This window comes from Adiantum capillus-veneris, chromosome 6, assembly GCF_014529385.1.
Source record: "Adiantum capillus-veneris isolate H3 chromosome 6, ASM1452938v2, whole genome shotgun sequence".
Lineage (NCBI taxonomy): Eukaryota > Viridiplantae > Streptophyta > Polypodiopsida > Polypodiales > Pteridaceae > Adiantum > Adiantum capillus-veneris.
Window position 1 is genome coordinate 10,248,459 of NC_140936.1, and position 72,089 is coordinate 10,320,547.

General features: G+C 42.6%; 3 protein-coding genes across 3 annotated transcripts; 2 read left to right on the forward strand and 1 right to left on the reverse strand.

The window, feature by feature from the left end:
• Positions 1-3,484: 3,484 nt before the first annotated feature.
• LOC147455135 (phosphatidylinositol 4-kinase gamma 4-like) lies at positions 3,485-6,503 on the forward strand. Its single transcript, XM_086513964.1, has 2 exons — positions 3,485-5,624; positions 5,710-6,503. The coding sequence occupies exons 1-2, from the start codon at positions 4,173-4,175 to the stop codon at positions 6,079-6,081; spliced, it is 1,824 nt and encodes a 607-aa protein (XP_086370090.1). The 5' UTR covers positions 3,485-4,172; the 3' UTR covers positions 6,082-6,503.
• A 4,475-nt stretch (positions 6,504-10,978) lies between these two features.
• Positions 10,979-30,557, reverse strand: LOC147455136 (Peptide chain release factor 2). Its single transcript, XM_086513965.1, has 7 exons — positions 30,159-30,557; positions 29,634-29,846; positions 29,423-29,524; positions 29,011-29,148; positions 28,603-28,904; positions 11,426-11,579; positions 10,979-11,351 (listed from the first exon to the last, which is right to left on the reverse strand). The coding sequence occupies exons 1-7, from the start codon at positions 30,498-30,500 to the stop codon at positions 11,229-11,231; spliced, it is 1,374 nt and encodes a 457-aa protein (XP_086370091.1). The 5' UTR covers positions 30,501-30,557; the 3' UTR covers positions 10,979-11,228.
• LOC147455137 (uncharacterized) lies at positions 13,326-17,669 on the forward strand. The gene is made up of 3 exons (XM_086513966.1): positions 13,326-14,517; positions 14,625-14,786; positions 14,881-17,669. Exons 2-3 carry the CDS (start codon positions 14,706-14,708, stop codon positions 15,247-15,249), a joined length of 450 nt encoding a protein of 149 aa, XP_086370092.1. The 5' UTR covers positions 13,326-14,517; positions 14,625-14,705; the 3' UTR covers positions 15,250-17,669.
• Positions 30,558-72,089: the final 41,532 nt, after the last annotated feature.

The following is a 72,089-nucleotide window of genomic DNA, read 5'->3' on the forward strand; positions in this document are numbered from 1 at the left end:
AGATGCAGAGCGCTAGAGGAGTCTTGGACCAGCGAGGCACTGCTGGAAAGTAATGCTACCGGTAGCGGAGGAGCAAAGACTCCGATGACATTGAGAGAACAGGAACAAAATTTGAAGAGTCTATCAGGATCACTCAAAAAAATGATGCAACAAGAAAATCAAATGGTCCTAAATTTGTTAGAGTTTATTCTCGACTCGCCAATATTGCTCTATGTCATTCCTGCAAAAGAAGAAGAACTGCCTCAGTTCTTTCTTGCATTGTACCCAGGGTACACTGAACCTGCTGACAACCATAGATACATTTACATTGTCAATCAGCTTAGAGAATGGTATGAAGTAAGCAAAGCTGAATCGGTTGCATGGCAAGAGGCTCTGAACAAAGCTGAAGACAAGGTGGTCATAGATGAGGTGAAGACAGACCTCCGGAACTTTCGAATCAAGATGGATCAATGCAGGAGCCAAATCAGTGCTTTATTTAGAATCACCAATGAATTGATTCAATTAAATGTCGAAGCTTCCAAAATCCCTAAAAAGGCACTGGCAAACAAAGCAACCTCTAAGCCACATTTTTGAGAGATGGTTGAGGTACTCTTTGAAGCAAGGCTTGTACTAGAAGTAAAGCAAGGCTATGGAGGATGCCAACGGGTGGGAGCTAAGGCTGCTTGAGAGCGTGCAGAGGAGGAAGAAGAACGAGCGGCGAGGAAAATCTTCGACACAATAGGAAATAATGCTTGTATTGCTGTTTGATTTTAAAGCCTTTACATATATTAATAGCTTTTAGCCATACAAACTTCTAAAAGAAGTGGAGTGCATCTACATGCTCCAAGAGAGTGTTCCTAACAGCATTTCAAAACACTATGCACCAATGCCTAGAAAAGGCTTGGTGGCGTTGTGGCTATCTGCCCACAACTGTTTGAGATGCACCACCTAAGTCTTGCCTTCTCTTTTGCACTCGCCTATACGGCGCTTTGAAATGCCATCCTAGCACTGCTTGGGAGTTTTTTCGTAGCTCTTTGAGGTAGCATTTTGGAACGCATGCAGCGATAACGACCACACCTGGCTCTTCACCTGCACCTAGAACCACCTCAAAGTCCACGACGTTTTGAGATGCATGCCTGGGGATGCCTACCTTCTCGACCTGCATTGGCCAACCTGGGCTCTGATACCACTTGAGATGCATGCCTAGGGATGCCGCTCTTCACTGCACCTAGAACCACCTCAAAGTCCACGATGTTTTGAGATGCGTGCCTGGGGATTCCGAACTTCTCGACCTCCTTGCTTGGCCCACTTGGGCTTTGATACCACTTGAAAGGAAAGCAAGGCTATGGAAGATGCCAACGGGTGGGAGCCATGGCTGCTTGAGAGCATGCAGAGGAGGAAGAAGAACGAGAGAGAGAGAGAGAGAGAGAGAGAGAGAGAGAGATGAGCTTCAACACAATAGAAGATAACGCTTGTATTGCTATTTGATTTTAAAGCTTTTACATATATAAATATCTTTTTAGCCATGCAAACTACTAAAAGAAGTGGAGTGCATCTGCATGCTCCAAGAGAGTGTTTCCACAGGTAGAGGGCTTGAAACCCAACATATACTGGCAGGATGGCTACATACAACATCATTTTGCCATAAATTGGCTAGGGCTCGGCTCACCAAAGGAAAAAAACACTTTGTATGATGCTGAGACAAAGACATGGGAGCCCGTGACACCATATGAGCTGGAAATGACAAATGCGCGCAGAGAGAAACTGGAACAAGAGGCAATCTACAAGCTCATTTAGAAAGAAAGAGGTTCCAGTGCCACCGATGAATCCACTGCACCATCAAGAGTTTTGTCCCGACCACCAAAGAAGACGGCTCTGGATAAACGAAAGAGGGTTCTCTGGACTGACACTACCTAATTTGTCATCATCCTCTGAAAATTTTGGTTTATACCCAAAATTGTAAAGAAAAGGGGGAAGGAATGTAGACGATGGGAACGGTTGTTAATCAGAGGCACCTAGTCTAGTAATTCCTAAATGTAGTAACTACAATAACTGGAACAACCAGTTAGAGGTCCAATCGAAAGGCTATAAATAGAGCCCATTACTTAGTATTACGGGCTATTGATGGCAATTGATTCCTTGTATCTCTTTTGGGAACTACTGTGTGTATCTTAGAGCTCTATACGCTCTTCTCTTGTAATCCTAATTTAGCTCTGAGAAGACTTAACTCACTTGTTGTACTGATTTACTCTGATTACATTCCAGTTCCAGTCTCCAATTCTAGTGTTCAATCTTATTCCCATTTCAATCTGTATTTCAGTTCTAGTCTTACTTTTCATTCCAATCTTATCTTAAGTCTTGACTAAGTCTGAACTAACCAACCAACCTAGAATAGCTGTCATAAGTGTTCAACTTATTCCAAGAAGAAATTTATCGCTTTTGTTTTAGAGAGCAAAAACGTTTCTCCAAGGAGGGAGTAATATCAAGCTAAGGGTTAGAGGCAGGGGCAGACTAAACCAAGCTTGGGGGTTGCCTATAGAAGGGGCAAAGCTTGGGTGAAGAAAGAGGTTCTAAACTCCCTTTGGTCTCACAATGATGTGAGGATGGATACCTATTATGTTGCCACAGACCAAACTTTTTCCATTCACACATGGAGTCTTCTTAAAAAATTTTACAATCGGTTGGCAACAAGTTGCCATTCTGCTGTAGGGTGAGGGGGTCGAGCACAAAGGAAACAACACAAGCTACCACAAAAAAGCGCATTAAATTATGGGATGTGGGCTACTTTTTGGTAGTTTCAAAAGGTCAAACCTATTTTGTTTTCACCTTTTCAAAATATTTCAAGGTTTTTTAGCCAAGGCCACTGGTTCTCACTTCTCTCATGTGAACATGGAACCCTCTATTACCATTTGCAAAACTCCATAGCAACATGAATTGGCTGTAGGTTGTAGTGTAGTGCATGGATGTAAATTTCGATTGGGTCCTCACATGTGAGCACCCCATGAGTGCCCGAAAAAACCTAGGTTTAGTGAAATCCCATCTATAAATTTTGGGATTAACCTCTAGATTTAAAATTTTAAGTTGAAAAGACCTACAAAATGTAGAGAAGTTTAGTCAGTTTACCTTTACAAGTTCTAACATGTAGGTTTGCCAAGTCTTTGGAATTCTAGCTCCATCCATGTGTGCAAGCCCCTCAGCATGCACGCACACACACAAACATAATAATTTAAATCGTGTCAAAAGATTGTATTTTGCAAAGGCAACTGCCTACGCCTTTGGCAATGGAATTACCCTGAAAGGCGACATAGGAAAGTGATGTCGCAAAGAATAGGGGCCAAAAGTACCCAAAATCCTCTTTTTTTACCATAGTCTAGAAGCAAAGAGTCTAGAAGCGGGGCCAAAAGGAGGGCCAGGAGAGACGTGGGCTGCACGCGGGCGCCCTTTGAAGAGGGAAACGGTCCAAGAGCCTTTCGAAAATTGGAAAGGAAGTTTATGCACCCCGTTTCGCCCCTGCTGCTTGTTTTGACCGCACGGCAAGAAAAGCCCACACCCCAAGCCCCTCGCAATGCTGCGGAACCTTCCTCCCTTCTCACTCACACGTGACACACAGTCACACACACACACCCTTGGTGAAAAGATCTTTACCATACTGTTGACCCCGTTTATCAAGCCCTGCGCTTCCGTCTGCTTCTCCGCGCTGCAACCCACTTGTCATCATCCCCTACGCTGCATACTGCTCCCCTCTTCTCGTACCGTCTCCCCCAGCCCCCTGAGTACTCCTACCAAGCTCCCTTCATCTCTGTTTATCCCAGCGCCAATTGCTGACAAGCTTGCGGTTTTCAACCCCTTTCTTTGAAACCACCGTCGTAGGCCCTTGGATCGTCCCTGTTCTGGCCGGTTCTGCTTGTGTTGTGGGCCGCGACCCTTGTGCTTTCAGCATGCTACTTCTGTAAGATGCGCTGGAGCTATTTGCTCCCAACTTTGAACTGAACATCCCTTGCAAAGGTGGGCTTTTGGTGCGCCGTCTTAAGATCTGCACCTGCGTCTTCACAAGCGCAGCCACCATGGATGTACTTTGGATGACATTGTAATGGAGACCTCGGATCTTTCTCTGTAACATTCCTTCCTAGCAACATCTTGGGGCCAGAGGCTCTTCTTAAAGAGATTTGCAGGAAGGCTCTACACCTGTCGCAATGGCAGCCTCTATGCTCATCGTGAATCCTCTTCCGGTGCAGGATTTTGTTTCGTCTGGTATGTGCCGCCGCACACTGGAGCATTTTAGCCTGGAAGAGAAGCCTATTCAAGTGTTTGTTGCTACCATGGGTAAGGATTCATCCTTGGTACCCCTGGAGGTGTCCAAATCGGATACAATCGCTTGTATAAAACTCAGAATACAGGCAGACAAGGGGTTTGTTGCAGACCAGCAGAGGTTGGTATATGCAGGCAAAGAGCTCACGCGAGATGAATGTCTATTGCAGGATTATGGTGTACAAAATGGCGATGTGTTACACCTTGTGCTGCTAATACCTAAGCTCATATCACTAACCTTAAGGACTGTTGATGGGAATTCCTTTGTATATAAGGTTTGGCAAGCTGAGGACTCCAAAGATTTGCACAAATTCATCTCCAATGTAGATGGTCCCTTACCACTGGGCCTTTCAGTTGTGACTTTGAAAGGTGAGCAGATAGAAGACTCAAACATTGTAGAGGAGTTGTCATTGAGAGGAGAATCTGTGTTGTTTCTCCGTGTTCATAGGCCGAATGTGCGTTCCAGATTTGTGAGTGCAAAGGAAGTGGAGCTTGTAGTGACATCAATAGACGAGGTGCCACTTACAGGTTCCGAAGGGACGGTTGCAGCAACCAATTTTCCAGAGAGTAAAGCATCTCAGAAAGAAGGTTCTCGCGTTGGATTTAAAGTAGGTAGAGAAGAGAAACACTTAAAACAGGGTTTGCAACATCAAGCCAGATTGTTGCTTCCATCTAGATATCCTATTAGTTTTGATCTGCCTAACTCTTTAAAGGAACTTGTAGATCATGTTAAATTGGGCTTGCATGCTGGTCAGGCTCCTGGTCTGACGACAGAAGGCTCTGGGGGGGTGTATCTACTGAAGGATGAATATGGCATGCACAATGTAGCAGTGTTTAAGCCTATGGATGAAGAGCCCATGTCAGTTAACAATCCTAGAGGGTTCTCTAGAACTAATCATGGTGAGGGCTTGAGAAAGGGGACAAGAAGCGGTGAAGGAGCTCTCAGAGAGGTGGTTGCCTTTGTCCTCGACCATCCAGCTGGGAGTGTGAAGAGCAGGACAAAAGAGGAGCTTGCGAAGAGGGGAGCAGGTGGGTTTGCAGGGGTTCCACCCACTACATTAGTGCGATGCTATCATGAGGCATTTCATTATGGGTCTGATGAGCACAAGCTGCGCAAAGCAAAGATGGGATCATTACAGCAGTTTGTGCATGCCATCAGCAGTTGTGAGGACATGGGATCTTCGATGTTTCCAGTAGATGAGGTTCATAAAATCAGTGTTCTCGATTTGCGGCTAGCAAATACAGATAGGAATGGAGGCAATATCTTAGTGTGCGAAGGGAGAGAAAAGGCGTTAAAGTTGGTTCCAATTGATCATGGTTACTGCCTACCTGAAAAAGTAAGATACCTTGTTTGATGGTTAACTAAATGTGAGGCATGCTTTAAGAAGTAGGGCTTATTGTGTCATTGCTTTGAATATGTAGTTTGAAGATTGCAGCTTTGAGTGGCTGTATTGGCCTCAAGCCGAGAAACCATATTCACCTTCTACTCTAGAGTACATCAAGTCTCTTGATGCAGAGGAGGATATCGCATTGTTGCGGCAATGTGGTTGGAGCATGCGACCACGAGTAGCCCGCAATTTCCGCATCTCAACAATGCTGCTTAAGAAAGGTGCGGCAGCTGGATTGACACCATTTGACATAGGCTCAATGATGTCGCGCAGTGAATCGCTTGATACAAAGTCGATGATTGAGCTGATTGTTGAGAAAGTGGAAGCGATGAATCTCAAAGGGCATGCCTTTTTAAGAGCAGTTGGAAAGCTCTTGGATGAGCATATTGCCTCTTTGAAACGGTGATGGGAAAAGCTTTACCAGTGCTCCTTTCTTAAGTGTACAGAAAGAAGTAGAGGAGCAAGGTTTTGTCCATACAATACAATAAGGGTTTCGTCTCCAATGTCCGTCTCACCGCTATGAGATTGTGACACTCTCTTACAAGGCTTTTATTTTGTTTTCACACACGAGGAGCTTTTGAAAGGCATCCTTAAATAGGCCATCTATTTTCAAGAAAACCTCTCAGAAATATTGGGGCGATTGGAAAGACTGTTTTCCTGAATCCATGCAAGAGTTTTGTCATTTAGGAAGATGAGCTCTTCTGATTTGTTTCCAAAGTTATCATGGAGTTGCTCATGTATTTACTCAGACAAGTTGGATTGACATGAAATATATATGACTTGTAATTTTTTTAATCAATACCTTGAAATGGGTTCAATGCTATGAAAGTGTCAGGCATCAAGTCACCCAGTCTGTACTGGTTCTTTTTGGGGCAGGCCTTTTACTTTCACTGTTTGTTTAATTTTCTTGTGTAAGTGGTTTCATGAGCTTTTCAGTACCTTCAGCTTCGATCAGCATGCAGAGCATCTGCACAATGGTCGTAAAGGTTAATTCATAGAAGGTTAAAAGGCTGAATGGACTTCAGAGTCCTAAAGCCAGGATTGTTTAATTTTGTGGTTTTCCTGTCTGGACATTCATGTAAGTATGAATGCTCCTAGGTTCCATCGAGGTGTGGCATACAGATAATTTTTTTAATATGGGTAAAAATGCTATGGAACTGATGTAAAGATACAGAGACGATCTAACTTTTAAACGTTATTTTACAGGGCTCCAAATATAGTGCAGTCTTCTGCATAATTGTGCATCTAGTAGCATTGTAGTTTGTACTCCTCATTGGCAACCTTCATGTTAGCCTGTCTCCTTCAGGCCAATGATGTACTTTCTAATGATGCTACTGTTCAGCTGTCTGCTCAGTTTTGTGGGTTATACCTACAGGGCTATGGTGTGGGCGATTCACCAGTAGATGGTCCTCCACCTGGCAAAGGTTCCTTCATTGTGGGGGAGTTGAAACACTAATATTGGCTGCCCTTAAAGCCCACAACTAAAATGTGCATCTTTGGGTTACTTGTATGTCGTAGCTTACCATACAAACAAGCAAACACCTTTTTGAATGTAAAAGTTTTCTCATGGAGCCCCTTGGAAAGATCCAACTCCATTCAACTAGTGGATGCCAACTTGGGTTGTTGAACCTTACGTTAAGACCTCACCTTTTAAGGTGCAATATTGAACAGGGAGCTCCACCCAAAGCTTCATTCCCTTGAAACAATTATGAATCAACCTAGAAACCTGTATCGAAGGGTTTAACCCATGTTCTTATATGTCTGCACCCCAATGTAAACTCGGAACATACGGATGAACATACTTACAATGCCTTCTTGGAATGGAAGAATCTTGTATATTATGACAGCTGACATGGGTTTAGAATGTTTATCTTAGAAGTGCCTATTGAGAAGACAAGGACTAACAAAGATTGGGGGTCATACCTTGCATGCTGGAAGTTAGTACAAATCAATGATTGGGAGGAGCTTCTTTTCTTGTGCATCATGAGGAGAGTGGAAATCTAAGGAAAGGGAGTGCCCAAGCGCACAAAACATCTACTTTAAGGCTGATACAAACCCTAAAGCTCTAGCTTTTATGTATGGTTTGAGCAGGCATGCGTTTGCAATAGTGCTTTAAGGCAATTATACAATCTTGCGAAGAATCAAACAATTTTTGGAGGGTACAAGATTATGTTTTGTTTAACCAGGTCCGGATGGCATGTTCATTTTGTATCTTTCTACGGGGGTATTCTTTTGGAGCGGCTTGATCATGGGATGGAGAAGGATCTTACAGAGAGCTGGACATGGTTGTTGACCCATTGGATTATTCTTTAGAGCATCTGAGGACGTCTACTCATGACACTAAGTTGCATTAGTTACTTGGCAAGAAGACTATGGTGTTTCCAATGTTTTCCAAGGATTAGAAGCTTAATGCCAACTACCTGGATTGGACAGTGCTTATTGAGGCAAGGTTGGAGATCTACGCCCATGAATGATGAGATTGATTGCTCCTAAGGACCGTAAGCCCTCTTCTAAGGAGTTGGAGAAGCTTGAGCATTGTCAAAACTCATGGAATCAGCTTTATGCAAGGATCTGCTCGTTTTTCTTCTTCAATTGTACTTGGCAAGCATTGGACATATTCGGAGTATGACTGAGGAGATCTCGTTCACGTACAATTGGACGACGCCTATGAAGAAAGCTCACCTGGAGGTTCATATGCAAACTTTGCACTCTCCAAAGTTCAAAACTAGAAGGATCACATACACAAAATGCAGGAGATGCAGTAAGTGATTCTTTAAGAAGGGAAGTCGATCTCTTGGGAAGATATGGCTATCATCTTCATGAATCATCTTACACCAGAGTACAATGCTTTCTACTTGGTTTGATTACTTTGGGGAGAGCCACTGATTTATTCTGGGAGGAACTTGTTCGAACCCATGGTATTGAATCGCAAAGAAGTATGTGGGAAAGTTCTGCATCAAATTCAGGTTTCGATGAGGTAGTTAATGTCACCCATACTACAACTTTCACACATTTGGTTCATCTGCCTACATCTTCACCATGTACACTCAAAGATGTGCAGAAGAATAGCATTATTGGCCCAATTTCATTCCCAACACCACACTAAGGTAGTCGTTCTACTATCTTAGAGAACCTATCGATGAGTCTTTGGAGGATGATGTGGCAGAGGAGACAAAGGTTGTTCACCTTTGTGTTCCTCAATTACGGACACTTGTACATGGCTTATGGCATTCATAGCTGGTTGGCTCGACTCATTCCCGAAGGAGGTGCGGCGATCTCTTACTTATGGTTAACCATAGCTGTTGACCACATGCTCTCTGGGCATGGTGTACAATTTGTGGAGCTCTAGCATGTACATCAAACACATGGTTCTGAAGCCTGGTGGCCACTAATAGTAGTGTTTGGATTCCATTACACATTTTCAATTGGTGGACATTTGTCCACTCTCGCATTCTTTATTTCCTCTCTCTCTCTCTCTCTCTCTCTCTCTCTCTCTCTCTCTCTCTCGTGCTCCTATGTCACCACCCCTTCTACTGCACTTTTGAAATTATCACACGGTTGCATGGCATATGGCAGGACTAGAGATGTACACTAGAAGAATGAGACAAAGTCCATCCCAACAACCCTCCCCTTGGATTTTGGATCATTACAAGGCTTTTGAAAAAGGTTTTACAACTCGCCATATGATATGATGAAAAACTTCGACAATCCCTATAAGATACATCCTACACAAGGTATAAACTGTTCAAGTACAAGATCCGCTCCTCAAACGAGGCAATGAAGGTAAGGACCAAACACACACAAGGTCATTCTAAAATGATTTGTAAAAAGAGGTGGAGAGGTGGAGGGATAATGATTAATCACATACATGGTCTTTTATTGCCTTGATCTGCAACTTTGATGACGATGTTAGTCTTCTCTGGCTGTTGATCTCTTGATGATGATGCCCTTGGAGTTTGATCTTCTTGTTCATTTGGGTCCTCTTGGTTTTTAATGAGATGACTCGGTATGGTATACAATTTGTGGAGCTGTAGCATGTATGGCTAACACCTGGTTTCAAATCAAAGCGTACTTTAATAGTGGTTTGGGGATCCCATGACCACATTTTCAATTGGTGGACATCTCTTTCTCTCTGCTCTCGCGCTCTTTTTTATCTCCTCTCCTCTTCTCTCTCTCGTGCCTTTGTACTTCCACCCCTTATATTGCACTTTGACAATTATCTGCCACTTAGGCATCTTGCATGGCATTATGCTTGACTAGAGATGGTGCACATTAGAAGAATGGGACGAAGTCCATCCCCAAAAACCCTTTTCTTGGGTTTTGGATTATTGCAAGGCTTTTGGCAAAGGTTTTTACGACTCACCATATAACATGCTGAAACACTTTTACACATAGGATACATCCTAAACAAGGTATAAGCTGCATAAGCAGAAAATCCACTAGGACCACACACACAGTTTTTCTAGAATGATTTGTAAAAAAAAGTGGAGGGATACTGATTACTCATGACATGACTCCTCTCCCTTCTTCTAAATTGGAGAAGATGAAGAAGCTCAACGCACACAACAAAGGGTGCATTTCTTAGTGCACAAATGAAAGATAAGTTAGCTCTTTCCTAGGATATTTATGTGATCCAGTGGTCTACATACACTATCTGGATTTTGCTAAGATTTTGAGACCTCGCGTGCGACTTTCATTCGACTCTTAAGAGCTATGACATGACTTAAGGCACGACCAACCAACATGTCCGCTCGATGTAAATATCATACCTATGAGAAGATGGCTTACAGCAATAATGGTCATCGGTGGACAAATTTGGTCCCAAATCAGTACAACTCCTTACATTAATTTCCACAAGCAGGTAGTGCCACCAGCAAAATTTGAGACCGGATGCCTAAACTTCCATACATCACCTTGAACTCCACATGCAAATTCTACAAGGTAAACTATGAAGTTGCTCTACCAGAAAATTGAACAGTTCTCATCACAAAGCCTATCTTAGCCTGCGACTTTCATACACAGGCTGTGATTACACTGATGCAAAAAGACTCTGATTTTCCTACGACAAACAGGATGTTTCAATTGGAACTCATGTACCCTTTGGAAAAAAACATCAATGCCCTGAAGAGGGCTTCAGAAGAAACCTATTTGTATATTTAGTTTGTCCAGTCATTATATGCCGTTTCTCATTTGCTAAAAAGGTTGCACGTCTCCTCACCCATCCTCTCAAAGATCTTTCAAGTATGGGCTACAGCACTATAGCCCATACTCTGTAAAACCTTAGCAACTCCTTAGCTCACGGATAGAAAAGCATGCCCATTTTACACGGGTTCAAAAAACCTCTACATCAACACTCCCTTCTTCCAAAAGGCAGTGCCAACAATGATCTTTTGTCTCAGCTTGTAATACTTACAGACCATGTATACCTTTCTTTAGGTTTGTAATCCACAAACAACTTTTCTGTGCTACTCAACTTTATATTCCCCAAATGTCAATTCAATAAATTGGGGTTTTACAAGATAATAGGATCCACATGGAAAAACAAATAAGGCTCTAACTTTCCGAAGTTGATTTTGCAAGAAGGCTAAAAATGAATCCATCCAAATCACCGTCCAGTACGGCATCAGGATCCGAAACTTCATAATGAGTACGCAGATCCTTGACCATTCTGTAAGGCTGCAAGAACAAGAATGTACTGTGAGAAAATCGACAGATACTCTCTGAAAATGCGAAGCATGTAAAGTATATACCTGAAGAACGTAGGACCGAATCTGGTTTCCCCATGATATTTCCCCAAGGGATGCTGTATGGTGAGCATTAGCTTTCGCTTGTAGAGCCATCTCTCGCTGCTGAAGCCGAGCTTGAAGAACAGCCATAGCAGTCTGTTTATTTCTGTGCTGAGATCTGCATTTGAACTAATCTTAGAGAGAGAGAGAGAGAGAGAGAGAGATGAAATGAACTGAAATGTTATATTAACGTCTTCAAAAAGGCCAAAATGACCTATGAGACCAAAAAGTTACAATTGGTGAATCTGATACCATGTCTGAGTACGAAAATTACAAAGTTACACTAAAACACTAAGGAGAAAGGAAATGGCCCGGGGGGGGGGGGTTTGTGGGTTCGGATGAAATCTCTCATCGGTCGTTGTCGGATCTCATCGACCTCCTCCATGGTCACAACTTTGGTTGGGTGTCTTGCATGTCGAGCTAGAGTGATCTGTATCTTCTTTTGCAGCCTTCATCGGTAGTAGGAGACCCCCCAAGGTCGTGGACGTCTAGATCTGCCAAGTTCAGTGGCTCGGTCAAGCAGTGTACCTCTAGTATGAGTAGGCTCTGAGATTTGGTGTAATGACTGCTCCGTTAGCTCTCCTCTATCTGGTGTAAAGAAATCTGTGATTTGTCTCTGAGACTGTCTTTCCCCTGATGTTCTCAGCAAGCTCTCCCTAAGTCTGTGCAGCTCTAGCAGGAACAATCCAAGACACCTCTGATCCTTGTATCTTATGACCCTAGAAAAAGGTCCGAACCCTTCTCTAAATAGACAGTGGAAGTAGCCGCGTATCTCATAGTATGCCGGGCAGTGACATGTGTAGTGCAGCTCTGTCTCTGTCTCTATCTCTAAGTTACATAGAGAGGAAGAACCGATCTTGGCTCTTGAGCCTAGGTCCAAGGAACCTTTCCGAAACGAGCACATGATTGTATGAGCACCAAGCATAGGCATTTCCATTGTGATTTGCCACAGTTGATTGATTTTGATCAAACAAAAAAGCTTCGAGCGCATTGTTTGCGTGTGTTTGATGAACAGGTTGTCACTCCGTCTCTATGTTCATCTACATTGCATACACAGTCTTTAGAGAAGACAAGATTTTTTTCCTTCACTTTACATGGAAATGGTTTTGTGTTGGAGATGGTTTCAGGAATTTTCAGCCATGGAGATTCTTGAAGACAAAGGAAGCATACTCTCGACAAAGTTGAAGCATCAAAGGAGCCACAAAAGACTTTGTGTCGCTTTCGGCGCGGCCCAAAGAAGCAAGTGTTGCAGACCTTTATGAAGTTCAAGTATCGCACGACCCACACATCAGAGTGGGCCGGCGAAGAGTCCCTTCCAGAATTCCGGATGTTGTTGGCGATCTCCCTCGACGCCATACAGTTCGGTACCACTACCTCACTTTGAAAAGGAGGGGATGTCATGTGACACATCCCAACCCTATGTGTCCGTGGACAAGCTACACCACAGCAGAGTTCAGTCAAGTCAAGTCAAGTTTAGATTAGTAGTGATCTGGCACTTTTGTGAGTCTATTCGTAGACCGTGCATGCCCAGTCACTTAGCATAGATGCATATACTCCGGTTGCGCACAGCATGATCATCGGAATTCCCATCAGAATCCATTAGCATCAGTTAGGGAAATTTTCCAGTGCATTTAGCCTATTTTCCTATTTATTGGTATTTTCACTTATTATTTTTAAGTGACTTTCCAACAAAAGTAGGTAGGGCAATTTTGCTAAGTTAATATATAAGCAAACCCAAGTTAGCACTTTCTGGCAAAAGAGGCAGCAGGAGCTTCCCGCTCAACACAGGCAACTTCTCAACAGTACCCACCACCCCCCCCCCCCCCCCCCCACCCCCCAGCATCATACCATCGCCATCCTCCCACTTCCCTTGGCGTTTTCCATAGCAAGCCATCGCCATACAACCTCTTGCTTGGCGTTTTTCCCCCCACAGAATCAGCCCAGCCATAGCATTTTTACTAAGGCTAGGGAACTGCAGCAGATCCAACATCGCCAGCATCACTTGCAGATTCAGCGTTTTTTCAGCCTTGTCAAAAACGCCAGCTCAGCAGTAGCAAAAACACTGAATTCAGCATTTGGATTCTTGCACTTTTCAGCTTATGACACAGTAGCAGAACCACCCCTAGACGGTTGCAGATGTTCCCCCCATTTTCAGCCATAAAAACGCAGCCAAAATAGTCATTTTCAGCCACCGAACAGTCCCAAAATTCAGCAGTTAGAAGATCTCAGATTTCAGCCATCAAGTTGTCGTCGTCTTCACCGTCGTCGTCATCGGCATAGTCCAACTTGCATCAGTCCATTGCATACGCATTGTACACCTTTGTGCAATCAAAGTAGACCACTCTCGCCGACGAGAGTGGGGCCTTCGGAGGAGGGTTTTACAACCTCTCGGTGTCGTATCTCTTCTCTCTCCTTCTCTCAGTCTCATTCACTTGCACGCACAATATCCACTCACTTTGTTCGTGACCACAGCATTCTACAAGACGGAAAGCTCTCTCTTTCCCTAAGAACTAAAAGGAACATTGAGCAATAAAGATCACTAATCTTGAGAAAATACAACATTCATTCCGCTGCACCTTACATGAGGCAGCACATAGCTACATGTACCTTCGTGACATCAAAGCGGTAAGTCCTTAGTCAATTCTTGATCCTTGGAAAGTTGGATGTTGTATTTGTTTTAAGTGTTGACTGTGAAGTCTTGTGAATTGCAGGCGGGATGACATCCTCGCTATTGTGGAGAGTAGATAGACGTATATGAGTCGTCCTATTCATGGGATGGCTGCTATACTCCATCCTCTCTACAAGACTCCAAAGCTTTTTGCAGAGAGCGGTTTGCTCAACTTGCAATCGGAGTATCTAGACAGGATGTTCACTGAGGATGAGCAACTCGACCTTGACAACGAGATGAGCAGCTACATGAACAATCTGAGACCGTCTTTCTTGAGGAGTGTGTCTTTGAGGCAGGAAGCTACCAAGCTTCCCATCACTTGGTGGCAAAACTATGGCAGAGCCGGGCTTCCAAATTTGTGCAACTTGCACTACGTATTCTCTCACAGGTATTCTAATTTCTCGCATAAACCAAGCAGTGTTTACTACGCTGGTGTTTCGTGGTTCTCATTTATTCCTTTATTTTGTGTATATGTCATATGACATATGTCTATAGGATTGCTCAGTTGGTGCTTGTGAGCGCAATTCGAGCACCTCCTCTTTGATACACACAAAGATTCGAAACCGCTTTAGCACTATGCATTTGGAGAAGTTGGTCTATTGTCGAGCGAACATGAAGCTCGTGCGTAGCTTTCATGCTTTGGGGTCACCCAAGCAGGTAAGTCTTAATAATAGATCATTGCTACATGAGTCTTGGATATGAGAGTCTCGATGTTAAAAATTAATACTTGGCTACTTAAACTTTTGAGCAGGTAGATCTGACTCAAGTGAAGATGGTTCCAGATCCTATTGCACAGGAGATAGATTGTCGGATTAGAGATGAGCAGGACGAGATTCTTCAAGAGCTTCATAGAGAGCTTGAGAGCGTGGATCGGCGGGTCACTAGATCACGAGCACGAGCCCTCGCCATCCCTCTTCGCCAGGTGGTTGCAGATCCAGAGAGAGCACAATGGGAGAGCATTCGCAGAGGCAAGCTGCCTGTGCGCAGTAGTCGTGGTCGAGCGAATGAGACAGTGCGTCTCATTCTGATTGAGGAGGCGGATGACCCATTTGAGTTGCTGGTGCTTCAGGAGATCCCACCATTGTTGAGCCAGAGTTTGATGAGGAGGGCAATGTCTTGACAGAAGGAGACATGGCCTCCTCATCTTCAGAGTCCGATAGGGATGTTTGAGTATCTTGATTTCCATGTAGTATGTAGTATGTACTTTGCGGCTGCTAGCATCTTAGCATGCTTCCTAGTTTCCTTTTTTATTGAGTCAGGCATCGTGCTTTGTTCCACCTTTGTTTATTGTGGACGAATTATCATTGGATGTACCTTTTGTTTGATGAGATTATGGTTTACCATTTATGAAGTATGTCATGCCAATACTTTAAACTTTTCGGGTCTCGTCTGTTGTGTAGTGTGTAATCATGCAGTGTGTAAATACTAAATCAAGATCACTATGAAGCTCTTTGTAGTTTGTTATGCTTATGAATGTACTATCAAGTACAGACTATATTGTAGGTTTTTGGCTTTCAAAAAAAAAACCATACGCATTTTACGTACCTAACAAGTCAATCCATTCAATACTACGTACACGACGTACCGAATACGTACCGTACCTTACGTACCTTTCCACCTTGAGATGATGTGATTTCTCACGAGCATGATGATTTGTATGATCACAATGTGATTGTTCACAAGGATGATGGATTAGTTGATGCTTTTTCTAGTGAAGCTAACCTCATTGCAGATTCGATCAATCACGAAGCACCGATCTTGGCTCTCGAGGCGAGGTCCAAAGAACCCCCTCAGGAAGAACCGATCTTGGCTCTCGAGCCTAGGTCCAAGGAACCCCCACAGGAAGTACTATGGGTTCGCATGATTAGTCAGCACGCATTGTAAAAGTGTTTCATTCGTGATCGTTTCCTGTATTTTAGTCAACGTCTTTATGTGATCCGTTTTCATAGGCATGACATATTGTACGTTGAGCACGTTTCACTCATGAATGAGCACGGGTGTATACGGATTGTTCATGAAAAGCTGAAAAGTATGCATTCAGGGAAGTCACATTCCATGTCTCTTCCTTGGCAAGACACAGTTGTAGAAAGAGCACATGAAAGTATGAGCACAAGCATGGGGATTTCTTTTGTGAATTGCCACAGTTGATTGATTTAGATCAGCAAGAAAAGATTCGATCTCATTGTTTGCATGTCTTGGATGGATGGGTTGTCAATCCTTGTATTTGTTCATCTACATTGCATGCACAGTCTTTTGAGAAAACAAGATTTTTTCAGTCACTTTACATGGAATAGGTATGTTCATGTTTTTGTGTTGGAAGTGGTCTCAGGAATTTTCAGCCTCGGAGATTCTTGAAGAAGGTAGACGCATGACTCTAGACAAAGTTGAAGCATTGAAGGAGCTACAGAAGACTTTGTGTCGCTTTCGGCGCGGCGCAAAGAAGCAAGCGTTGCAGACCTTTATGAAGTTCAAGTATCGCACGACCCACACCTCAGGGTGGGCCGGCGAAGAGTCCTTTCGAGGATTCCGGATGTCGTTGGCGATCTCCCTCGACGCCATACAGTTCGGTACCAGTACCTCACTTTAAAAAGGAGGGGATGTCACGTGACACATCCAACCCCTATGTGTCCAAGGACAAGCTACAGCACGACAAGGGTTCAGTCAGTCCCGTCAGTCTAGATTTAGGAGTGAGTCTGTTCGCAGACCGTGCATGTCCAGACACTTAGTGTAGATGCATATCCTCTGGTTGCACACAGCATGATCATAAGCATTCCCATCAGAATCCTTCAGGGGAATTTTCCAGTGCATTTTACCTATTTTTGACATTTTTCACTTATTATTTTTAAGTGACTTTTGTTGGAAAGTAGGTAGGGCAAATTGAGTAAGTTTGTATATAAGCAAACCTAGACTAGCACTAATTGGCAGAAGAGGAAGCAAGAGCACCTTGCTCAACAGGCAACTTCTCAGCAAGACCAACCCCCGCGACTACTCTGGCGTTTTCTCCACAGAAGACCTAGCGTTTTTGCATCACATTAGCCTTGGCGATTTGTGCACAGCAGATCAGCCCCGGCGCCGTCAAGACACAGCAGATCAGCCTAGCGTTTTGCATTTGCAGAACAACCGGCGACAGCAACAGATTTTCAGCCCTAACGTTTTTTATTTGCAGATCAGCCCCAGCGTTTTGCAGATTCACCGCGACGGAACACCAAGAAGCATCAGCGTTTTCAGCCCTAACGTTTTTTATTTGCAGATCAGCCCCAGCGTTTTGCAGATTCACCGCGACGGAACACCAAGAAGCATCAGCGTTTTCAGTTTTCAGCCCTAAGACACCGCAGATCAAATCCAGAACCTCGCAGATCTCACCTTCCCGCAGCAATTCCTCGCCGCACGGTCAGTTTCCGCAAGCATGACAGTTTCAGCCCGGAAAACGCAGATTTCAGCATCTGCGTTTTCAGCGCGTCGTCGTCGACATCATCACCGACATAGAGTCAGAATTCAGCAGATAAAGATTTGCAGATTTCAGCCCTTAGCATTCTCAGATTTCAGCCCGTCTCGTCGTCGTCCTCATCGTCGTCGATATCGTCAGCAAGTCCAAGCATTGTAGAGATTTGTGCAATCAATAGTAGACCACTCTCGCCAACGAGAGTGGGGCCTTCGGAGGAGGGTTTTACAACGTCTCTTGTGTCGTATCTCTCTTCTCTCTCTATCTCTCAGTCTCATACACTTGCACGCACAGTGTCCATTCACTTGCTTGTGATCATTGCACTCTCTCATTAAGAACGGAAGGCTCTCCCTTCCATAAGAACAAAAAGGAACCCTTGAGCACAGTTCGGAGCACTCATCTTGAGCAAAGTTCAAACATTCATTCTCCTGCACCTAACACTAAGTGTCTGGACATGCACGGTCTGCGACTCACAAAAGTGCCAAATCACTTCCTATTCTAGACTTGACTGGCTGAACTGAACCCTGGTCATGCTGTAGCTTGTCCACGGACACATAGGGTTTGATGTGTCACGTGACACGGACACATAGGGTTGGATGTGTCACGTGACAAGACAAGTTTGAAACAGATACCATCCATTTCAAACAAATTCCAAACAAGTTCTCAATTAAAGTTCAAACTTGAAAAGCCATCTCGACATCAGTCGAGCTCGAAAAGACAACTAGCTTTCCATCCTAAAACCTGCACCAAAAATTAAGGTTAGGTTTGTTACAAAAATTTATAGCCGAATGCATCATGCTGCATATACTCTTGAATAGTTGAAACAGGCCTCGACAAACAGTGTCCCTCTAGCGGTGATGATAGTCCAATGGTATAGCAATCACACTGAGCCTCCAAGGTAATCAGCTCGTGAAGAGACACCTATTGCAAGATGTCCAAAAATTTCAAGTCGCAATCTGCTAGGGTTTCCATGGCAAGCATTTTAGGACACCCCACTCTGCCAGAAGTTGCACTCCAAAGGAAGATGTTAGAAAACATGTAATTTTGGCCAAAAATTTTCTTAAAAGCTTGCCAAGTCCTTGAAGTGTGCGGCTTTGATAGCTATAGACATCCAACACTTCATGGCACTGCCTCTGAGAAAAATAGTGGCTTGAAAAATTTTGATCCTTCTCGTGCAAGTGATCTTGAATTCCTTATGGCTTATGCCCTATAAGCAAAGCGATGAAGATGGGAGCGCGCTCAATGCGCGATGAAGTAAGGGTGGGAGTGACTAGGGCCAAGGCATGCAGTTTATTTGATAAATTTCCCTGTGAAACTTAGAAGCACCATCTTCTCTGTCCGCTCTTTGGTAGGACCAGTATGCTTTCAGAAAAGCACAAGCCTGGAATTCTGATACCACTGTCAAGGGGACGAGCACCACGTGCCAACGGAAAAGAACAGACTGGACAACTTTAAGCACTTCAAATAACAACTCAACTGAAGAGTGCACGACACACGAGACGGGGAGTGGCGGAATTCCACCCCAAAGGAGCATTGGCCCCAAACGTTGGCACCTTTTCGGTATTTCTTTATATTGCTTGAACTCAGTACAATGCCGGTACTCCATCCATGTACCTTTACCCAGAAGCGTGTTAGAGAGTGAGCCCATAGCACGTATTTAAAGACCCTTGGCCTATCAAAAGCAACTAGTTACATGAAAAGCTTCAAATTCTAAAAGCATCAGGCTTCCCAAAAGCAACCTAGCACTAATCATGGAAATTCGTACAATTGCCACGTCATCAACGTAAAACGCAGAAATCCGTATTGTCTGTCACGTGGCACTGCCAACGCAAAATGCAGATGTCCGTACAACTGCCACGTCATCTTCTTCTTACACGTGTGTGTGTGTGTGTGTGTGTGTGAGCTTTACTTCTAGTGACTTGGCCCACCATCGAGCGGGGTCCTGCAAGTTGGTGGGAACTCGTCTTTAAAAATAGGCCACTCAGCAAGACTTTGCAAGTTGGTAAAACTTCTTCTGCTACTTCTGTTTCTTCTAGGGTTTAAGCCACTTGGCCGAGATCTGCACGATGGCTCCGTCCTTTAGTGGCTTGACACGTCAGCAATTTGAGAGAGAGAGATAGATAGATTGAATTATCGTCCGCGGAGGTCAGTTATGACCCATGGGACCGAGATCAAAACATTACAAAGGAGTTCTTCTAAACAGGAGGATCGTGAGATACATCTCAGTTAAGGACTGAGGGTCCAAAGGGGTGTCAAAAGGAAAGTTAAAATAAACAAAGCTAAGAAGGGGAAGGTGAGGAGGGAGCCTGCTTGGGAGTTCGAAACTCCTGGATGATGGGTTTACCTCCTCGATAGACTGCCCATTTTACTGTTGTGCGTGCTTCTCGCATCTTTTGGAGTTCTGCCTTTTTTTGTTTGAGTTGGGCGGATGTGAGATCTTCTGCAAACCAAATTTTAGTATCCCTGAGAAGCCTTGATTGCTCAAGGAGTTCCATTCGATCCGCCTTGGTCTTGAAGGTGAGGATTGCGTGATTGGTGCGATGCTCATGTGTAAGAAAGGTGATTGTTGCTGGATCCCATTGTACGAAGGGGGTTACTGCTTGGACACGGGCAAAGCACTCGTGAAACTTGTGATCTCCCTCCCCTTTCCAGTCACTTGGGAGCCCGTCGATACGAACATTGAGGGAGAGAGAGAGAGAGAGAGAGAGAGAGAAAACAAACTTTGCAACTCAAAACCATGATCAATGACTATCCACCCCATGCACGTATATAGTCAAGTAGGCAAAGGTAAAAGAATCACAGAAGTTGGGAAAAACCTTAAAAACTACATGAAAATAGGTAGCAATGGGAGGCCACAAATCTTGACCCAAAATGACTGGCTAGACCAAACTAAAAGTGTCCAGCCATGCATTCTACATGCAATGGGTGGCTAGCTTGGAAAACCACTAGCCATACAAAAATGCCACAAGCAACCAAGGACGACACTCTTAACACCCCCTCTCAACACCTGATGCTAAAACATGTAATGTGCAACGGAAGTGATTGATGGTGAATGCTCAGGATGAGTGCTAAGGACGTGCTCAAGGTTCCTTTCACTGAATGAGAGAGTTCCTTTTACTTCATGAGAGATGTGCAAAGACTAGAGAGAGAAGAGAGAATGGTACTGTGAGTGAAGGTTATGTGAGTGAAGGTTATGTGAGTGATAGAGAGAGAGAAAGGAGACTTACACCAGATGGGGATCTCAAATCCCCCTCCAAGGGGTCCCCCTCTCTATTGCTAGAGAGGCATTTGCTTTAGATTGCACAAATGTTGATACAATGGTCTTAGATGCTAGGTGTTGATGGCTCTTGCTATAGGTGTTGGATTCTGAGAGGTTGAGGGCTGAAATGCAAAAACACTAGCGAAGCTTGTGGGATCTGCAACCTGCAATGAGGCTATGGCTGATGCCGATGTGCTGATAAAGGGAATGGAAATGGGCTGAAAACTGAAAACGCTGGTATATCTGAGGGATAAGGCTGAAAACTGTTGGCACTATGCTAATCTGGTACTTGGTGTAAGGAGGGCTGAAAACTCCAGATCTTTTATCTGCTGAATTCTGACTCTATGTTGGTGACAACGGCGATGACGATGCAACGACGACGCGCTGAAAACGCAGATGCTGAAATCTACATTTTCCGGGCTGAATCTGCAAACTTCGGCAGATCTAACCTTGCGGCAAGGATCTGCTACGAGAAGGTGAGATCTACGAGGTTTGAGACTTGTTTTGCAATGTCTATACGCTAAAAACTGAAAACGCTGGTTCAACTGAAGGTTCTGTCACCGGGAATCTGCAAACGCTGGGGTTAGTTAGCAAATGCAAAAACGCTAGGCTGTGCTGAGGTTCTGCTGGAAAAACGCTAGTGGATATAATGTGCCCTGCTGTAGCCAGGTGAATCTGCAAATGCAAAACGCTGACTGATCTGCAATGCTGAAAACGTTGGACTTGTTCTTGGCTGAAAACGCTAGGTCTGCTGCCGGGGGTCTTGCTAAGAAGGTGATGTGTCGGACGTCTGGTCCCTGCTGCCTCTTTTGCCAGAAAGTGCTAGCGCTGGGTTTTCTTATATACTTGCTTGTCAAATTGCCCTACCCAGTTTTCCAGCAAAAGTCACTTAATAATAATAAGTGAAAAATGGCTAAAATAGAAAAAATAGATATGTGCATTGTAAAAATGCTCCTGATGAATTCTGATGGTAATCTGATGATCATGTTGTGTGCAACTAGAGGATATGCATCTACTCTAAGTGCCTAGACATGCACGGTCTGCGAACAAACTCACAAAAGTGCCAGAACACTTCCTAAGCTAGGCTAACTGAACTGAAATGAACCCATGTCATGAAGTAGCTTGCCACGTACACATAGGGTTAAATGTGCACATGACCCCTCCTTTTCAAAGTGAGGTACTGGTACTGAACTATATGGCGTCGAGGGAGATCGCCAACAACGTCTGGAATCCCGGAAAGGACTCTTCACGGGCCCACTCTGATGCGTGGGTCATGCGATACTTGAACTTCATAAAGGTCTGCAACGCTTGCTTCTTAGGGCCGCGCCGAAAGCAACACAAAGTCATCTGTGGCTCCTTCAATGTCACGTGACACATCCAACCCTATGTGTCCGTGGACAAGCTACAGTACGACAAAGGGTTCAGTCAGTCCAGTCAGTCTAGATTTAGAAGTGATCTGGCAATTTTGTGAGTCTATTCGTAGACCGTGCATGCCCAATCACTTAGTGTAGATGCATATCCTCTGGTTGCACACAGCATGATCATAAGCATTTCCATCAGAATCAATTAGGGGTTTTTTCCAATGATTTTAGCCTATTTTCCCTATTTTTGACATTTTTCACTTATTAATTTAAGTGACTTCCCAACAAAAGTAGGTAGGGCAATTTTGCTAAGAAAATATATAAGCAACCAAAGCTAGCATTCTTTGGCAGATGAGCAAGGAGCACAACAGGCCCTCAGGCAACAGGTACTCCCTCTCTCAACAAGAACCCCTCAGCACCCCCAAGAACTTGGCATTTTCAGCTTTGCCGTCCTCGCCAATATCAAGCCTAGCGTTTTGGTATCGCCACAGTCCCCCTAGCCTGGAGTTTCAGCTTTGCTTCCTCGCCATCATTCCCCACAGGTCAAGCATTTTCACTAACGCTATAGTAGCTGCCAGCGTTTTTCATTTTCAGCCTTTAGCGGAGAAATTGCAGCAGCGTTTTCAGCATTCAAGTCAGCAACAGATTCAGCCCTAGAGATTTGCAGAGTATCATCATTTTCAGCCCTCAAAAACGCAGCCAAACCTGCATTTTCCAGCCGCCCAAAACAGACCCAAGTTCAACAGATTTCAGCAGATAGAAGACCGCAGATTTCAGCCCTTAAGTCATCGTCACCATTCACGTCGTCTTCACCGGCATAGTCCCAAGTTTCATCAGTTCCCATGCATCGTCATTGTACCACTTTGTGCAATCATAAGTAGACCACTCTCGCCGACAAGAGTGGGGCCTTCGGAGGAGGGTTTTACAACGTCTTTGGTGTCGTATCTCTCTTCTCTCTATCTCTCAGTCTCATACACTTGCACGCACAGTGTCCATTCACTTTGTTTGTGATCATAGCATCTCTCATTAAGAACGGAAGGCTCTACCTTCCATAAGAACAAAAGGAACCTTGAGCACAGTTCGGAGCACTCATCTTGAGCAAAGCGCAAACATTCATTCCGTTACACCTAACATTCAATGCTTCAACTTCGTCTATAGTCATGCCTCTACCGTCTTCAAGAATCTCCGAGGATGAAAATTCCTGAAACCACTTCCAACACAAAAATGAACATACACATTCCATGTAAAGTGTTTGGAAAAATTCTAGTCTTCTTTAAAGAGTGTGCATGCAATGTAGATGAACATATAGACGGAATGTCAAACCGTTCATCAAACACATGCAAACAATGGACTCGAAACTTGTCTTTCTGATCTATATCTATCAACTATGGCAAATCACAATGGAAATGCCGATGCTCTTGTGCTCTTTCGAATACTATGTCATGCCAAGAAAGAGACATGGAATGTGAATTCCTTGGGTGCACACATTTCATCTTTCCATGAGTAATCTGCATATATCCGTGCTCATTCATGAGTGAATCGTGTTCATCATGCAATATGGTATGCCTGTGAAAAGGGATCACATAATGATGGTGACTAAAAATACAGGAAAGCACCACGAATGAAACACCCCAACAATGCGTGCTGACTAATCATTCGAACACAGAATACTTCCTGTGGGGGTTCTTGGAACCTCGACTCGAGAGCCAAGATCGGTTCTTCGTGATTGATTGAATTTGCAATGAGGTTAGCTTCACTAGACAAAGTATCAACTAAACCATCATCCTTGTGAACAATCACATCTTTATCCTGCAAATCATCATGCTCGTGAATAATCACATCTTGATCATGCAAATCATCATGCTTATCATTATCATGCAAATCATGTGTGTCCTGCTTTGAAGAAGAAAAGACTGAGAGAATCTCCTTCTCCTAATTCTTTTCAATCTTCGCCTACATATTAGAAACGAGAGATGAAGAACGAACAACCTGCTCCCCACGAATGACAATGGGAGAGTCACTCTTGGCATTGAAAGTGAAAGTATTAGCTGCCCAATCAATGAGAGGGTTATGCTGACGAAACCATTGAATGCCTAAAAGCATATCACATCATGAAAGAGGAGAGACTACAAATTTTCTGCGGAAGGACGCTTGTTGAACAGTGAACAAAACATCAAGGCACTCTTGCGTGATGAGAGAGTCCATACCAAGAAGCCCGACACCTCTAAAGGAGATGTCCTGCTAACCTCCAAGCGGACTCTTTAGACAAGAGAGTCACTAATCACATCATGAATACTGCCTGGATCAAACAATATGACAAAACGCTGACCCTTCACATGACCGTGACACTTAATGAGAGACTCATCAATGGGAGGATCATGAGAAACTTAGGTCACACTCGTGTTCTCATTTATTGCATTGACAAAGGACGTGGATTCTCTGGGGTCTTTAGATTCATTAGAGTCAAGCTTAGGACATGTTCTTTTTATGTGACCCTTGACGTGACAATAATAACATTGACCCTCCTTAGAATAAATGCTTTGTTCTTCCAACGTGATGTTACATGTATCCTCCTAAAATTCCTTGTTCTACCTTTTCATCTGGAGTGAGCTTAGGTTTAGCAATTGTGTTAGCTTTACCCTTAGATTCATTTTGAGTGTTCTTTTTTGAGAGACTAGAGGAAGATTGGTTAGAAGAGTTACCATTCTTACTGTTCTTACCATTTTGAGGGCTTTGAGAAGTCTGAGAGGTACTTTGCGAAGTCTTGTTCTCCTTAGGCTTTACCTTGTTGTGCTTCATCTCCTGTGCGAGAGCAATTGCTACCGCCTTGTTGAGATCTACGAGGTCGAGGACTTCAACATGAAACCTAATATAGTCATCCAACCTGAAAATGAAAGCCTCCTTGCGCTCATCATCCGATTTGCGTAATTGGGTGCCGAGCTACAAAACACGGTTAGAAAAAGACATAACTGGCAAACCATTTTGCTTGAGATTGCACCAATCCTCTTTCAACCGCGTTAGGTATTGTGGTGGCATAAACCGCGCCTTTAGCTTGTCTTGGAATCCGGCCCAATTGAAGGAAAGGGACGTGTCTTCGTCGGTTGCCTCTAGGTGTGCGGCCAATTATGCCTCTTGCCATGCGTGGTACCAATTAATGGCATCACCGGCAAGGTAGATGGCTGCCGTAAGAACCTTCCTATTCCCTGTCTTCTTAGTTGTCGCAAAATAAGCATTAAATTGATGCAACCAAGAATGAATAACAATAGCATCCATCTTACCATCATACTTACTGAACGTGATCTTCTTGGTTACGGGGTTGTGGAGTCTGAATCTCAGCTTGCGCCGCTAGATGAACCACCAACCTCTTTGGCCAGCTCGGGTTTCGAGGTGAGAACCTGTCTGACCAACTCTTGCATGCATTGGTCTCTCTGCGCCTCACGCTCGGACTCCAAGGCCACTCGTCTCTCTTCAGCTGTCTCCTTTCTTTCTTTGGCCACCAAGCGCGCTTACTCACGCTCACGCTCGATAGCTGCCTTTCTTTCTACTTTTCTTTCTTTTCGTTCCTTGGCCGCCAAGCGCGCTTGTTCACGCTCGCGATCCAAGGATGTCGGTCTTTCTTGGCGCGCCCAATCCATGGATTCATGTCTTTCATGGCGCTCACGCTCCAAGGTAACGCGTTGCGCTTCTTGGTGTAACATCATGCCCATCAATGTCTTGAGCAAAGCCTCCATAGGATTTGGATCAATCCTTGGCGTAGATGGGAAAGGGGGAGGGTCAGAAAAACCTCCTAGTTGAGAAAATTCTTCTTCGCCACTGCCATGCTCATCACCTCCATGCAAAGTATCCATTCCGCTTTGGGTGTCTATGGCGAGAGCGGTCTACTATTGATTGCACAAATCTCTACAATGCAATGGACTTGCCGACGATGTCGACAACGATGAGGACAACAACGAGACGGGCTGAAATCTGAAAACGCTAAGGGCTGAAATCTGCAAATCTTAATCTGCTGAATTCTAACTCTATGTTGGCGACGACGACGCGCTGAAAACGCAGATGCTGAAATCTGCATTTTCCGGGCTGAATCTGCAAACTTCGGCTGATCTAACCGTGCGGCGAGGATCTGTTGCGGGAAGGTGAGATCTGCGAGGTTTGGGAGTCGTTCTGCGATGTCTATACACTAAAAACTGAAAATGCGGGTTCAACTGAAGGTTCTATCGCCAGGAATCTGCAAACGCTGGGGTTAGTCAGCAAATGCAAAAATGCTAGGATGTGTTGAGGTTCTGCTGGAAAAACGCTAGTGGATCTGTTGTGTCTTGCTGTAGCCAGGTGGATCCGCAAATGCAAAACGCTGGCTGATCTGCAATGCTGAAAACGTTGGGCTTGTTCTTGGCTAAAAACGCTAGGTATACTGCCAGGGGTCTTGCTGAGAAGGTGCTATGTCGGACGTCTAGTCCCTACTGCCCCTTCGGCCAGAAAGTGCTCGCGCTGGGTTTTCTTATATACTTGCTTGTCAAATTGCCCTACCAAGTTTCCCAACAAAAGTCACTTAATAATAATAAGTGAAAAATGGCTAAAATAGGGAAAATAGGTTTGTGCACTGTAAAAATGCTCTTGATGGGTTCTGATGGTAACCAGATGATCATGCTGTGTGCAACCAGAGGATATGCATCTACTCTAAGCCGACAGACTCACGAAAGTGCCAGAACACTTCCCAAGCTAGGCTAACTGAACTGAACTGAACCCATGTCATGAAGTAGCTTGTTCATGTACACATAGGGTTGGATGTGCACGTGACACTTGGGCTGAAAAACACTAGGGCTGATTGCTGATGCAAAAATGCTAATGCTGAAAACGGTGGTGTTGATGGGGTGTGGTAGGTTGATCCCATGATGCATGCTGATCTGATGCAAAAACGCTAGAGATGCTAATGGTACTGTTGGAGAAAACGCCCGGAGGTACGATGACAAGATCCACTGAGGGACAAGATCCACCGAGGGACAACCTTTGTGAAGATGTTTGTTGTAGGACACAAACCCGCTCACGAACATTGTGGTAGTGGACCTCTATATGATTTTACCAAGCATGAAACACTGGGTTCTTGATGGTCGAATACAACTCTGGCTGACGCACAAAAGAACTGTGGCAACACAACTCCCCAGTTAATCTTCAAACCCACATCCCTTCACAAGCATCAGAAACAAGCTGCTCTATAAGCAATTTCTATGGATGAAAGCGCCATCGTCGGTTGTCAGGCCCTGTAGTAGAGCTGAGTGTGAAAACTACCCCTGTAGTAGAGCGCCGAGAATCTGGGTTATCAGGCCAATCTAAGTCACACTAACCTCGCAATGTGCAACCTCCGTCGCAACCGAAAAATATGCCATACTCCAATGTACTAGAGGACGTACACGCAAATCACATTGCCGATGCACTGTCGAGGCTTGGTCAAAAAAGAACTCAGCATTGAAACTGAAAAGGCAATGTCTAGGAGAAAGTACATCAACTATTCAAGGCAGACACTCATCAAAACCGAAGGAGAGTTTCTCTTTGAGATGCATTGGCCCCTAGCATAGGCGCCTTGGTGGTATTTTTGTCTTTAGTGATGCTTCGATCAAGTTACAATGGCTCTCTGCACTCACCAACTCTGCACAATTGTGCTTGTGTTTTAAAACTTAAACTCTATGTTCACTTCTAATGTTGATAAAAGCAACTTGTCTAAAGCAAACCAATTACAATAATGGTGTACTACAAAAGGCATCTACCCTAGGTAGGGTGCTAAAAGCAGCTACAATAGACTTTACTAGAGAGAGCATTTGTGTGGGTGAAGCTGCCCCAAATCAGCTGCTATCCTTTGTCCACGACCCGTCAACGTCAACCCCAGGTCATTTGGTGATCACACTAGAAATTCTCCAACCAAAGCAGACTGTTTACCATCCGCATTAGCAACTTACGTCTAGTAAGATTACATGCAAGTTACTAAATTATTCCCTAGATGCTCCCCAGATGACTAAGCAAGACTTAGAGCCTTACCCAGACCTCTTGGCCAGCTATTTCAACATGCTACAGTTGACAACTGTTTATACCGGCTAGAAGATTCAAGATCACAAGTGCTCTCATAGAGATCAGATATGATCCATGTATACGATTAAACGTGCCCTTTTACAAACATTTTGGAGCCATTTCTGCTCTTGTGCATGCGCTAAGACTTACATTTTCTCCATGTAGGTAATTCAAAATGGCATTATACAAACATTTGCTAGTTCAAAGTGGCATTATACAAACTGTACCTTTTTTTACTTGTGCATATGATAAGACTTTCGATCAATCATTTTTGGAATAAGAGAAAGTCGTCGAACTTCATAAAACTTGTACAAAGCAAGCTTGTAGGGTAGCTAGTAAATTAGGTAATCTCACCTTTCAGATTGACACTGAGCAGTAATTCCAGTTGGAAGGTGGACAATACGTACAGCACTTTCTGTCTTGTTCGCATGCTGACCTCCCGGACCACCCGAGCAAAATGTGTCAATTCTTAGATCTGATTCATTTATATTAAATTGTGAGCCTGTATCAAGGATTGGAATGACAGCAACCGCAGCAAATGAGGTATGACGGCGTTTATTGCTGTCGAAGGGAGAAATGCGCACAAGTCGGTGAACCCCCGCTTCACATTTCGCATACCCATAAGCATAGTCACCGTCTAACCGCAATGTTGCCCTCTATTATAATTTCCAACATGGAGAAAAGCTCAAGATGGGGTTAAATGATCAACTACAGAAACCAAGTCAGATGCTTTAAAGACTTCTTACAGGAAAATTTTAACACCTTGATGCCTGCATCCTCTCCTTGCACCTCATCGACTGTGGTGGTTTCAAAACCTCTATTTGAAGCCCAAAGCCTGTACATGCGGAGAACCATTGCTGCCCAATCCATACTCTCAGTTCCACCTGCACCGGCTTGAACCTGAAACCCTCACTAACATTAATATAAGGGTGAGCAACAATGGAAAACCTTAGCCCTTGGTAAGAAAACTTTGCAAATATTCCAGAGCCAATGAAAAGAGCAGTAGGGTCATGTGGCATAATGGTCAAATCTTGTAAGGATGCTGACAAAAAGCCTCAAAACTAAATAGAAACAGCTTCATGAAATTTTCCTGGTGGCAATGAGATACACTTTAAAAATAGCAATATAATGCACACCAAAATGACGTATAATCATCTAGACTTTTTCAGATTACCTCCAGAAAGCATGAGCACGCATCTTGATCCCCATTTAGAAGTGCAGCTGTTTCTCTCTCCTTTGCAATTTGCCTCAATTTTGCGAGCGCTTTTGTGGCCTCCTGCAAAAAACAAAACTGCTTTTACATGCAGTGCTAAAAGAGCCATGTGTGGAATGCCAAGATCTCAAAAGCACAGCAAAAAGGCAAACCCAACATTATGCGACCTTACAGCTTCAACTTGGTGATCATTTTCTTCATGGGCTAGCTCAGCAAGACCAACATGCTCAGCAAGATCAACTTCTAACTGCCTGAAAGATTTGAGCCTTGATGCTACAGCTCCTCGCTCGCGGCTGTGCTTTGCTGCAGAATTTGGATCTTGCCACAAATCTGGATTCTCCAGTATTTTATCAAGCTGCTTCACTCTTACAAGCATCTCCTTCCACTGAAATCACATATAAAGAATTGGAACATGCAAATGTCAATGAACTCTGTTGAAGTTGATGAAGGCCTCTAGCAAACATGTGCAAATAGTTCGTTCAAATAATTTCGAGGAGCACATTTTTCCAGCAGATTCCCAAAAATGTTAAAGTACTTGGACGTGTGGACATCAAAATGCAGACATTACATTTGACTGAAGAATATGGTAATTTAAACTACAGCTTATAGGTTTGTACCCCCTGCAAATTCCATGTGCATGCATGCACTCGCATGCTTGCACGCCTGTAAACACAGCTTCCCCCTACAAGAGACTTACCCGCATTCTGCATTTTATTAGCTGCAGGGATCTGGCAGCTGAAGCGGCATGACTACGCCAATCACTCTCACTGTCTTCATTGATTTGCCAACCACGGGCTGCAATGTTGTCTGTTTCATTGGCTCCTTCCCATGTGGACGGATCCTCCGACAAGCAAGAGGTGCAGTAAAGGAGCCTGTGCGTCCAGGGTGTCTGAGGCGCCCACGGTTCCAAGCGGGACTTGGCTGAGCTGACGTTTCCGAAGGGAGCAGCAAGCCAGGAAGGAACGCTGGTTGTAGGCGCTTGTGCCAATCGCCACAGGCTCCGTCGCAGTACCCTCGTACGCATCCAAAAGAGAGTCATTTTGCTACTCCATGAGCATCTTTCAAATTTTCCATTTGGTCATTAGTGAGCAGGCAATCCCGGGGGTGAAACTTGGTATTTGAATATGCACCAGAGACCAAGGTCGGGGGTGAAACTTGGTAAACCCACAAGGTTGCCCACCGGTCACAAGAAGTTTTGGTCCCACATTGTGACTTACCTCAACATCATGAGCTTCTGTGAGGGAGGCACCGCTTACCTAGCTAGGTACAATTGGGGGCACGGGACCGCCGGCCCGGTGGGGGGGCCGGCGGTCCCCTGCCCCCAATCGTAACTAGCTAGGTATGTGGTGCCTCTCGAGCAAAAGCTCATGATGTTATGCTGAAAAACATTTAAAAAGACTCCATTTTCCTACATGAGAATGTTTCTAAATCTTCTTGTGGGTAGGTTGGTCATGCTGCGATTTCAAACATAATGTATTCCAGGATGTGGGTTTGCATGAATTGCAAATTGTGCAAGTGTAGCACAATGTCATGTGTTGCAAGTTACAAGACAGTAATTGCATTATTTGTATAGAAAAATTCAAGATTTTGTTTCCATATAGACTAGGATTTTAAGGCTAGTTGCAACTTGGCTGCTACACGAACGAAAGCTGGAACAATGTTCGCTTTAGATGTGAGTATGCCTTCAGGAAGTACTATCATCCTTACACAAGGAAATGTTGTATTTGGAGTTATAACTATTTGCCATAAATATCCATGAAACAAAGGGTAATGCCTCAAGTTGTCCAATTTTGGGGTTATAATAATCCATTTTTGAGGAAGTGACATTAAAAGAAAAACACGAGTTACTTTTTGAGAAACGACGATTATAATCCATTTTTGAGGAACTATAATTCAAAGAAAAACATGAGTTAATTCTTCACACAATTATTGCAACCCCAATTTTGGGATTGTAATAATCCATTTTTGAGGAGGTACAATTAAAAGAAAAAAATGAGTTACTTTTTTAGAAACTACAGTTATAATCCATTTGTAATGAGCTATAATTAAAAGAAAAACATGAGTTACTTTTTCACATTATCAATTTTTTGTAAAATTGTCAAAAAAAATAGATAGTGTACAGGTGAGTGCCATGTAGAAGTACGGTGGAGAGTTGGCATAGTGTCTCTCCAATATTTATAAAAAATAGAAGTTGTGCCCTACCTTGTAGTCCAGTTCTTACTACATAGGCATGCAAATAAGGATTGAAATAACAAACCTGAATTTTAGTCGGTTCACTGTTGCACACTTTGTTTGGTTCACACACTTTGCTTGGTTCACTTTACCGTCACTCTTCATATCTTTGCAATTGAATCTTAGAAAGGAATTGGACATGAGTTAGGCTATAAATTGAAGATCTTCCTCTCTCTTTTCTATTCCCTTTCGTTGCCAAGCTTAACTTATTTTTGAAAGAGTATGCTTTGCATCTCCTAAAACCCCATAGCTTTTTGGCCATGCAACAATTGGCATCTCTTGCAATAAGTGTGCTCCACAAGAAAATATCCTACACATGAAGCTCATCAATCACATGTTGTGCCTTTGAGAATGGACCATATTTACCATACATGCCAACCTACACAGGTCAAGTCTTTTGAGTCGCAAATTTATTTGTCCATGTTAAATTCTTGCATAAGACCATACCGCACATGCCAACAAATATGTGCTTTTATAATATACCAAATGTCCAATAAAGCATTTTTAAGCACAACGTGCTTTTTCAACAATCCATCATTAGTATTCTCATCATGGGTTTGTTTGTGCATGTGAACTTCTTGCATAATGTCGATTACCATCCAAATGCACAATCGATGATTCCATCTAGAAAGACGCCTTGATTTGTAACCAATGAAAATAACTCGAAGTTGTTGGAATGTACCATGTTGAGTGTAGAATACAATCTAGATTTCTCCATTTAAGGAAACGTGGCAAGAGAAGAGTCCTTAACTTCATTGGCCTTCAAGGAGTCATCTACCAAGTTGGTGTTGATGAGAAAATTTGGCAATGAGAACATCACTCGGTTTAGATTTCTACATTCGAAGAGAATTTGTTGTGCATACACTACATGTCAATCATAGTATCGTCAAGCACAATGTTTTTGAAGTTGCTCAAAATAGCCCAATACCAATTAAAGTACATAGCAAAGAGTGAAAGTTCCAAATAGGATTTGTAGCATCTCTAAATCTTGAGCATCACTTTGTGTCTTGTAAAACTACTTGGCTTAAATCTACAAGCTTCTGTATCATTTACAAGTTGGCAGGAGCTGAAGGCTATGTTGAAATTGCGTGATCCACATGATAACAAATTGATATCATGTGAGAAGGAAGGGACTTGAGCAACATGGAATAGATGGAAGATAAAGCGTGGGATGTCCTCTTCAGAGTTGTCATCCCGTGAGTCAACGATATCAATCATTGTGTTGGTCCAACTGTTGATCATGGGTGATTCTATGATTGTCTTCACAAGGCAACAATAGCAATGTGTGCAAACACGAGTTGTTGGTGCTAAAAGAAGGTTTTGTGTTGGGATGATGGGTTGGCCTTGATTTGTGATTGTCCTTTGAATCTTCATAAGGCAATAACGACATTGAGTGCAAGCATGGATTCTTGGTGCCTAAAGAAGTTTTTGTGTTGGGATGTTGGGTTAGCCTTGACTATGAAGAGGGCTCCCCCATAGGCCCTCTAAAAGTGAATTCCAAGGGCACTCTAAAATTTAGGTCCATACACTAATAAAGGGTGCCATTGATTTAGCTTTTGCAACCGCCACAAGCAACTCCCACATTATTGAATTTCCATTTATTGTGGGATCCCTCACATTATGAACCTCCATTTGCAACTCGGAGCAAGCAGTGCTTGGTGACTAGTGTGTGATGGGCAGGATCTCCCCTATCAAAGATAGTATCCATTGCATGGTTTACCACCCACCACCAAACATGCAACTTCCTTTAGTTGTGCACTACTTGATATCTTGCTTTTGCAATGTTGATTGTCAACAAGTAGTTGCCTCTTGTCCTCACTCTCTGTAGCCATCATCAACAAAGGTGAGATTTTCTTGCGCTTTTAGTATGGTGGGGGCTTCCTATCTGTCCCTATATCTCTAATAAGCTTCAAATGTGTCCGATCAAACTATTGTCTTTATCAACGTTCAAGTTAATCTAAACCACGATTGCATGCTCCTACTCGATTCAAATTCAAATGCGGCACATGGAGTATTGCAAGTGCTAGCGAAGCAGAACATCACTTCTTTGCATTCCTCAATTTTGCATGTGCTATCTAAGAAATTTTTGAAGTTCAATTGTCCTTCCATTTTGATTTTGTCTTGAAAGCATACAAATCTCTACTCATTCCTTGATTAATCAATTATTTAAAATTCAATTGTATATTTTTTTTCCAAGTTTGCTGCCTTGTTGATTCCAAATTTATTTGATACACTTATCATTTAATTTAATTTAATTTCCAAGCCTGCTACCTTGCAACTTTCAATTTTTTTAAATTGAATTGTCGTATAGTTTGACTTCGTTTGCAAGGTTGTGTCTCCGGCTTGGTGATACAGTATCATACTTGAGGCAAAATACACCTCTGTACTATGGATTTTTCTACTCTCTACTATTTCTTGGAGCCAATGTTGTTCTCTGCATTCACATACAAACACAAAACCATAAGACTTCGTGGGTTTTCTTATGTTGTTGTAGGGACCATTGCAAGCGACTCCATTATATGTGGCATCTCAAATGTACCAATGGACTTGAACAATGTGTGGATGGAGGATGTTGAGACAATACCTTTCTCCTTGCTAGTTATAGAGTGCCAAATCAACGACATCAAGGACATTGACGACGTAGCTGCATTTCCTAGAGCAGCATCGAATGCACTGCTCTCCTCATTATTTATTGAAGGTATCACAGATTTCCACCAATCTCAACCATCTTGATAGCCTGGAGCCAACCAACATGTGCGATCTCCATCCATTACAGTTATGGAGTCTCCTATATCCAATCCAATGCTATGCTATGTGGCGGATCCTTGAGCAGCGACGTGGGCCATTCACCCTATAATACTAACCCACAGTGCCCCTCCCATAATGTTGCCAATAGCCACAATCATTCCCTACATCTGGGGCCATTCTCTTGTCAACACCTCCTTTGTGGAGCATACAACACCCCTCGTTATCAATGGACCTCGGACAATACATCCCCCTCCCCCCCTCTAATAATGACAACCAAGCAACAAATGGTGTCAGCATTGTAACCCCATCACAACCCACTGTACATGGCAATTGGGATCTACAAGAGTTCATTGCCTTGCTTGAAGTCAAGCAGGAATTGGATGTGTACTAGGAAGAGGGAGGCCCATATACATTAGCTCCCAAGACCATTGGCAACCAAGTGCGATGAGTGAAAGATATTGTCTAGATATTGGCAGGTGGATACTAGTGAGAGATGTGCAAAGGGCCTCCCTACGGAAGAGTTTCCCTTTGAGATCTATGACAAGAACAAGGATTTGTTTCTAGATAGTGTTGTGTATGAGCCCAAACTTGTGACTTATGTGTGAACTCTCTTTTAAGTATGGGATCCTTCGTGTAATCTCAAAGGATAATATCCTCCATGTGGCTACCCTAGTGTAGATCTCCCCTTGTAAAAGACTTGTTTATAAGGTCATCAAATATATAAATAGACTCCTCTTTTTCATGAATTGCACGTTCTCTTCTTCCTCAGCTCATCTCTTTCTAACCATGTCCGTCAAAGAGGCCATAGCTTTTTGATAATTCAGCAACTGGGATCAAAGCTGTCTTAGCTCTTAGGGTGTTAGATTACCTTGCTTGTGTCTTAGTATTTCCATTTTTAGCTCACTGGTTAGTTCTAGAGGCGTTGCAAGCACACCACTACTATTTGGGACTACCCTCAATAATAAATGTCTACACTATATTTTGTTTTGATAGAGGCCCCTTGACACAATTGGGAAGAGGAAAGCAGCCACAAAACATTTTGATTGGTTGTGGGCTTGTTCGCTTGAATGGTAGTTGCACATCAGTAAGTTCAGCTTGCTACTCCTTATCCCTTATTCAAAAACACATGATTGCATACCCTAAAGCCTCTTTGAAGTCATTGATTGAAGAGATGAATACCGAGGCAGGTGCATTAAAGCTCCAAGACAATTTTGGAGTGGAAAGAAGAAATCTCGAACATTTACAATCTTGACTCTACATGGCCAAGGTAATTACATCAACAGCACCAAGTGTAAAGCAAGTATCAATAAAGCTTGTATATAGCTCTCACATGTACGCGTGCATACACACACATTTTGTTACTCTATTACAACAAACAACTACTCACACATACATACACACACACATGCTTCCAGAGACATTTGAAGAATTTTTGCAATGGATTTGAAAGGCTTAGGCTATGGAGATTGATAAAAGGGTACCTAAAAAACTATCACTCGGAATTAAGTGATGCTCCATGTGTATTAACTTTGCTCAATGGTGGGCACTAGGTCCTGAGGGGCCTAGCGTCCCCTGAAAACCCTCCTATCTTACACCTAGTGTGGGAAGCAATATTGCACACATAAGTACTAGATGAGAGATGCATAGCTAGTAAAATGGATCAACCCTCTCACTAGCCTTAGGATTTAGCATTTAGGGATACAACTTAGGTCAATATCTTGTAAGTATGGATTAATTTAAATAGCTCATCATGGATAAAGATGGGTTTTTAAAGGGAACTATGCATATGTAAGGGACTAAGCTAAACTTTTGTCCAAATCTCACATTGACATGGCATGTCACATGGACGAATATGTCCCACCACTTGCATGGAAATATGGTGGGTTTTTTTTATATATCACTACCAGTGGGTCACCCCCACTTCTCAAACAGAAAAATGTTGCCTACCTCCCCATGCCCAAGCTTGCAAGACATGGATCGGCCCATAATATACTACTTAAAGGTATGTGTGTGTGTGGATACATAGAGCCTACAATTGGAAGATTTTCTACTTGGCCCTTACTTCTCCAACATGAGCAATCCAAATATGGCTAACAATGTTCTCCTTAAGCTTATAATCTAAGATATGTTTACATTGATGAGAACTGCTTTACTTCTACAGTGCTTGCATAGAATAGTATCATGGGTAGGAAGGAGCTTAGCTCGATGTACACAGCCATGGAGTTACAAAATTATTGTATCAAAGCATCATAATCAATGGATTCGACAGTTTTTTAATGCATAACAATCTTGTCTTATTAATGTTGTTAAGCTCTATATGTTGCTTACACACACACACACACACACACACACACACACACACACACACACACACACACACATTATGTTGTAGCAACAACGATCAAGAAAAATTGAGCCCTCTAGTGATTTAAAGCTTGATTTAAGCCAATGGACTCCACACATGCTAGCAATCACGATTGCAGCTTCACCGGGGCAAAAATAGCTCAGTCACATATTAACTCGAAATGAGTGGCAACTACTTCTTTTTTGTTTCAAGTTCAAAGCTATACGAATTCAAGAGCTTGTTTATGTGAGCCTTTATGCAAGTCTTTAGGTCCTCCCTTCACACTTTAAGAAAAATGTTCATAGAGTCAACATCATTATGGGCTTTGTTCATGCATAGTATCATGCTTGTGTGTACTATAGATCTATTGTGAGCTCGATGATTTTTCAAGGCCCTCATTAAGAGCTCTCAAAATGTATGTAATATATGTCATCTACTCAAAGTCATATACGATATCATGTTTGTCACAAAAACCTATGGACACTCCTTTTTTTGAGGCTATAGACATTACCATAGCATGAAAGATGACAACAAGGTTGGCCTAAAATCTCTCTATATCAAGTTATTGGGTAAACCTAAACCCAAGTTGTCATAAAATCTAATATCTAACCAACCCAAATGATTTTCTCATATTAAACTGATCATTTAATGTGGGAGAATGAACGGGAACAAGGGTTAGAATATAGAAATGTGCTTACAGATCTATGTCACCACAGGGCCAATGGTAAAGGGGTCCAAATGAGAGATGGTATGTCAAAGATCAAGGCTAACCAATGGAGCTTAAAAGACCTTAGGGTTAGCTTCATTGAAGACCTCCAAAGGTTAGTGTTAAAAGTCCTTTGACCTTAGGTAAGATAGGGATGTGCTTGAGGTGGGAACTAGCCCAAGCGTGAGGTGTTGTCGTCCTTGTTGACTAAGGTGCTTGAGGTGCTTGTCATGCTTGCTGACTAGGATGCTTGTCGTGTTTGTTGGCTAAGGTGCTAAGGTGCTTGAGGGTAAGGTGTTCAAAAAGTCAATGCATGTCCCTACCCAAGGGGGGGCAAGCCCTCATTCTAGGGACTAGAGAGAAAACACACACCCTCACACAAGGCAAGCTTGGTACCAAGAAGGCAAATAGGACACTTGTCAAGCTCCTCCTCATGCTACCCTCATGGTGTGCCTAAATCCTATTGGTTGGCCTGCCAAGGGGTCCAATGATTAGTAGATTTAATTAATTGTTTTTGCATTTATCAAGTCCACTCTCTCAAAGGGGAAAGGGGGGACACTTGTCCCAAGACTACCCTTGTTGCTTGTAATGCATCCTACATGTGATTGGCCAGGCTTGCAGGGGTCCAATGAGCTTCAAGCATGAGCTACAAGGGGGGGGGGGGGGGGGGGGGGGGGGTCAACCAAAGCAAGAAGGGGGGTTGCTTGGGGGGTATACTCTCCCACACACACTCACACACACTCTCATTGTGTGAAGTGCAAAGTGAAAGAGCTCCATCTCCTTCTCCAAGCTAGTAGAGAAGTTGAGAGCCTACACCAACGCTCTTGGCTATGGAATGCAAATCCAACCAAGAGCCATGCTTCAATGCTTAAAGTGATAAAGTGAGGAACTACTTCTTTCTCCTATGGAATGTTTCTTCTTCTCTTCGTTACCCTCATTCCCTGCTAGCTCTCTCCACCTTCGAAGGTGTTTGAGGCCTTAGGACTGAGGCTTGGGATACTTAATGCTTTTTACAAAGTTTATGTTATGCTCGTGATGCATGAAGCTTTACATCTTCATTGCATCACTTAGGTCACAACAAGGAACACAAAGATTATATTACCAAGTCTCTCTTAATGGAAAAATCTATAACAAAAATGCCTATTGGGGGGGGGGGGGACAGGCTCCACATAAATCGGGTCCTCAATTGTTGTCATGTTCTCTAAACTCTGTCTCTTGCAAAAGTATTGTTCATGTCAAGTTAATTAAGAACTATGCTTATGTTGCTGCCATCAATTAAGTTCACCCTCTATGCTCACAAAGTATTCTCACAAAAGTGCTTTCTTTAATTTCCTAATTCCGCTACTCTCAAAGTTCATAGGCCATTCCATTACATTGGTATCAGAGCATTTGGTTTCTCTTTTCTTGCTTAAGAAGAGAGGTCATTAAGTAGCCTATTAATGATTGATTTTGTTAATTATATTAGGGTAAGTGGGAATGGGATCTATTATCGGTTTTGTTGAGCCCAATATGTGGGATATGGTGCACACCTCAGGAGATTCAGTCTTAATAATGGAGTCTTTTTAGACTTGCCTATGGATTTACCATTATTGAGCCGTAAGAAGTTTGAAAGGAGCTATCCCTCAACAATTCTGCAATATTAGACCCACTCTACTACTCTCTACAATTAACGAATTCGAGCCGTGGGTGTAGATACTTAAGTGCTAATTTTCAAAGGCAAGAGGAGTAGCAACTAAGGTTTTGCATTGCCAAAGAATACACTAAGCAATCACACAAAATTCTGTTAACATGGTTGACAATAGTCAAGAGAATAGAATGAACATTGATAACTTTGATTTTGCACATGAAGGTGCTAATGATGATGCCCCCATGTTTGTCAATTATCTGTTACTAGGTTGCAGCAAGCTATGGGCAACCTTTGCAAGCCAAAGTTACCAACTTCGTGCTTATGGGATTTCCCTTCCTCTCTCCAAGAGGAGAGAGAGCTCAGGAGGCCTCTTGAAGAGACCCACAAAAGAAGACTCTCTCCCATATGAGGAGGAATCCAAAGAGCAAGAAAGTAATGAATCTTTAAGTTCCTCTCAAGATGTGCCTCCACGAAGATGGTCGTCAGACGATTGCCAACTCCTCCCAAGAGGAAACGATCAACCCACAGTCCTTCTCCTCGTCACTCCAAAAGGGAAGAGAGGAAACAAAAGAAGAAAAGGGCAAGAAAGAGGTCACCGTTTTCTCCTTCTTCTTCACCTTCCTCCTCTTCCAACAAAAGCTATGGCTATTCTCCTTGAGAATACAAGAGGGGAGGACATCGCAAATCATATCGTGCATGGCGAAGGTCACAAAAGCTCAAGAATTTCGAAGAGGGAGGAAAGGGTATCTCTTTTCTCACCTATGATGACACCTTTGGTGCCACCGACAAAGTATTGGCCTTCACCCGGCAATTTGATGCGGCCTTTGGAGACGAGGGCTTCACGGAGTCCTCCAAGCTACACCATGTAGTTATGCACTTCCAGGAATCGGCTCGTCAATGGTGGGCTAGTCTTCGTGGCAACGGCCCCAAAGACATGGAAAACTCCATGAGTTTCCATCATGAAGCAATTCCTTGCAAGTGATGCAAAGGATGAAGTGCTTACCGAATGGTGAAGTTTGAAGCTTCTCTCTCATGAGTTTATCCACAAATATGTAGACAAGTTTTGGGATTTACATCTCAAGGCTATTGTCTTCCAAAGATAGACTTTACGGAGCAAAAGCAACAATTTTGTGCGGGATTACCTGAAGAGATGACCGAGTACGTCAACTCTCAATGGCCTGGTTCTATCACCGAAGTAATCCACCACACCATGGTTGCTTCGTGCATCAATTTCCAACAAGGGGCTAGACGGAATGTCAAGCCCATGGAAAACAAAGACAAGAATGATGCAAAGGGGAAAACCAACGCCTAAATTCTTCCCAAGGCAATTCCAACAACAACAATCGGTCCAAGGAGAAGGGAGTTTACAAAGGTAAAAACAAAATCTCTCCTGAAGATCTTGAAGCTTTTGGCAAGGACCATAAATGTTTTAAATGTTGGGAGCAAGGACATGGCTATCGTTCTTTGCCCAAGAGAAATGCCCGCAATGAGACTCCTAGAGCTTCCACCATTGAAGCTCCAAAAGAGGATGCTCATTGCAAAGAATCACCTCTCTCCTATGCTTGGGGAAAGGTAAAGAAGCATGATGCCTTCATCTTGTTTCACCCTGGCTCTACTCACAACTTCATATCATCGGCCACCACGTTGGGCATTCAAGCTTTCGAGATGGGAGATATTGTAGTGGTTGACATAGCTTTCAAGGGACAGCAAGCCTCCATTACTCCCTTGATTGGAAAGTTGAGGCTTCATGTCCAAAGCTATATCGACAAAGAAGACTTCTTTATCTCTCCTCAAGGCTTCTTTATCTCTCCTCTCCAACATGAGGATGCTATCCTAGGGGCACAATGGTTCAACCGCATAGCTGCCAACATGAAGTTCCCTGAAAGGAGAATCTACTTCACCTACAGAGGAAAGAGCATGTATATAGATTCTAGTGAGTCTGGTTGTACTATACCACTTGTAAATTCACTTGCTTTTGATAAATCAATGAAGAGCTCAGTTTTTGCATACATGATTTTTGTCAAATAATCTCTAAAAGAACCTAATGTTTCATCAAATGTAAATGGTAGGAATCAAGAAGAGTTAGACTTGTCTAATTTTCTAAAAGGATCCCAAGATGTGTTCATCGATGATATCCCTATAGAATTACCTCCAAAACGAGGGGATGATGACCATCGAATTGAGCTCCTACCAGGAAGCTCACCGCCCAACAAGCCTCCTTATCGAGTTTCCCAAGCTCAACAAGAGGAGATCATGAGGTAAGTACAAGAATTGGTTGACAAAGGGATGGTAAGGCCTAGCTCCTCTCCCTTTTGTTCTCCAATCCTTTTAGTGCAAAATGTGCGCATCTGTTGCACGTGTCAAAGCAAGGGACTTGCCGTACACTACGTGCGAGCCACAAATGGCTGCAAGCACACAACTAGATTAATCTAGCAAGCTCAACAGAGCAAGGGTGTGTTACTCGCCGCCCTATGCTCTCCTTCGTGGAGGATTCCTTACCACGAAGAAGAGGGAGCTACCGCCGTGCCGCGCAACCGCCTCGTCGCCGCCGTGCCATCGCAATGCTCGATCTCTCTCTCTCTCTCTCTCTCTCACACACACACACACACACACACACACACACACACACAAGGAGATGAAGAAGAAGATGGAGATGGAGCAAGAGCACTCTTCAATTGCACAAATAAAAGAATGAGCGATTTTTAGGTTTAGGAGACTTTTATATGAGCTCACCCATTCACACTTGGGCATCCATGCTTAGACAACTAACCCTTGAATGTTTCACTTAGAGTGCGCCTCTCATCGGTGATCACTCTTACCCTTATCCTATTGGACCGACAAGCCCGGCCCATGACTACTAGAAATGGACGCTGGTGGTTAACATTCCCCCCTTCCTGATGTAGTTCCACCCTCGAAATACAACAGTGCAACATCTGGATCCATGATAGGAGTACCTGTAGTAGCAGAAGAAAAAAACATTGTGAAAGCTCAAAGGCAGCATATGCAGGCGTGCAATAAGTGAGATGCATACATGATATTCTAGGAAATACAAAAAAAATCATGAATTGTAACATTGCCAACTAGAACAAGTGTAGTACCTGAATGAAATGCAATTGAGTTAAGGTCTATTAGGTTGACTCTAAGAGAAGTACACAAGAGCTACGGCTAAAGTAAGTACTAGATTGACCAACATTGATTAAATAATGTCGACTAAAGAGTAGTTAATCCTAGGAATGCTCATCGTGGTCTAAAGACTAGTGATCTTGTCACTTATACCACTTAAGTGTGATCAACATAAAATATAAGGAAGTTTGTGCTATTTGCTTTCTCTTTTCTCTTCTTTTTCCTTTTCTTTTTTGTTGTTGTCATAGTTGCTAAAAGTAGATGGGGGACTGAGGTCTCAAATACCAGCAGCTAGGAGACACGAGGTCTCAAATACTAGCTTGAGCATAAACTAGCCGAGAGACTCGTGGTCTCAAATACCAGCTTAACACATGGACTTCCACAACACAAGTCACACTTAGGTGGCATTAGCTAGAGAGAACTATATCCTCATAGCCTAAAACATTACTAAAGTTACTACAATTAATAGACTATTTAGAAATTAAAGTCAGCAATTAAGTGGCTTAGTTTAGCCTAAGGTCCTAATACCTACTTGAAGCCAACTAATAGACCAAACTCAAAGAGAAGAACAAGGTACTAGAAGTTTGAAAAAATTATGGCATCTAAATTGGCAATGTCACAACTTCATAAATTTTATGCATTGTTAGAAACTCAAATGACAAGATGCATACACGTAACTGTGGAAAGCATAGATTAAAGGAAGTAGTACACATGATATAATGGAGAAAATCCGTTGTAACATGTAAACATCCATTGTCGTTGTCCTTCGAAGGCATCCTTAAGGAAGTAGTACACATGATATAATGGAGAACATCCGTTGTAACATGTAAACATCCATTGTCATTGTCCTTCGAAGGCATCCTTAAGTAGTCACAAACTGCATAATAGTCACCACCAAATATCCACCTTCCAGAGGCACATCAATGGGAAAAAAGAACTTTGCCAATCACTAAACTCTAAAACAAAAACACTCCTATCGTACTAATCCTACCTACCCTCCATCACTCGAGTTGATGAGGATCAAAGTAAGTGGAGGTTGGAGAGCTCAATCGGTAGCTCTAAGGCTAAACCGCCATCCTCATCATCAAGGTAGGTGGAATCCTCTTCGATAAGGCCATGTGTCTCGTCTGTCCAATCACCATTATCGTCCTCGTCCTCTTCCGTGCAAAATAGTATTACGAATGTCACGAGGCGTGCATACTCAACTTGGGAAAAATGGTAAAATTGGGCAATTGGATGAACTTCCTGGATAGAATAGGGATCTGTCGTAGTCAGTCACTCTAACTCCTCAACATTTCTCTCACAAGCGAGTGTTTCAACCGAATCCCATTCAGAGGAAATATGAGGATAACATAATGCATTACTTGGGACATGTAGAAAGAATATTTGTAAGAATCAACCATATCTGTGAACACAAAGAGAGGATGGTTAGGTGTTTGATGACATAGGTTTCTATTTCAGTGTACCTGATGTGACATGCGTAGGTCTAGGTCAATGATTTTGACTAGTATTGTGCACACACGTTTCTAATTGCTCTTGCTCTTTACTATTTTTATTTTTTATTTTTTTGTTTTAAACTAGGGTGGTTAGTTACTATATATCTATATATATACAATTCCTAAAATAAAAAAGCTCAAGGATCAAGGAAAGAAGGGTATAAATCCGGTCCTCAATTGTTGTCATGTTCTCTAAACTCTCTCTCTCTTGCAAAAATATTGTTCATGCCAAGTTAATTAAGAACTATGCTTATGTTGCTGCCATCAATTGTTACCATATACATGTGGTAGTGATGTGTGTGAACACACTAGGACCGTCGGGGCATTTTTTTCCTCTTTAGGAGGTTTTTTCCCCTGAGCATTGTATATACGCCCATCAGTCTAGGGCTATCTATCTTTCCATTGCACACTAAGTAATACACTCTCTATTGTGTGCCTTGAGCTTCCTTCGTCTTCTCCAAGCTGTGTGCGTTTCTCTGCAACCCTAATTCCAACAATTGGTATCAGAGCAGGTTACGTCCTCCCGGGCTTAGTCGCCAGCTGCTCCAGCACATGCCTGCTCACTTTCTCCGATTACAGTGAGGTTTGGCGAGTGTTCGCAGGTCGACGAATATTTCAGGTAAGCTCATTTCGGCCTCCGTTTCCACTACAGGCAGGTCTACAAAGTCAATTTCGTCATTTTGTGCATAATTTCTGCCAGTGCCGTTTTCTGCATAACAGGTGCCTTACAGTCTTCTACGGTTTGTGCTATATAGCACGTGTTGTTCCCGCTCCGTTTCTCCTATTTTTGGACAGTTTTCACATCAGGTGCAGCATTTACCATGGCTGACAACAACAACACAGATGTGTTCAAGATGTTTGTTGTTGAGGACAGGTTGGATGGGGATAATTACCCTATGTGGGCTTATATGATGCAACACGTTCTTGTGTCAAAGGGCATCTGGAATATTGTGCAGGGCATTGATGTACGTCTTGGTTCTGAGGATGTAGGCGATGTTGAGGATGTTGCAGGTCTTGCTGCAAGGATTGCTGCTATTAGAGTTGTTTTGCCTACGGCAGAACAAGCTCGTTGGGATGTAAAGGATGCGCATGCTCATGCATTAATTGCATTGTCTATGAAGCGCACCATTGTTCCTCACATCCATTCAGCAAAATCTACAAAACAGGCTTGGGATATATTGGTTGGTCTTTATGCAAGTCGCAATGAGGCTAAAATTGCTTTGCTGCGTAAAGAGTTGGAGTCAAAGATTATGCATGCGGAAGATGATATGGACACTTTCCTTGCTAGTGTCAAGGATATCAATGAGCAACTTATTTCTGCAGGTGAAGTTATTTCAGACAGTTCACTTGTGCAGACTGTTCTTGATGCTTTACAAGATTCTTACCAGACTTTTGCTAGTACTTGGAGACTTATGACCCAAGGAAATCCAGAAGTTGTCAAGTTTGATGCATTATGCACATTGTTGTTGCAAGGGTCACTTCTTAGAAGAAACAGGACTAGACAGCGTGCAGTTGAACAGGCTTTTATTGCTTCTCAAAGAAAGGGTGGTAACAGCAATGCAGCCACTTCTTATGGTTATGCTGCGAGTGGCAAAACTTCTTTTCCTAATGCTTCTGCTGGCAGCACTTCGTCTGGCAATTCTGGTCATAAGGGCAAAAAGAAGATGCATTGCCATTATTGTAAATCTAATGATCACTTGATCAAGAAATGTCATGTAAGTTGAAGGTGAAGGAGTACGAGCGGAAGTGCGACGCGAGAGAGAGTGCGAGAAGAAGACCATGACGATACGGTGAACTCGCTCTACTGTAATGTGTAGAGGAAAGTGAGTTCTTATTAGGTTTTAACAAAAGAATATGTGTACATACTTGGCGGCCCGCCCACTTACCTGGGCGACCACATTGGGCTTTATACCCCAACAACCTCCCACTTAAAGTCCAATGTGGTACTTTAAGTGTGAGAGAAGCTACTACACAAGCTAATATACAAGAGATGTAGAGAAGTGATGTACTACCCTACACCTAACTGCTTGCAAAAATGCGCAAAGCTCTCTGAGGGAAGTCCTTTTGTAAGTAGATCAGCAGGATTTTCTGTGGTGTGAACTTTGACAAGCTGAAGTTGCTTATCCTCAGGCATTTCCCTGATGAAATGATACTTCACATCCACATGCTTTGTCTTTGAGTGATAAACTGGATTGCGAGCCAATTGTATAGCACTTTGACTATCACAATATAACACAGGCATCTCTTCTTTGATTCCCAAATCTGTTACTAGTCGATTAAGCCAAATTGATTCTTTGCATGCCTCTGATGCTGCAACATATTCAGCCTCTATAGTAGACTGAGTAACACAATCTTGTAATCTAGAACGCCATGATACTGCTCCACCAGCCAATGTAAAGACATACCCTGACGTAGACCTTCAGTTGTCTAAGTCACCTGCATAATCTGAGTCTGTAAAACCCTTTACACTTAGCTCCTGACTCCCAATGTTTCTTGCCTGGGTTTGACATGTATCGACTCACTACTCCCACTGCAAATGCAATGTCTGGGCGAGTAGCAATCATTGCATACATCAAACTACCCACTGCAGACGCATATGGAATCTTATCCATTTCAGCCTGTTCTTCCTCAGACACCGGACAATCTTGTTTGCTAACTTTCACATATGGTGGCAATGGAACACTCAGTGCCTTTCCCTTCTCCATATTGAAACGTTGCAAAACCTTGTCAATATACTTTGTTTGAGATAACCAAATCAACTTCTTTGATCTGTCTCTCTCAATGCGCATACCAAGTATATGACTTGCCTCACCCATGTCTTTCATGTCAAACGATTTTGCCATCTTTGACTTCAAAGCTGAAATTTCTTCCAAGTGCTTGCCAGCAATCAACATGTCATCCACATACAAAATAAGGATCAGCCAACTACCATCCTTAGCCTTCTTTGTATATAGACAGTGATCGAACTCACTACTTTTGTAGCCTTGAGAAAGCAGAAACTTGTGGAATTTATGGTACCATGCCCTCGGTGATTGCTTTAAGCCATAAAGACTCTTTAACAACTGGCATACCCAATCTTCCTTGCCTTTCTCAACAAACCCTTCTGGCTGCTGCATGTAAATTTCCACATCTAAATCACCATGCAAGAACGTTGTCTTGACATCCATTTGGTGCAACACCAAATCTAATATGGCAACCAATGCAAGAAAGCATCTCAATGTAGTCATCTTGACCACCGGAGAGAAGACTTCATCAAAGTCAATGCCTTGTTCTTGCTTAAAGCCCTTGGCAACAAGCCTTGCTTTGTACTTTGGCTGACTATCATGAGCGGTGATCTTATACCTGTAAACCCATTTACAAGTTAGAGCCTTTTTGCCCTGTGGTAATTTAACTAGCTTCCATGTCTTGTTTTTATGCAGAGCTGTCATCTCTGACTGCATGGCCAATTGCCAATTCCCGGAGTCCTTCATTTGCACTGCTTCCTTGTAACATGAAGGCTCATTGCAATCAGTCAACATGACATAGTTCATAGATGGAACAAACCTATCAGGAGGTCACGTGATACGTCCAGATCTACGCACAACAGGTGGCTCAGGCTCAGCCACAACTTGTGGTTCCACTCTATCCTGTCCTTGCTCCTCTTGAGCCCCGACATTTTGTCTTGCACGTGCAGGTCCATCTTCTTGGAAGACAACTCTTCTAATCTCCTCAACCCTCTCTGGTTTAGAATGATATTTGGATTCATTAAAGTGAACATCATTGCTGCAGACAACCTTTCTGGATTCGGGATCCCAAAGTCTGTACCCCATCTCACCAGAATTACCATAGCCTAGAAAGATGCACTTTCTACTCTTTGGCTCAAGTTTGTTCCTAAATTCCTTTGGAATGTGAGTATATGCCTCACAGCCAAAGACTCTGAGATGCTTGTATGAGGGCATTTTGCCTGACCATACCATCTCTGGCACTGAATCCTTCTGCAAAACCTTGCTAGGAGATCTATTTACAAGATGAACAGCTGTTCATACAGCTTCAGCCCAAAACCCATTTGGCAGTTGTGCATTAGACAACATACTTTTGACCTTCTCTTGTATGGTCCTATTCATCCTCTCAGCAACACCATTTTGAGGAGGATTGTAAGGAGTAGTAAGTTCACGTTTTATACCTTTTGACTCACAAAAGTCCTGAAAGGCCTTTGAAACATACTCTCCACCATTGTCAGTGCGTAAGCATTTAAGCTTCTTGCCACTCTGATTCTCCACAAGTGTCACAAACGTTTTGAAAACACTAAACGCTTCATCCTTGTGCTTGAGAAAGTAAACCCATACTTTCCTCGAGTAATCATCTATAAATGTCATAAAGTAAGAAGCTCCCCCTAGAGATAGGTTAGGCATAGGTCCACACAAATCACTATGAACAAGTGCCAACTGTGTATCTCTTCTACTACTTCTATGCTTATGTGGCTGTTGTGTTTGCTTACCATACAGACAATGTTCACAGAATTCAAAATCATTAAATGAAAAGCTAGGCAAATAACCAAAACAAGACAAGGTTTCCATTCCCTTCTTGGACATATGTCCTAACTGGCTATGCCACAAAGAAACGTTCGGCTGCTCGGTTACATTGATTACATTTTTAGAGACATTTGATACATAAATCATGTAAAGTCCTCCAGACTTTACTCCATGTGCTACTGTCATAGAACCCTTGGATATCTTCCACATGTTCTGTCCAAAAGTGGTGACGTAGCCAGCATCATCAAGTAAACCTGTGCCCATCAAGCTCTTTGTAATTGCGGGAACATGTCTCACATTCTTCAGCGTGAAAGAAGAGCCATTCTGAAACTTCAATTGAACATCTCCAACACCTAAGATCTCACATGTCTACCCATTGCCTAGCCGAACATGATCTTTAGTGGGCACATAAGAGGTAAACCACTCCTTGTTTGGAGACACATGAAGTGATGCCCCTGAGTCTATAATCCAGTCACTCAGTGCATTTCCATCAGATGCTGTAAGAAGAGCTGAGTCCATTGTATTCTTCAAGAAGTAGATGTCTCCTGACACTAGATTGTCATCCTTTGCAACAGTGTTTGTCACATTTATTTCTTGAATATTCACTGAGGACTTGTTCTTCTCACCATGGTCTTCAGCTTTCTCTTTGCCTTTTTCTGCTTTCCATTCTCTGCAGTCTCTTTTCATGTGACCCTTCTTGCCACAATGGTAGCATTCTATGTCACTCTTGCCTTTAGCACTGCGGGACTTGCTACGAGATTGATTCCTCTTTCCACCTTTGTACTTTTCTTTGGTCCTTCCCTTGACAACTAAGGCTGTTCCTTTGCCTTTGTCCATTGTCTTTCTATTGGTTTCTTCAGTAAGCAGACTTCCTTCTACACCTGCTATGTTCAAACCATCTGGAGGTGCAGAATTACTCAAAGCTGTGCGAAAAGTGTCCCAACTTTCCGGCAATGTGATCAACAGGAACATAGCTCTAACAGGTTCATCAAACTTGACACCTTGAGCTGACAACTGACTATAGATTGTGTTGAATTCATTCAGATGATTGGACATAGGTGTCCCTTCTTTCATCTTCAAGTCAACAAGCTTCTTAAGCCAGTATACCTGTGAAGCTGCACTCTGCTTCTCATAAAGATCACTCAGCTTTAACCATGCTTGATAAGCCGACATCTCGTCTGCTACATTGAAGTAAACGCTTTCTGCCAAAGTCAGCATAATGGTAGAAAGTGCCAATTCATCCATTTCGCTCCATTCATCTTCGTCCATATCTTCTGGTTTTATCCCCTTGAGCTTTATAGGTTTTATCTGCTTCTTTTGTACCAACACGTGCCAAATCTGCTGCCTCCACAATGGGAAATTGGTTCCATCCAGCTTCTTGATATTGTAAAGAGCAGTGTCCTGTGATCCAGCCATAGCTACGCTTCACAGTAGTTTACTTTCCTGGGAAAAATTCTGCAGAGTTTCCCTTGTAAACTGACCTCTGAACCAATATCAAAATGTCAAATGAACCAAGAAAGCTTCAGATTCTGCATAAATTTTGACAGAGTCTCCTTTGTAAAATGGCTCTGGTGTACTCAAAAACAGACCAAAAAACAACTCAAAAACACTGTCTCTCTGACACTGTAAGCTGCGGGTAAACCTGTCCTGCACCTGTACTGTCTCTGACTGTCTTGTCACTGTCCTGTAAGCATAGACTGCGACAATGCATCAACGGCAGTAAAGCAAAGATGCAATCCCAACTGTCTAACTCACAGTCAATACATCCTAGCTGCCTATCTAAGGGTGCTCGAGGGATCGCTCCAAGACCTGTATCACCGAAAGGATCTCAACATTCGAGAATCCCCTAGCTCAATAAAACCTCACTCGACCCTCGACAAAGGCTGCAGTAAATCTGACAGTACATAGACTTCCCACAAAGTCATACATCCACAAATTTCCCATTGTATGTTGTAACCGCTGCGGCGGTTGTTTGCTGCGTGACTCACAGCCAGCAAACCCTCAATAGACATACATCATCTCTGACAATACATCCCATGTGGAAGTACCTGCAATGTCAGGATGAAATCTGGAATATCAAGCAGCAAACACAAGCTACCTGATGAACTAGTGGATGTCGCCTATAGTCTGTGTGTAGATGCGACCGTGTCGTATGTGACACGCCTCCAAGAACTGTGAGCCGTCCTTCGATGTGTAGACAGCCACAAATCAACACTCTGGGAGTGTCGATATCCTCAGCACCTGCAGTCGTAGGCCGAAAACCCCAAATTTGCAGAGTCGGATCTGCACCCACTGAGACCACGTAGTCGAAAATGGCCTGCGCAGACCTTTGTCGAAGCCGAACGGTGGCCGAGATGACCTCAGAATGAAATTCTGACAACACGAGATTTGGGGCCGTGTCTTCGCCTATCAAATTTCACTCCAATCTGAGTTGGTGACTCTAGCCTGCTGCAGTGTTGCCCCGAGCCTCGATCTGAGCTCTGATACCAGTTGAAGGAGTACGAGCGGAAGTGCGATGCGAGAGAGAGTGCGAGAAGAAGAGCATGATGATATGGTGAACTCGCTCTACTGTAATGTGTAGAGCATAGTGAGTTCTTATTAGGTTTTAACAAAAGAATATGTGTACATACCTGGCGGCCCGCCCACTTACCTGGGCAACCACATTGGGCTTTATACCCCAACAAAAGGCCAAAGAGGCTAAGAAGAAAGAGGGTGGTTCCACTACAAATGCAGCCATTGTTCAGTCTTCTGTGAAAGGAGACTGTGATGCTGATGTCGATGCAAAATGGGTTGTTAGTGCAGAGTGCACTTACAATCCTGTTGTCCATGATGCATGCTTGTCAGTTGCTGCAGATTCACATGTGTGGTATTTTGACAGTGGTGCTACAAAGCACATTACCTCACATCGTGAATTGTTCACCTCTCTCGAGTTTGTCCCGCGTGGGAATTCAGTCACTTGTGCCAACAATGCCTCTTATCCGGTTCAGGGAGTTGGAAAGATTGTGCTTACTACTGCAAATGCCAGTTCCTTCACACTTGTTGATGCACTTTACGTACTTGGGATCAAGAAGAATCTCTTATATGTATCCGCACTTCCTAGACTTGGACTTGTAGTCAAATTTGTGGATGATAGATGTACAGTTCATGATCTCAGTTTTCGTGATGAAATTGTTGCATCTAGCCTTTTGTGCCGCGGGCTGTATAAGCTCACTTTGTATAACAATTGTGGACAAAATTTTGCAAATGCTGTTGCAAATTCAAGGGCTATTTCAGATGCAAAACTTTGGCATGCACGTTTTGGTCATCTGAATTTTGCCAGTTTGCTGCGTTTGCAGAAATCTGATATGGTTGCTTCTTTGCCACCTCTTGAAGCACCTGTCAAACATGTTTGTGAAGGCTGTATTTTGGGTAAGATGCAGCGTTGTAAGTTTCCAAAGGATGGTTCAGTTCGGGCCACATGCAGGTTGCAGCTTGTGCATAGTGATGTTTGTGGGCCCATGCAAACTCCATCCTTGGGCAATTACCTTTACTTTGTGCCTTTATTGATGATTACTCCAGGCATGCATGGGTATTTCCGCTTAAAGCGAAGTCCGAAGTTTTTATGTGCTTCAAATGTTTTTTGGCTATGGCTCAAAATGTCTCGAAATGCACTATGGGCACCCTCCATTCCGATCGAGGGGGGGAGTATATGTCTCATGAATTCAATGCATTTCTGGCTAGTCGTGGGATAAAACACCAATGTACAGTGCCTTATACACCTCAGCAAAATGGTGTTGCTGAGAGGAAAAACAGGTCACTTACGGAAATGGCACGATGTATGGTCAAAAGTCAAGCTTTGCCTCATTCTTTTTGGCTTGAGGCCATCATGTGTGCCACTTATGTACTAAACATGTGTCCTACGAAAGTTTTGCAGTCTATTACTCCATATAAAGCATGGCATGATACAAAGCCTTCCATTGAGCACATGCGTGTTTTTGGCTGTTTGGCATATGCTTTGGTGCCACAAACAGAGTGCATAAAATTGGATGATAAGGCTATCAGATGTATTTTTGTTGGTTATAGTGCTGAAAGCAAAGGTTACAGGTTGTATCATCCACAACAAAACGTATTTTGGTTTCATGGGATGTAGTGTTTGTAGAAGATTCTATTCAGCCCTTGCTGTCATGCACTAGAGACAGTAATGGAAGCTCACAAGACATTTATGACACTTTCTTGCCTCTTTCCAATGGTGGAAATACAAATGTAAGCTCCAATGAGTCAAATGTACAACCTATGGGGGTTTCTGCAAATGTTATAGATCAGCCTATTACTGATGTAGATGTACATGATGTACTTGATGAGGAAAGGGCTGAAAATGAGCAGGCTAGAGGTATGCCAAAATGGCTGGTGCACACTTTGCGTGACAGTAAATTGGATGCAACTTTGTCTAGTCGTACTCGTTCAGGCTCTCGCCATGCATCTTATGCATCAAATTGTTATGCTTTGGCTGTGTCTAGCTTACATGATGTTGAGGAGCCTCTGTCTTTTCATGAAGCACAGAATTCAGAAAATTGGATGGCTGCCATGCAATCAGAATATGATGCACTTATAGAAAATGACACATGGACTTTATGTGATTTGCCTCCTGGCAAAAAGGCCATTAGTACGAAGTGGGTTTACAAGTTGAAACGCAAGCGGGATGGTGAGATCAATCGCCATAAGGCTCGACTTGTTGCAAAGGGTTATGCACAGCAAAAAGGCATAGATTATGAAGAGACTTTTGCTCCCACTTGTCGTATGACTAATGTGCGTTTTCTATGTGTGCGTTTTCTATGTGCATTGGCAGCTCATTTTGGTTGGGATGTACATCAATCAGACATTGTTACCGCTTTTTTGAATGGTGACATATTTGAGGAAGTTTATGTAACGCAGCCTTGCGGTTTTGTCATAAAAGGACAAGAGGACAAAGTTTGCAGATGTAAGAAGGCTTTGTATGGGTTGAAGCAATCTCCTCGTGCTTGGTATGAGAAAGCTGACACTCATTTGGTCAAACGAGGCTTTCGTAAAAGTCCAATAGAAAGCACATTGTATATAAAGCGTGAGGGTGATGTACTTTTCATTGTGGTTCTTTGTGTCGATGATTTGCTGATCACTGGACCAAATGAGAGACATATTGCTGAATTTAAGGCTGATTTGAATGCTAATTTTAAAATGAAAGATTTGGGGCTGTTGCATCATTACTTGGGTATACAGTTGAAGCAGTGTGGATGGTGGTATTTCCTTATGTCAGAAAATTTACATAGAGACATTGCTATGTAAGTTTGGACTTGAGGATTGCAAACCTATTGCCACTCCCATGGAAACAGGTTTGAAGTTGAGTCTACATGATGCTGGCGATCCTGCTGATGTCACTCTTTATCAAACTGCTGTTGGTTGCGTCATTTATGTATGCAACACAAGGCCGGATATTCAGTTTGCATTCTCACAGGTCAGCAGATTTATGCATAGCCCAGGGTCTAAGCATTGGCAGGTTGTCAAGAGGATTTTCCGCTACCTTAGTGGCACTTTACATCTTGGCTTGTTTTATCGCAAGGGGGGATCATTTCTGCAAGACTTACATGCTTTTTCGGACTCATATTGGGCTGGTTGTTTTGACACGCGAGTGTCCACAAGTGGTTTTTGTTTCATGCTTGGCAGTTCATGTATATCATGGTTGAGCAAGAAGCAACCTACTGTGGCCACTTCGAGTTGTGAGGCTGAGTACATGACAGTCTTCACAGTTACAGTTGAGTGTGTATGGCTCAGACGCCTTATGGTTGATTTGGGTGTTGGACAGGACACTGCCAACACTATCTACACTGACAGTCAGAGCGCATTGGCAGTTGCGAGGAACCTAGTTTTTCATGCTCGCACAAAGCACATTGAGGTGCATTACCACTATGTTAGGGAGAGGCTCTTAGCAGGAGAGATCAGCTTGGCTTATGTGCCGACACAGGACAACCTTGCAGATCTTTTCACAAAGGCATTGTCTCGTGAGAAGCTTGAAGCTTTCCGCAAAGCTTTGGGCTTACTCCCCTTTGTGGACTGATCATGTCCTCAGGGCATGGCACTTCCCTTTACTCATGTGCCAGCTCTCGTTCACCGCATCACTCCAGGGGGGATTTGTTACCATATACATGTGGTAGTGATGCATGTGAACACACTAGGACCGCCGGGGCATTTTTTCCCTCTTTAGGAGGTTTTTTTCCCCGAGCATTGTATATATGCCCATCACTCTAGGGCTATCTATCTTTCCATTGCACACTAAGTAATACACTCTCTATTGTATGCCTTGAACTTCCTTCGTCTTCTCCAAGCTGCGTGGGTTTCTGTGCAACCCTAATTCCAACATTAATTAAGTTCACCCTCTATGCTCACAAAGTATCCTCACAAAAGTGCTTTCTTTAATTTCCCGATTCCGCTACTCTCAAAGTTCATAGGCCATTTCCATTACACAAGGTTTGGAAGTAAACCTACACCTTACTTTAAGGAGAGACTTCTAGTAAACCCAGGTAATCGGAATACCAAAAAACCTTGGTTCTAGCATAACCCTAAAACCCATGATTTATGACTATACAAAAGATTATGGTTTTGAGTCAACCCAAACTCTATGATGTGATGTGGAGAGAGAACAAATATTCTCTTGCATGTCAATCTTTTGAAGGCCCCCTAGTCTGGCTTAAGGGGGCAATTTTTGGGTATAATCCCAAACTTGTGACTTATGTGTGAACTCTCTCATAAGGTATGTGATCCTTGGTGTAATCTCAAAGGATAATATCCTCCATGTGGCTATTGTATTAGATCTTTAAATCTTTTCCTCTTGTAAAAGACCTATATATAAGGTATCTTATCAATCAGTAAACTCCTCTTTTTGCATACAACGTGTTCTCTTCTTCCTCAACTCCTCATCCCTCTGTAACCATGTCCATTTTAGATGCCATATCTTTCAAATAATTCATCAGATAGGCACAATGTAAATGTAGGTGCATTGCTCTTCATCACACTCAATGAGGGCACCATGCCAATGGGTATGTCCCACTATCTCTTGTACCTCAAAGTATGTACTTAAGCTACAACGTTGAAGTTCAACATATTGATAGGTTGATATATTGCTTATTGATGTAAGTGATGAAGGGGGTGCCAAACATGAGAATGTAGTTGTTGATCTCCCTACTATAGCACTAGATGCACAAACATTGACACCTCAAACACCATTGGCAACGAGCACCAATAGCGACAGTGCTGCCAACATGCAATGAGGAGGCTTTAAAAGAAAGCACGCATGCAAAAGGACCAACATTAGCACCTCAAAATGATTGCAGATTCCACCACCAAGAGAGTAGCCTCATTTATGGATGCTGCAAAGAATTGGAAAGATGTGACAGAGGAGGCTTGGGGAAGCAGGCAAGAGGGAATGGAATCTACTAGGAAATTAGGAGAGTGAGACAACACCATGCCCCTCTGCTCTTCATTTGATAAACATGTAGACTCTATCGTGTTAGTGGTTGTCTTGAGAGATGAAAATCCAAGGTTAATGTCATGACCAAGTTCCAAGGTTCTAGAATAGCCAATTAATGATTCATTTCATTTAATTTTTGTGATGAAATTTGTCAAAAATAAAGAAAGAAAATGGAAGTTAAACATTGCTTCATGTCTACAACCGTAGTGTTTGTGGCAGCAAATGGACCATGGAAATTATTGCTGGAAAAAATCATCATCTCTTGCTCTTTGCAGAAAAAAACATCAGTTGTACTTTCATGGATTACTTTAGAATTTTCATTTGTACTTCCAATTCACTTCAAACATGTTGCTTATTGTGTAGTCATTGGGAAAGATCTACATAATCATGGTATGTACTTGCTCCTCGTGCACTTCAAAGTTTGAGTAATGGTGTAGTAATTTTATAGTTTGAAATCTAGAACTGAAAATTCTCAATCACTTGCTGGTTTTAGTTACCGAAGGCTTTCATTGCAACAATTAGTAGTGGGTATCTACTATTGTTAGCCCATAATGTCTCTCTTATTAATTTTAGTATTTTTTGTCATGGGTGCCCGGGCTTGTGGGTCCGATATGTGCATGATCATTGATTGGGTGATTTCTGATGAGAGGCGCATCACAAACTTTAGCAGATAAGGATTTAGTGCTTGATCGGTTGAGTGTGGGCGACCATATGTGAACAAAAAAAATGACCCGCATAAAATCCATTGTAGCCTAGTTTTTGGGTCATTCTCAAAGGTACTAATGCAAAGTGCTCTTGCTCTCCTTATCTCCTCTTCTTGTTGTTTGTGTGTGCGAGTGTATGTGAGGGTGAGATAGAGAGTGCATGTGCAATCCAGCATTGATAACGGTATGGTGGTAAGGTGGTTGAGCAACAGAGACAAACTCCTTCTTCATTGCCACGTGAGATTCCTCTTCAATTGCGACACAGAGAGGTGAGCAACATGCCGTCTAAATCTATTGAGCTTATCTATAGCAATGTTTTGCGTCTGTAGCCTTCATGGATCACACATGTGCACGAAAAGGCCCATGTAGTTGACATTTTTGGCACTGCTACCGTGGAGATATTGTGCACCAAGCTCCAATTGCATGTTGTGTTGTTGTTTGAGGATACGTTGTCCATTATGTAGGAAAGGTTGGGAAGGATACATTTGTTGTTGATTTTGGTTACTGTCTATATAGAAATGTGTTTTTGGTATTTTGCCTGGTCATTTGCCAATTTAGATTATTAGTATTTTTTATTTTGTTGGTGTGTATACCATTTGATCATTTTGATTTTTCACTTGAAAGCTTTGTTAGCTTCCTTGAAAGTAGCCTGTGTTCGCTTTTTCTCAGCATACTTTTTGTAAAGATCTCAAGCTTGCTAAACATTTTGGCAAGCTACACATAACATACCCATATGATACCAAATGAAGTCCTTGACATGCAATTAATTGCCATTTTGAAATTATTCTTGAATATTTTCTTGGTAGACGCCCTTGATGCATTGCCAAATTCTTATCAAAATTTTGTCTCCACTTGGAGATATGTGATAGAGAATATACCTAATGATGTGAACTTTGATGCACTTGTCTTTATTTTTCTACAAGAGGCCGATTTCATAAAAAAGGGCTAAGAAAACAGCATTTGTGGTTGCATAACAAAAGAATAATACGAATGTTTCATGGAAACATGTCAAAGAGGAATATCTAAGAATGAGCTGCAACTTTTGGTTAAGCTCTTGCAACCTACTCAAAGCTAACTATAGTGACTAGTCAAAGTTTCATGCCAAGGGCAACCCGAGGTGTCACAGACCCGGGCCAAGGGAGGTCTGCTAAGTTGGGCAGGGAATCCTAGAAGGCCAAGGGCTATATAAAGGGCTGTAGGGAGGAGGATTCTCAAGGCTATTCTCATGGTCCTTTCACTGGTATTAGAGCATTGGATATTTTTGGGGCAAGGGCATGGTCTTCCACTGCATGTTCATGCAATTCATGCACTTCTTGAAATATCCAAAGAAGGAAAGCTGAAGGTAACCGTGTGCAGGATTGCTAGTGCCAAGGAAGCGGTCGAGGTTGAGTGGTTTAGAATTGGGTGGGGCCGGGATTGTTGAAATAGCGTGGGGGAGAACGGTAGATCACGTCATCGAAGCGCACACAGGGGAGCATCATAGCGGGCTCCAACTCCCTCTCTCTTTTTTGATGTGTTGCTTGCTCATTGTCATAGCTCTTTAGAGCTTCTTTTCCACACCAACAAGTGCCCAAGGCCTTGTGGCCTTAGGGAAATTCAATTAAACCCAAGGGAGGGTGCCCATAGGCCAACTCCCCTTCAACCTCTCTTCCTGGTGAGCAAGGCAAGCAACCTGTTACCGGGGTGAGCATACAAAGTTCTTCCAAGTTGATGATTTTTTGTATACTTTAGAAATTTATAGACATTCTTAAGCAAGTGAGTATTCAATAATTCAAGTTAGCGAACCTCGACATTGCCAATAATTCTAACCGAGCTCTGTGCAGTGGAAGTCTTCCAACGAAAATTCAAGCAATAGCATCCCCTTCATCGGCAACAATCTCAAAGGGAGGTTTGACGACAACAAACTTTTACAAGATTTCCAATTTTATACACACAAAATAGACAAGGTCTTGTTTGTCAAGCGTTTAAGAATCGGTGAAGCAATTAGCACAACTAATTAGTGGTGACTACTATGATTTTCAACGGATATGACCAGCTTTCATTGGGCATCTTTGAGCCAAGATATTCTTTCTTTTCTTGCTAGCACAACACATATTTTCCATGGATTCAGATGTCAACATGAATCACACCTTTGATTTTGAGCAGAATGCACCTAACCCTCTCGATGATCCCCTGCGGCTGGATCTCTCATGGAGGGTACACATGCGGCAATGGGAGTGGATGATGGTTATGAATCGATTGATATTCAAGGACTTAGAGAACTTCAAGTATGCGTGTCTGTCATAGAGAATAATTCTGCACAATTGAATGCCAATGTCACCAAATTGTGCAGAATTATTCTCTGATATGCTTGTGCAATTTATGCTTGTTTAGAATGGAGTTTCTACCCATTAATGAAAAGGACAAAAAATAGTATGCTTGGGATAAGTGTTCTATGTGTCTGCATAAAACACTGTTGGAATATATCTTGCACTATCGGGATGTAATCCTCAAGATGGATGGTCTAGATGATTTCTAGAAAGTGTGTGGATTTATTCGTGGATTGACACTTGAGCTTAGGAAGCATGTCAAAATTCAAGATCCCAAGATTCTTGAGGGGGTCATAGTGCAAGCTCACATCCACGATGATCCTAATGATAAGACACAACAAAATACTCATGTGCCTGACACTACACACACTAACACACGTACACAACAGGGGCACAATAAAAAAACGTTCATAGTAGCCACTTCAGAGGCATCCAAGCAACCCAAGGGGTCTAGTGGGCCTCTCTTTGCATAAGAGTTTGAGAAGGCAAAAAAAGAAAAATCATGTTTTCATGTTTAGGAAGTGACTATGGAAAAAAGGATTGTCCCAAGGGGAAATTTGCTACCCAAGGCAAAGAGAGAGTAGTGCACATGGTGCAGTTGTTGCCTCTTGAGTCTTCCTCCCATTTCTCCCATGTGGAGGTAACACACACCGAGGTGGTGCATGAATGTTGTATAACGGCTTCCATGTGACAACAGACCTTTGATCCACATGAGCTAGTGCATATGCATGGGTCTATTCAAGGGCATAGGGTGCATATCTTGGTAAATGACGATGCCTGGCACAACTTCATTAACTATGGGTTACTGAAAAGGCTCAAGTTACCCCAGACTCAGAGTTTCCACCCTTACAAGGTAGCGATGATGAATGGCCATGATGTCGAGGTGTGGGACACTCAAGTGAGAGATGTACAATTGGAAATTCAAGGGTATGCCATGTCCTTGGATTTCTAGGTCATGAATATGGAGCGGGCGGATGTGGTACTTGGTCGAGATTGGTTGTAGCCTAGGAACGTAGCTACGATCACAACAGCCCGATTTTTGAATCCCATGGTGTACATGTGTTTTTGTTAGGAGAGAAAGATGTGCCTTCCTCACCACTCATATGTACAATAGAGCTTATGAAGCTCACTTCTGGTAATGAAATGGAAGAAGTTTTCTTGTGTTACTGATATGTACAGTAGAGCTTATGAAGCTCACTCATATGTACAATAGAGCTTATGAAGCTCACTTTTGATAACAAAATAGAAGAATTTTTATTGTGTTACTCTTTATAATCATTTTCTTTCAAATGTTGATTATGTTTTCATTGAAAATTCCTCAACACCACATGCTTCTCTCTCTTCTCTCCCTGCAATGGCTACTATACTCTCTCCTCAACAACCAAATGTTGCTATTCAATTAAAAAATTTATTAACGGCATATCAAGACTTATTCCCCATTGATTTACCACCAGGATTACCACCGACACGATCTGTGCAACATCGCATATATGTGGTTGCAAGCAGTATACTGGTTTTAGTAAACCACTCTATAGAATGAGCCATTCTAAGGCTGCTGAGGTGGAACTTTAGCTTGTTGACGACCTCAACAGAGGGTTTATTTAACCTGACCTTTACCATGGGCTTCTCCCATCCTATCGTTGAAGAAAAAGGACAAAAGCATGCACATGCACGTAGACTAATGTGGTTTGAATGCGGTAATTGTTAAGAATAAGTACCCATTACCATGAGTAAATGAGTTGTTTGACAAGCTCACCCATGCTTGAATTTTACTAAGATTGACTTGCGGTTGGGATATCACCAAGTATGCATTTGGCTTGTTGATATACCCAAAACTGCGAACAAGGTTTGGACATTACGAGTTTCTGGTTATGCCCTTTGGGTTAACCAATGCACCCACAACTTTCATGACGCTCATGGATAATATCTTGAGATTGTATTTGGGTAAGTTTGTTATCATATTTCTCAATGACATTCTCATGTATAGTGCCTCTGAAGAAGAGCACTTGCAACATCTAAAGCAGGTGTTTAAATTGCTGAAAGAAAATAAGTTATATGCCAAAGGAAATTCACGACCTAGGGCATGTCATCTCAACAACTGATGGGCTGCACATGGATCAATCCAAAGTGGATGCCATTTGGAGGTGGCCTTCTCCTAGAAATTTAGAAGAGTTATAAATTTTCTTGGGATTCGTAGGTTTTTATCAAAGGTTTGTTAAAAACTATGCTCACATTGTTATGCCGATGACGGACTAACTTAAAGCCAAAGGGAAAACCTTTCAATGGGGTGCCACTCAACATCCAATTTTTGATGCTCTCAATGATGCATTAGCTACAACTCCTATTCTAGCTATTGTGGATGCTTTGAAGCTATTCATTTTAGAAACAAATACAAGTAATCATGCTATTGGAGCAGTCCTTCTGCAGGACAAGAGGACAATTGTATTTGAAAGCAAGAAGCTTGATTCAACACAACAGAATTACTTTGCATATGAACGAGAACTCTATGCAATAGCTGCTTTGAAGACATGGTGGCATTATTTGTATGGACCTCAATTTGAGATTGTGTTTGATCATGAAAGCATAAAATGGTTTACACAACAAATTGATTTGAAGGGTTGAAAGGCAAGGTGGACTGCGGTTCTTTAGGAGTATGACACAAAGCTTCGGTATCGTAAAGGACGATACAACGTGGTAGCTGACGCTCTTAGTCGTATGCCTGAGATCAAATCTCTTCTTTTCACGGAAATTCAAAGTGGGTTTTTGGAATCTCTTAAGGGCAAATATGAGCATGAAGATGCATACTCCAAAGTGTGGATCCATGTAAAAATGAGGGATCCTTCTCACTCCAATGTTGGTAGTGTGTCTTTAACCTCCACACTCAGTTCTTCTCTATCGAGTGATGAAATGCAGAGATAAAAGAATTTTTCCATCGATAGTGGGTACCTAATCCACAAGGGGAGAGTCTGTGTACCATGGATGCGGACAGTCGGCGCCAAATTCTTATGAATGTCATGATAATCCAAGTGCACAACACCCATGCATTAAGAAGATTTATGCTCTCGTAAGACAATAATTTTACTGGCTAGGTTTACAAGGCTATATCCAAGACTATGTCTTGCATTGCTAGAAATGTCAAGTCAATAAAGAAGAGCACCTGAAGGCAAGAGGTCTCTTGCATCCATTAGAGATTCCTAATGGTAAATGGGAAAGTATCTCTATGGATTTCATTATGGGTTTACCAACCACTGTACGAGGTCATGACTCAATATGGGTGGTCGTAGATTGGTTGTCTGAACTATGCAAGTTTATTCCAACCAAATTAACAATCAAGACTCTAGAGTTAGTTAAGTTATTTGTGAACATTTGTCAGGTTGTATAAATTGCCACGTAACATTGTGAGTGATTTTGATCCCAAGTTTAACAATCATTTTTGGAGGGCTGTGTTTAAACGATTGGGTACACAATTCAACCTAAGTACAACAGATCATCCTAAAACGGATGGTTAGGCTGAAAGAGTCAATCAAGTGCTAGAGAATATGCTATGAGCACACCTTAGCAAAAAGCAATGAGATTGGGAATAGTATCTACCTATTCTTGACTTTGTTTTTTACAATAGTGCTAAGCATGTAACGATTGAATTTAGTCCTTTGATGCTAATGTACGATTTTCAACCTGGGGTTGGCAATTGAAAAGCTCCAACATGTCAATGATTTTATCCAATACCATATTGATATGCTAAAACTGGCTCGTCAAAATGTTTGACAAGTGCAAGATTGGTATAAGAAGTACGCTGATGAGAATCAACGACAAGTTACCTTCGCGAAAGGGGAAGATGTATTTTTGCGTGTACCAGAGCATTTAGAAAGTCTGAAGAATGGGACAACACCTAAATTATCTCTGAGATATTGTGGGCCTTTCAAGATACTTAAGCGAGTTGGTGATCGAGCCTACAAACTCTCGTACATGCACACTCTCGTATTCATCCGGTATTTTGTGTAAGTTGTTTACAGAAATGCTGGCATGGGGATGATAATGCCAATGACCAGTAGATTTTAGTTGATTTTGTTGAACCTACTACCTGTTAGCAGGTCATCGCATGGATGTTTGCAGCATAGCGATCTGGCACTAACATAATATCAATACTCAGGGAAGTGACTCGGATAAGGCACGAAGACTCTTTGAGATCGTCAATCTCAAGAAGTAAACCTTAACAAGCAAACACTCCAACTCAACAAGCAAACCAACACTAAATGATCAGGGAAATCTACCTATGTCCTTTCTCACAGCTCTAGGTCATCACACCATTTTGACACTCGAACGAACTCGAAATGCAACAAAACTTTAGGAGAAGGTGTAGGACACCTAAGGACACTATCCTACCAAGTCTGGTCGCAATCCAGCAAGGTACTAAAATCACAATCCATCATAAAAAGGTCATGAAAATTGCAACAGAACATACCAAAAATGTCGCCCTATGGTCTAACAACACTCTCCTATGGTCAAAACGACTAAAACAGTGATTTAAGCAGTCAAATCTTTAATTAAGGCTCACACACACGTAGTCGCGAACTACATCAAAACTGACAATGCTTACACTTAAATGAAAGAGCAAAAGACAGAGGAACATAATGCAAGTTTTAAAATTAAAAACTGATTACCCAATCGTATTAAAAGTTGATTACAAGTTAGAGCAGCTTTGTAGCTTGAGTGTAATGTACCCAACATTCAATAAAAGTATTTCATTTACCTTGCAAATATTTAAGGTTCGCATTTTGTTAAGTCTTAAAGCGTTCCAATGGAACAATCGGATCGGAAATCGGACTCTTGAACTATGAATTATGGCCTCTATTCACTTGAAAACAATAGGTGGATGGGAAGCTTAAGCTTCAAGACTGTATCTAAAGATAAGACTTGACCTTTTAGGAAAGAGAGAGCAATTTTATGAAAGGAGGATTATTTTTAGGAAAGAAAGAGGAGGGAGTTAAGTTTAGAGTTCTTGTCTTGGAAGCCAAGATTCTTTTGAAATAGGAGAACCGAAATCGCGCATCGAAATCCGTGTCCGCACAAAAAAAAAAACGTTAAAAAAACACCCACGAACGTGCACGAACTTATCTCTCTTTGGTTTTCTCTATTCTTAGCTGGCCTTGAGAGCCTATATAAAGACCCCTCTCCTCTCACTTTCAAGAGACACAAACACACACTCTCAGAAGCGGAAACTCTCTTGCCTTGACGTCGGAGTTACCTTCTCTCCCTCAACCTCCCTCCCTCCAGCTCTTATCTTCAAGCCATCTCCAAGTCTTTCTCTACCATCGTCGTGTTGCCCTTTGGATTTTTGAGTTCTCTTTCTCTCTTTCCCTTTTCTCTACCTCATTACAATGGCCCCGAAGCTCGTGACCCGAAACTCGAAAGATGCTCCTATCGTTCCACCTCCAAGGAAGGTGCAAAAGAAGGTGTCATCTACTCCAGTCATAACTCAAGCGAAGGTATTGACTTCGAAAGATGTTGAATCTGTCCAACGTCAAACCACGAGAGGTAATTGTTGGGTATGGAAGCCCAGTGTGCGTCTAGCCTGTGAGAAACTCCCCTTTTATGAAGCATGCAAGTAGCTTCAGTTGGAGTCCAAGTTAGGCATAGCAAGTTTGTCTTTTATATTGTAAGTGTTTACAAAGGATTTCAATACAATGAATATAACGTGTTATTTTGTCTTCTGTGTATCAAGTCTCTCTCTCTCTCTCTCTCTCTCTCTCTCTCTCTCTCTCTCTCTCTCTCTCTCTCGTCGTCTATAGCATGCCATCTCCAAAGCCATGGCCCCTCACCGCAAGCACCCACCATAGCCCTGTGCCTCAACAACTTGTATCAGAGCTTGTGCTCTCGACCTCGGCAAGCCTGCTTGAGTCAATACAGTGTGTGTAGGAAATGCCGCTTGCAGAGGGGGGGGCGAAGCTTGTCGACATGCATGAACATGAGTCTAACCACCCTCAATAGGGTCGTGCTGGTGTGTGAAGACCAACTCGACACACGCTCTCCTGCCAATTCTGCCTTCCCAGCTCGCTACAGCCCGTAAGCTTCTTTGCCATTGCTCTGTTTGTCTGCAACAGAAAATCGTCAACTGGTTTTTATTTCCCACTTTCTTTTAAATTAGCCAACCTAATTAACCCTTTAAGCAAGTGGATAGAGAAACCCTCAAGTTTCGAGCTCGATGCTCCATCAAGACGGCCATGGTACTGGTGTGCACACGCAACATAGTCGCAGCCCTCTACGTTTTGCGATTGCTGAGACCTAGCTGCTACTTCTTGGCATCCTCTAGCTCAACCCTTACTCTCTTCCAAAGCTCCTTTCATGCGCCGTTCTCAGTAAAATACACACAATCACAAATTCAATGGACATATGGAAGAAGGACAAAGCCTGTTGATCAGTCTGTGACATGGGAACATGGATCGCGATCCATGTACCTCTGTGTCAGATGGTAATGAAACTTGGCACACAACTTGCCCTTGGTCTCGTGATCCGTGCTATATGGTTTTTGCATGATTTGGAATTGTTTTGGTTAAGCAAAAGTCAATCCCTAGGTTTTAGGGTTTTTATCTTAAACTGTTTTCGCCCTTTTGACCCACTTTTTGAACTTTTTTGACAATGCTTCTTTGGAGACTTTTGTTCACATGCTACAGGCTGGAAAAGTTTCTGTCCAAAAATTTCCTGGGGGGTACATGGATCGCGATCCATGTTCCACCACTTTTGGATCCAAACTTTGGTGTGCTGATAGCTTGTGATGTTTGTAGCTTGCTCCACAAAGAATTTATGGATTTGAATCAACTTAACCCTACCAATACTGACTTCTATAGTCTGTTGTGACAGTTTTGACAATAAACAGTTTTTTACTTTTTTAACCACTTTTAACAAATTTTTTGCATTTGGTTCTTTTGAAAAAAGTGTTTGTCTATGTCTCAGCTACCTACTGCTCAAATCTTAGCCAAAAATCTTGATGAGTACATGGATCACGATCCATGTTCCATCAGATCTGAACACCAAATTTGGCTTGCAGGTTACTGGCAGTGTCAGTAGTCTACTCCACCACTTCTTTTTGAATTTGGACAACTTTTTCTAGTTCAAAGTGAGTTTTTTTGTCTGCCCTGCGATTTTTGACTAGTTTCTGTATTTGGCTATTTTGACCAACTTTTTTTAATTTTGTGACATGGTCCCTTTTGGCAAAGTCGTTCCATTAGTTATCAGGGATATACTTGTCAAATATTAGTCCCAAATGTCAAAAGGTACATGGATCCGATCCATGTTTGACAACATTTTTTCATCAATTTTGTTCGGTTGGTTCTCTATTCCCTGTAGAAAACAAATCTGACCCCTTTTTGAATTTGGGTCCCAAAAAGTTGAAAACCCCCAAATTTTGTGTCTGAAATGCTGGTTTTACTGTTTTTGCCCCCTAGCAACCAATTCTGATGTGATTTTTTGAGTTTTCTTCCAAGCAAACTTGATCAGAGCAATATCCCACTGATGCACATTGTCACTGACTACTTTTTTGCAAAATTGGTCTCTGGGGTGCATGGATCGTGATCCATGTTCCTCCACAAAATTTGGCCACACTTTTCAGATTGCTCCTGGAGAGGGCCAAAATATGATTTTCACCCTTTTTTTCCTCAATCTTTTAGTCTAAATTTGATGGTGGTAGTTTCTACTTACCTTGCTCCTAAGTACTGAAATGAAACATGAAACAAAAACAAACAAAACGGTACAAAATAAAAAACGGAACAACACTCTTAAAGCATAGAGAAAATCGAAGAATAAAATACTTTTGGGTATCTCACTCACAACCCTCTTTACCTCTCGAGAATGGATCTAGCAAATCCTCGACTTCTAGACTCTATCAAGCACTAAACCCCGTGTCTAGCTGCTTCATTGCTAAAGTGTAAATGGAATGGGGAGTACAAACCTTAGAAAAGAATGCTCTAAATACGCACTAGGTCACTCACCATCTAAGGATCATATCCTCGGCAACAGAGCCAATGTTAGCGGGTCGCTGCAACAAACGTTTGTAGCATAGCGATCTGACACTAACATAATGTCAATACTCAGGGAAGTGACTTGGATGGGGCACGGAGACTCTTTGAGATCGTCAATATCAAGAAGTGAACCTTAACAAGCAAACACACCAACCCAACAAGCAAACCAACACTCAATAATCAGGGAAATCTGCCTATGTCCTTTCTCACAGCTCTAGGTCATCACGTCATTTCGGCACTCAAACGGACTTGAAATGCAAGGAAACTTTAGGAGGAGGTCTAGGACACCTAGAGGCACTATCTTACCAAGTCTGGTTGCAATCCAATAAGGTACCAAAATCACAATCCATCATGAAAAAGGTCCTGAAAATTGCAACAGAACATACCAAAAATGTCACCCTATGGTCTAAGAACACTCTCCTATGGTCAAAACGACTAAAGAAATGATTTAAGCAGTCAAATATGTAGTTAAGGCTCATAGACACGTAGTCCTGAACCACAAAAAAACTGACAATGCTTACACTTAAATGAAAGAGCAGAGAGAGAGGAACATGATGCAAGTTTTGGAATTGAAAACTGATTACCCAATTGTGTTAAAAGCTGATTACAAGTTGGAGCAGCTTCGTAGCTTGAACTCCTTTCTTTTCTAAAGATTAGCCTCCTTTCACATTTAAGTTATTGACCTTTATACCTAGGTCATTCTAAATGGCCAGTGGCTGGCTCACACGGAACTTTACAATTATCATGACATCATTATAACACAGGGAATCGATTGCTACTCTAGTATTAGGATTTACATAGAGTATCATTACACTAGCTTGACAAAATAATAGACTACAAATGTGTTGTCCGGCTACGTGTCCGATCAAGTGGGCTCTTGTTAGGTAAATCCTCAAACACTACCCAACTGCATGAACCTGAGAAAATCTTAGACTACTATGATTTACATACACGTCATCATGTACATCGACAAGCTTTAGATCTACTTGAGGAAGGTGCCATTTGGGAAAACATTAGTGTTCTTATGAATAAGTTTCCCGCTTTTGTTTTTGAGGAAAAAACACTTCTCCAAGGGGAGTAATGTCATGCCAAGGGCAACCCTGGGGGGTCACAGACTAGGGCCAAGGGCCGACTGCTAAGCTAGGCAGGGAATCCTAGAAGGCCAAGGGCTATATAAAGGGTGGTAGGGAGGAGGATTCTCAAGGAAGTTTCTAGGGTCCTTTCACAAAAAGGTTGACAAAGGCCTAGATGTGCTCTTCAATTAATCAATATCCAAGCTATCGAGTGAGAGAGCTAGGATTGAAGTGCTTGTGTGCACTCTTGATCAAACTAGCTGCAACAACAATACTAAATTGGCATTTCCATGTTGAGTACTACACTATAAACCAAAGATTAGTACCTCTTGATGTAGTGAGGCAAAAGAATCTTGAAGAATTAGCCAAGATTTCCACATCCTATAGGTAGGCATCTAGCCCTTAACCCAAAGTTTTGTTTTGCACTAATCAAGTCATGTTGCCTAAAACCCTTTCAAACTCTACATCCACCATCAAGAGAAAAAGTTTGATAATTTCTTTTTTAGAGTAAAGCTCGATAATTTTGAGATTCCATTGCTCCAAAAATCTTGCGGACTACTAGCTTAGTGAAAATGAATTCTATGTCAAGGATACCAAGTCTTCCTGCCCTTTGGGTAAGATACAAATGCCACATGCAACTCTGGTTATTATGTTGCAATAGTTAATGTCTTCTATAATAACAACCTTCTTATGAGAGCAGAAAGCTTGATTCAATATACTATGGATGTTTGCCAACTGCCAATAGGCAGCGATTAAGGCATGGGAAAAATGTTGAAAAGATTTCATTAATGTGAGTAATAGAGTTTGTGTCATTTATAAAATGTTGTAAGTAGAGATCCTTATTTAGATCCATGAACATTTTATTCCTTGATTTCTCCCTTAGACAAATAGTCAATGCTCAGCCAAGCCAAGTCATCTAAAGCTATGGCATCTAAACCCCATTTGATAGACCTCCTTACGGTGATCGAATTTGTAAGAGAACCATTTACTGCAAGCTTGGCCATAACATTACTAAAGAGAAGGTGTACAAAGCTGATGAAAGACTCGCCAAGGTCCATATTATACAACTATGGGGAGATGAGGTCCCAACACTTTATCATATGCCTTATCATAGTCTATTAAAAAAAAAAGCTAATTAGTATCCTTAGCATGCTCTAGACCTTCCCACAATCTTCCTACCTTTGATGAAGCCTTTGTTTTGAGATGAAGGATTCCATTAAAGGGGAGAGTCTTCCAACTAGGGAGAGGAAAAAAACTGATTGTAGTCAAGTATGAGATTGGGTCTGTAATTATGTAGAATCTTCTCTCTATTCCTTTTCTTATGCAGATGTTTTTTCACCTAAATAGGCCGTGCCAATTTTGCAAACATGTACAATTAACAAGTATCTTGGTAGATGCTCTAAGGGAGTTAGAAGAAAAAGGCAAAGACTACTACGTGGCAGGTCCTTTGAGGACTGCGAGCCAAATAGGTGTCGACCTGAAGCATAACGGAGCAGCAAGACATTTTTTTAAAAATATGAAATCTCTTGCACTGGTGGTGATGTGGCATGCTGCAGATAGTGGGAGGCAAAGTGTCGGTGTGGGCGCAGAGGGGCGTCGCTTGAGGTGGAAAAGGGAGGTGGGGCAGGGGCACCTGTATGAGAGAGCGAGGGGCAAAGAGCAAGATATTTAGGTGGGATGCATCCATGCATTGGCCAGCAATGCCGACAACAATGGAGAGGGGTTCAACTGGTGTTCCACTCTCTCTCTCTCTCTCTCTCTCTCTCTCACACACACACACACACACACACACACACACACACACACACACACACACACACACACACACACAGGGGAAGGGGGAGTGGACAGTGCAGAAGGAGCGAGGAGCTTTGGGAGGTGGTCTATGCAGGGAGGCAATGACAACGACATCCCGACTTCTTTTGCTTTTTAATTGCCAGATTTTTTCTTTTCAAATTTTTGCAAGACTGCAGAGCAAGCAAGGATCCGCAAGTTGTGTGTGTGTTTCATGCTGCAGATGAGTTGATAACGCAAGGTACGATAGCGATCGAGGGGGAGGCGGAGAGAGGGATGCAAAGGTGCATCAATCTGCAGAGGAAGGGGGATGACGTCAGGGCATACAGGGCACCAAAGCCGAGGGCGAGTGGGAGTTTAGATCAAATGGGTTCCGCGTCTTGTTTGTGTGCAAGCGAGGAGGCTGCGGATCCAATGGCAGTATGCTCAGACAATGGAGAAGGGTCGGGGATGGGCGATCGCACACGAGGACAAGAGTGAAACCGTTGTTGTGCACATGCATAAGAATGGGCTCTAGTCGTTTTCCTTCCAATTGCAAGATTCCAAAAGGAATCGAATCTCAAAAATTAATATGTTTCTTTGAAATACGTGTTGCAAACGTTTGAATTAGATGGAATCACAATAGATGCTAACCTGAGAATATGTGAGCAAGACAAAACCCTACTCTCATAGCTTCAGAAAGATGAAGTAAGATATAAGGAGTCAAAAAATCTCGCTACAAAATGTTAAAGTCATTGGGCATTCCATATACTCTACTTGGGTCTGTGTTGTTCTTTTAAGCGGAATCTCCGCAGATCCCGTCCTCCGTCCGTCCCCAAAACAGGTAAAATAGCGTGTCTCTCTCTCCTCTCTCTTCCCTTGGCCTTGCCTGCACAACATCTCCTCAGCGAGGCGCAGCCCCTGCCCCCGGTCCCCGGCCCTGCTTCTCAACAGCACCTCCTCGAGGTCTACTCCATCCTCGGCCCACCATCGCAGGGCAGCTGCCCAAGCCCCCTCCTTGGCCGCTGGCTCATCTTGGAAGCTCTTGCGACCAAGCATCTGACTCGCATACGAGCATTGGCCCCTTCCCCTCGCGCTCGATGTTGCTCTGCAGCCCTCCCTTAAACCCCGCGCATGCAACAGTGTGTCTGCCATCGGACTGAAGCGCCTGTCCGGTCTTCGCAGAGGACAGAAAATATCTCTCTCCCGTGTGCCATGTGTTCCCGTCTCTCTCGCTATTGCTGTCTGACGGGCAGCATCACAGATGTCTCTCTCTCTTTCTTTTGATAACACGTCTTGAATTCAACTCTCCTCGTCGCCTAGATCTTTAAGGTCTCTTGGATAGTTTCCCACGACGTTAAAACTCTCTTCTTGTTCTTGTTCCACCTGGCAGGTCCACTTTTTTCTCCCTCACAGCCACAAACAGCAACGCTTCCATAATCGTACCAGACGCCCCAAAATAGAAAAAAATAGTATAAAAACGCAAACAATAGACCTAATTTTCTACAATTTCCTCTTGGCAAATTCAAGAAACGGAATTCTGTATGTTTTTGCGTACGAGTAGTCGCTCCAAGTACTCCAGGTGTCAAGCGAGACCTCGACTCGTCAATTTTACAGCACTTCGAGCTCCTCTAGCCACTTGGTGGGACGAGGCTTGACACCACAAAATAGAAAAAAATAATATAAAAACCTAAACAATAGACAAAATTTTTCACAATTTCCCCTTGGCAAATTTAAGAAACAAAATTCTGTATGTTTTTACGTACGAGTAGTCGCTCCAAGTGCACCAAGTGTCAAACGAGACCTGGACTCGTCAATTTTACAGCACTTCGAGCTCCTCTAGCTATGTGGTGAGATGAGGCTCTAAAACACTTAGCTTTTACTTTAGTCCTTTCAAACAAAGGTATCTCCTTGGATTCGCTCAAAACTAATGAATCCAAAATTGGGAGGACCTATTTCCCACATTGATTTTATTGATGGTCTATCTAATTGTGCCCTAATTCAAAGGCTTATCAAGAAGCCTAACAATCTTAAGAGCCACAATCTTCCTTTTGGCCGAAGCTTGGGTAATGCATTTGACATTTGACATTTGGGGTGGGATAATGATTGCAGACATTAATATTCTCTTGTTTGTTTTTGTCTAGGATTCCATGTTTGAATGTTAGTTTTAGTTTATAGTCTTTCTTTTTCTTCCTCTTAAGAAGGTAGAAATATGCATATTTGGGCCTATCTATTTATCAACCCAAGAGGTCCTCCCAATTTTGGATTCATCAGTTTTGAGCGAATCCAAGGAGATACCTTTGTTTGAAGGGACTAAAGTAAAAGCTAAGTGTTTTAGAGCTTCATCCTACCACGTGGCTAGAGGAGCTCGAAGTGCTGTAAAATTGATAAGTCGAGGTCTCGTTTGACATCTGGCACACTTGGAGCGACTATTCGTATGCAGAAACATACAGAATTTCATTTCTTGAATTTGCCAAGAAGAAATTGTAG

Bases quoted from the DNA above. Each gene is read 5' to 3' on its own strand.
- LOC147455137 (XM_086513966.1), top strand. From the start codon at position 14,706: ATGCATTTGGAGAAGTTGGTCTATTGTCGAGCGAACATGAAGCTCGTG. The intron at 14,787-14,880 runs GTAAGTCTTAAT...ACTTTTGAGCAG, and splicing joins CTTTGGGGTCACCCAAGCAG to GTAGATCTGACTCAAGTGAA.
- LOC147455135 (XM_086513964.1), top strand. From the start codon at position 4,173: ATGGCAGCCTCTATGCTCATCGTGAATCCTCTTCCGGTGCAGGATTTT. The intron at 5,625-5,709 runs GTAAGATACCTT...TTGAATATGTAG, and splicing joins GTTACTGCCTACCTGAAAAA to TTTGAAGATTGCAGCTTTGA.
- LOC147455136 (XM_086513965.1), bottom strand. From the start codon at position 30,500: ATGACTCTCTTTTGGATGCGTACGAGGGTACTGCGACGGAGCCTGTGG. The intron at 29,149-29,422 runs GTAATCTGAAAA...TGAGGGTTTCAG, and splicing joins CGTGCTCATGCTTTCTGGAG to GTTCAAGCCGGTGCAGGTGG. The intron at 28,905-29,010 runs GTGTTAAAATTT...AAATTATAATAG, and splicing joins GAGAGGATGCAGGCATCAAG to AGGGCAACATTGCGGTTAGA.